The 72,089-nt window shown below is 44.3% G+C and overlaps 1 long non-coding RNA gene across 1 annotated transcript; it reads right to left on the reverse strand.

The window, feature by feature from the left end:
- Positions 1–13,482: 13,482 nt before the first annotated feature.
- LOC128322806 (uncharacterized) lies at positions 13,483–51,935 on the reverse strand. The gene is made up of 3 exons (XR_008306008.1): positions 51,850–51,935; positions 42,770–42,859; positions 13,483–13,616 (listed from the first exon to the last, which is right to left on the reverse strand). It is a non-coding gene; the product is annotated as an uncharacterized LOC128322806 (long non-coding RNA).
- Positions 51,936–72,089: the final 20,154 nt, after the last annotated feature.

A 72,089-nucleotide genomic window follows, 5' to 3' on the forward strand; every position in this document is an offset into this window, starting at 1 on the left:
CCCAGGGTGGTGGGGAGAGTCCATCCCTCCCTAGCCAGCATAAAACGCTGGCTGGAAAGGAGAGGGAAATGCCTCACACTCCCAACCGGGAAGCGCTTTGCTTGCCAGCTGGGTGTGGAAGGGGGCAAAGGGGGAGCCGGGGGGGGGGGGCTCCAGACCCTTGGGGCCTGGGGACAATTTTCTCCCTTTGCTCAATTGTCACTGTTCCCCTAATCTAGAGATCACATTTCTGTTTACATTTGTACTGGGACTAAAATATAGGCAAACCATGCCAAGAAAGAAAAAAAAATTAGGCATGTGTCTCTCTTTATCTTTTAAAAAGGGGGAGGGAGACCTCTGTTTCTCCTTTTAAAAGCTGACATCCTGACCCAGGGGCATTGGTAGATACCTAAAAGATCTGGGCCCTGGGACCACAGCCCTCCTTTTCATAATTAAATTCAGCCATGCCTTGCCCAAGAAAAATTATGACCAAGTCCTCCCCATAGAGAAACTGTAAGAGACAAGTGCTATATTGGGGGCTAATGCACATGTTTTGTCTCCAGCACAGCACCTTTGGGGGAGGAGACAAGAGACCAACAGTGATGGTTGCTGCTGGAGCACCTTCTCTGCAGCCTACCTGAGAAGGAGGCGACGATGAGATTCAGCGCAAATCCTTGCTGAAATCTCCCATGCTCCTGAAGTGCTCTGTTAGAGTCAAAGCATGCCCTTGACCCTCAGCAATGTGTTTTCACACCAACAGAACGCTTCCAGACAATGGGGAAGCTCTGAAAGTAGGTATTTAATTTATTGATGTTTACATTTACGTTCCACTCTTCCTCCAGGGAGTCCAGAATGGCAGACATGGTTATGCTTATCCTCAGAACAACCTGTGAAGTAGGTTAAATGACTGGCCCAGAGTCACCCAGTGAGTTTCATGGCTAAATGGGGATTTGAACTTGGGTCTCCCCAGGCCTAGTCCAGGACGCTAACCACTACACCATACTGGCTCTCAGGATTTGCATTTGTGCTCAAGAATGCCCATGTTTTGGTAGCACAGGGGCTAGTATGATAGTATGTTGTATATGTGTTGATGTTAGAAGGATGCATGCAGCAGTAGTTGAGATGGATGCTTTCCTGTCTACTCACCCAAGTTTATTTTCTGGGAGGAAGCATGATGTAATATGTAGACCTAGCCTCCATACTTTTTATTCCTTCCACCCAAAAAAGAAGTGGTTGTTAGGGTGTCCTCATTTTTCAAGTTGAAAATATGCTCACCCTAGTGACCTCGGCAAAGTGTTGACACTTGAACTGGGGGGACCTGGATCCTGGTAAAGAATCACTCAAGCCACTTTCATGCATTCATTCAAGTAGACCTATGCAAGTTCATTAGAATGTATCAGGAGTATAGAGTTCATAATATAGAGACTTTCCCTTATGTCTGACATGTTAACAGAGTAATTTGGTGATCAACCTGAAAATTAATGGGTGGGGAAAAAGTGAGTCTAATAGACTAAACCAAGACTACAGATTGCTGGTACAGATTAGTTCCTTAGATTACAGCCTGCTTTATTAGGTTTGCCAGCTTTTTATACTTTTTTTTTATATAAAGGAGCCAGCGTGGTGTAGTGGTTAGAGTGCTGGACTAGGACTGGGGAGTCCCGAGTTCAAATCCCCATTCAACCATGAAACTAGCTGGGTGACTCGGGGCCAGTCACTTCTCTCTCAGCCTAACCTACAGGTACTTCTCAGGGTTGTTGTGAAAGAGAAACTTGAGTATGTAGTACACCGCTCTGGGCTCCTTGGAGGAAGAGCGGGACATACGTTGATGCACAGAACTGAAGCCAGTGAAGCTTTCCTCAGCAACACAATCAGTTATGGGGAAAGTGTCACTTTCTTAATTTCTGTGCCTCAGACTGCTGTTATAGGCCTCAGAGTGCCATTTGGCATCAGTGCAAAGAAAAGATGACACTCTTAAATCCTTGTTCTTTTTGCTGTAGTTATGAACTTAGGAGCATCACAAGGGCTGTGCTCATAAACAAGACAGGTGAATTATATGGAAGAAGTAAGCATGGTTCATAAATTGAAGATTCCTACTCAGCACCATTTCTCTCTTGACTTCATAATAATCTTTCCTAAGGCTATAGGGGTACATGATACACAATTGCTCTCTTAAGATCCATGTCTGCATGTGCTTTAAAAATCAGAAAACTGCAGTCTGGGAAAATATACATATATGTACGATTATATTTCAATATTAATGCCCAAGGTGTTCCCACAGAAGAGAGCCTGAATGTGATCCTGTAATTCATGTTTGCCTTGAAGCATTGGGCTCAGCCTTCCTCCCATTCTTCTTTTATAATGAAGAGAGGGATAATATTCCAGTGCTTTTACAGTGAGGGAATTTCATCTACACCCAGTCCTTTATTCTTATTTATATTATAATGCCAACTTCATCACACAGTACAGCTGTAGAGATACTTGAACTAACCCTTGACTTGGCCTAGCCTCCCAACCTTGGGTCACCAGCTGTGGTTGGACTACAATGCCCATAATTTCTGACAATGCAGTTATGGATGATGGGAGTTGTAGTCCAACATACCTGACAACCGAAGGTTGGGAACCCCTGCTATAACCTAAAGCGGGTGACATCCTGACTAAATTTCTCAATGGAAGTCCCATTGAAATGAACAGGACATGTTAGTAATGAGATACATGCTCCTCACCTTACACAGAGCAAACAGTCTCCTAGCTCAGGAGAGCTGGTTTTGTGGTAGCAAGCATGACTTGTCCCCTTAGATAAGGAGGGTCTGCCCCGGCTGCATTTGAATTGGAGACCACATGTGAGCACTGTAAGATGTTCCCCATAGGGGATGGAGCCACTCTGGGAAGAGCGTCTAGGTTCCAAGTTCCCTCCCTGGCATCTCCACGATAGGGCTGAGAGAGATTCCTGCCTGCAACCTTGGAGAAGCTGCTGCCAGTCTGTGTAGACAATAGTGAGCTAGATAGATAGATAGGTCTGACTCAGTATATGGCAGCTTCCTATGTCCCTGTGTTCTCAACCTTGGGTCCTCAACTGTTGCTGGACTACAACCCCCATCATTCCTGACTATTGAGTATTGTGACTGGGGTTGATGGGAATTGCATTCCAGCTGCAGAGAACCCCTTGTATAATGAATAACCCTGAATAAAAGTCTCTGGTTTTTAGAACTGTGGTATTTAGATTTAATATTATGAAAGAGTTTGAAATGTATAGAAGGAAATATATGGAACCAGCACCCTACCAAATTTGCCCAGCCAGAACTGTTCTTGGTTAAGGTATATCTATACGTCACACCTAACTAGATAACTGAACTCAACTAGGCCTGGTTTGGGTGAACCAATTCTGCATGAACAGAGGCGGCTGGCAGGGGCGGTGAGAGATGTAAAGTGTTGCCTACCCTTCTGGTGTAGCTGCTCCACTTTACAAGTATATCCCCCAAACCAGTTCAGTTGAGTTCAATGGCCAAACCAAACCAGACCCAGTTGGGTCAGACCCTGAACTGGACCGGGCCAGATCGGTTCAAATCTGGTTCAGATTAGAACTGAACCGGCCAAACCAGTTCCATGAACACCCCTACTTTGCAATGCTGTCCCAGTGGGCATCCACTCCTTGGTCTCCATTACCACTTTTAGGAAGCAAGTAAAACCATGGCTTTTTACCCTGGCTTTTACGTGAATGGTGTTTTCTTGTTGCTGCTACTTCTGTGCTGTGTTTTATGGTTGAATGTGTGTGTGTATACTATTTAACTTTTGAAATAAAGTTTTATTTTTCCTTATATACCAGTTTAATATTCTTATTGTTTTAACTGTTTAATAGTTCTGTATTGCTTTTTAAAAATTATTGTAAACTGTCTTGAGATTATGTTAATGAAAGGCAGTATATAAATCTAACGATCAATCAATCAATCAATCAATAGCCCAGGGAATGGTCTGGGGGCATCTGTCGTTGTAGCACTGCTGAAGCTAAGTAGCTGTGATCCTAAGCAGTCCCTTGATGGGAAACTACAGAGAACCCCATGTAACTGCAGGATATAAACATGCATATTTTAAAAGGGCAAGAAAGTACAGCACTGTTCAGGTCTTCTACTGTGTGAGACTGTTACACCTGTGCTTAATTATCCCATTGAAACCATCAGTCATGATCCATCTAGTCCTGCTTCCCACAGTGGCCAACCAGATGTCCTCAGGAAGCCCACAAGCAGGCCTTGAAGACTATCACCCTCTTCTGCTCTGCTAGCCATCAACAGATCTATTGACCACGAATTTGTCTAATGATCTTTTCAGGCCATCTAAGTGGCCAATGTCACATCCTGTGGCAGCAAATTCCATCAACTCATTGTGCATTGGATCGAGAATTTGTTTCGTGCATGTGTACATGTGTTTAACTTTGGTTGAACTGTACCCACTATTACCATCCCCGCACCCAGATAAACAGATGCAACCATTGTAAAGCGAGCTCTGAAGTGTTAATTAAAATGCTTCTAATTCTAATCAGCACTACCATCAGGTGATAAGACAATAATCATTTGTCTGTTTGCAGCTAGATAAGCCTGAAGCCATAAGTGATTAAATCAGACTTCTTATTTTTAAATAGCTGTAAATCAAAATACTATTTATGTAGAACAATCTTTCAATCACAGGGTTGGGGAAGGCATTAGCCTACATTCCAAGGAGAGCTGGTCTTGTGGTAGCAAGCATGACTTGTCCCCTTTGCTAAGCAGGTTCCATCCTGGTTTGCATTTGAATGGGAGACTACATATGTGAGCACTGTAAGACATTCCCCTTAGGGATAGAGTCAATCTGGGAAGATAATCTAGGTTCCAAGTTCCCTCCCTGGCATCTCCAGGGTAGGGCTGAGAGAGATTCCTGACTACAACCTTGGAGAAGCTGCTGCCAGTCTGTGAAGACAATACTGAGCTAGATGGACCAATGGTCTGACATGGTATATGTCAGCTTCCTATGTTCCTATGTAAGATGGGATGGGGATTCCCAGAACCCCAAGGGTGCGGCAGGCAATAGAAGAAAAGGGAGTTTCCTGATAACCTTGCAAGGTGTATAAAAGAACAGCATGAAAATGTATTGGGAATGCCAGGCAAGCCCAATTAGCGGTTAGATTACCAAGCACCAAGCAGTCTCATATATCTGTTGAGGACAGGCATATTTAATAGGTTTCTCTTATGCTTCAGACAACACCACCCATCAAGGACAGGTGGAAATGGTTCTGAACCTAATTTATGGCTCTGTCTCTCAGCCCCTGCATTCTACCACTAAATTCTCTGGTGGCTAAGAGACAGGAGGCAGGTTCACATATCTCACTGAACCTACTTGCAAAGTTGGTCACAGTCCTGTCGGAACCCATGCCAAGACAAGAACCTGAGGTTCACTTGGGGCCTCAAACCAAGATGTGTAAGTGAGATTTGATGCTGGCTTGCCAAATTAAGAGCTGCTTGCCTTGAGGTGCATGCTTTGTCTGAACTTACACTTTTCATGAACCTCTGTTTTGTTCCAGGCTGGGCAGCCTCTTTTGCAATCCAGACCAATGGCTGCAAGGGAGATGATGTAAGGAAGGCTTGCCAGTCAAAGGGCAGCATGAGACAGGCTGGGATAGCATCCAGGGCCTTTCTGGGAGGTCCAGCTAAGCGATGCACCTCTGACTCAACTCAGCTACTTCTAACAAACAGAGATATGTAACAATCTGCAGTGCCAACTTCAAGTTCCCTTCATATTTCAGGCTCAGGGAACCTCAGATTCCCCCTTATGTGTGAACCCAGCCAGAGTAATGAGTTAGGTTCAAAATTCACATCTGCTGTAAACTCCCAAGGTGGCTTTAGACAAGACGCTTTCTCTCGCAACCTCAGCTGCCTATCTGCCATGTGGGGATAGTCCTGGGGAACTTTGTAGGATTGTTGTAGGGATTACAAGATAACGTAGAGGAAGTGCATTGACCAAAACCAAACAGGGTGTGGTTCTGACTAATACTAACAGCTCAATAGAAAAAGTCAGTGCAAGAGCAATTTTTAAGGAGATAAAAATATATATACAATTTATTATTAATATAAGGACTGGGTGTTGATATATACTGTTATTGTGTGTATGTGTGTGTTTGTGTGTGTGTATAGAAGCAAAATAGTAATAGTACTGAGGCTTTTTAGCTTTGGTGCTGAAGAAGACTTTTGAGGATACCATAGACAGCCACGAAAACAAACAAATGGATCATAGAACAAATCAAGCCAGAATTTTCACTTGAGGCACAAATGACCAGGCTCAAAGTATCATACTTTGGACACATTATGCGAAAACCCAGCTCCCTTGAGAAGTCCATAATGCTGGGAAAAGTTGAAGGAAAGAGAAGAAAAGGATGACCAGCAGCAAGGTGGATGGAGTCAATCGCCACAGCAGTGAATGCACCACTGACAGACCTTAAAGGCCAAGTTGAAGACAGATCATCCTGGAGAGAATCTATCTATGTGGTCACTAAAAGTCGACTCCGACTTGACGGCACTTAATCAATCAATCAGTCAATCAATCAATCAATCAATGTAGATAGACAGATAGATAGACAGACAGACAGATAGATCATACACCCAAGACTTCCTATGGTTGAGCATTGTAAAAAAATGCATTGCATTGTAGGCTACAGACCGCAGACTGGGCACTGTTTTGAAGGTGCTTTTATACCATTTTAATTTTCTCATTGATAGCCTCTGTGAAACTCCAGAATTGCTAAGAGCACTACCTGACATGTCCCACAGTGTAACACAGGCAATGCAGACTGCCTCTGCCACTGCAGGGCTATAAATCACCCAGCAACACTGATGTGCAAGAGGTCAGTACCAGTACTGCTGACTCTTACGCAATCAGAAGTTGCACACTACCTCCATTGGGAACCATGGGCAGAGGCGTATCTAGGGAAAATAGCGCCTAGGGCAAGCACTGCAATTGCACCCCCTGTCCAAACATCTGACACCCATCTTTCAGATAACGTTACCATTATATCAGCTGAAAAATACAAGTCTGAAGGTCACATACAAGTCACATATCTGAATATGTGTACAGTGACTTAGATTATATTACATTAAAAAAAAACACTGTAGTCCCTTCGGGTGGGGGCCTTCCTAAAGGCCGTTGGGGGGGGTCTGCAAAGGTTCCCCATCCCCCACTGGCCTCTAGGGCCTCACACATGGACCATTTGAGCATGTGCGGTGGCCATTTAAAAAAATATTTTTAAAAGAAAAATGGCCGCTGAAAACAAAATGGCCACCGCTCATGCTCAAATGGCCTCTGTGAGTCCTGGCATGGCCTAGAGCCTCACAGAGGTGACTTGAGCATGCATGGTGGCCATTTTGTTTTTGGCAGCCATTTTTTAATTTTTAAAAATGGCGGCCCCCTTCAAGTGGCGCCCAGGGCACATGCCCTGCCTGCCCCACCCTAGATACGCCCCTGACCATGGGAGCAGCACGCAATGTGCGATTGTGTGAGAATCAGCAGTACCAGTACTACCCTCTTGCACATCAGTGTTTCTGGGTGGTATACCTGCAGTGGTATAGGCAGGTCTGCATGGCCCATGTTACACTGAAGGACATGTAACCCACTGTTTGAAAACCATTGTCCATATTTCTTTTGGGGGGATGTGTGTTTGTGTGCATTACAGACAGAGTTCTGAATCTGTACATTTTCTGAGTGTTCAGATGATTGTTATACATTGGATAGTGGCCCAAGGAACTTTTTTTTTCTTGTGTAAGTAGCATTTACAAAAAGATTTCCAGTTGAGACAGTGTATTAAAAATTGTGCAATGGCGTGGAGATCTGTCCAATGACTCTTTTGTGCTGTTGTCCTAAGTACAAGCCTGTTTATAATTTACCGCTGACGCTGTTTTCTAATTCAAATCTAAATCCTTGAGTGCCAGAGACAAATGCAGGCGTCAACATGCTATTTAGTTTTTGAGTTAACTGACAAAACAAACTCTGCTAAGTATTTTGCCAAGTTGCGGTGCTTCTTACGTATGTCTTTGTTTGCATTGAGAAATCGCAACCCTGGGAAAGGAACCTAGCAAAGAGCCAATTCATTGCCTTTCAGATTATATTCATAACTTTTATTTTATATATGTGCAATCTGTGTACAGTGCACACAAATCGTTGTTCTGTATGCATGTATGGTGTTCACACATTATGTTCAGTGCATGTACAGCAGTACACAATGAAGTCATTCACACAACCAGCTCTATCCCAGTAGGAGAGGTGTAGCCCAGGTAGGGCTGGTTGTGAGAGGCACCAAGTTCGTTCCCAATCCCTGCACTCCTTCCCCAGGTAGCTTGGGTTTCAAACCCGGGCTAAAAGCGAGGTAGGAGGGAGTGCGTGCATCTGCTTCCTCACCCCCGGGTCATGTGGAAGCTCGGGTAGCTGGTAGCTTCTCCTGGGCTTCCAACAGGCATAGCTTCCATAGAGTTGGGGGAAAGGAGAGGCCATGCACTACAGAACTCCCCCAAAGCACTGTGCTGTTCCTTGTGTGGTGATACCGGAGGAGGCAGCTTGGTTTTCCCACTTCCCCTCACCAATCCGGGATCGCTCATGCACCGGTAGTGTGGGCGTGTGAATTGCAGTGGCAATGGCAGACTTGGGTCATCCGGGCGAAGCGAGATAGGTGTTTGCCTTGCCCCCAGTCATTCTGATTTTGGGGTTTTAAGGTCATTGTGAGAATGACCTTAACAACTCACATGCAAACTAAGGAAGTTCACTTTTATAGTGAACACATGTACAGTCATTGGGTGGGGGAAAACCATGTGCATGTGTATTGATGCCTTTACACATGCACAGTGTCATGTGTGGACTGAGAGCTCTTAACTGTGCTAACCGCGATAAAAATACTGAAATTAGCTAGCTTTGTTGTGGTAAGCTTCATTAAAAGGATGAAACTGCAGTGGAATTGGGTCATTGGACCCCTGGGGTTTGGGTGAGGGCTGTAATCTGCATTCTGTTTTAAAAAGAAAAGAAAAGAAAATTGAAACAGTATATGTCACCTTGTCTGCTGGAATTATGTCACTATGGCTTATACACTGCGTACTGAAAGTGAGACTAGGTTTTATAATATTCCTCTAAGCAAGGTCTCCATATACTTTGGCTAGATGTACAGTTGAACTACATGCTGTCACACCAGCTTTTGTACCAGAGCTTTGGTTATTCAAAGGAAGAATCAATGCAACTGGACAAACCAGAATTTGTTACAAAGTTATACAATATAAGGCCATGCACACAAGTAGCCAAACCCAGGCTAGGGTAGCCCAGACTGGTTTTGCCCTGGTGAGCAGCCCGAGTGCATCCTTAACCCCAGTGCCAGGGTAGTGGGTATGCTTTGGCTGCACACAGCCTGAGCATACACAGAGTCGAATGCCTAGAGGAATCCACCAATGCACACTACACCCACTGTGTGGTGCATTTTGGGATTTCTGGAGGCCAGGACCCATTGTCCCAGCCTCCAGAGATCTGCACTGCCAGGAGCAGCAAGGATCGTGTGGGCACACAGCAGTGCGCTCAAAGGAGACTCAATCGTCATCTGTGGGGGAGGTGAGGTAGGTATGAATAGGCTCTATATCTACTAGACTGTAGATCACAAAACATTTCATTTGAGAAACTTTGTTGATCTCAGCTCTGACTGTAAAGCACAGACGCAGACATTCTCTACAGGTTTGTGATATTTCAAACTTAGCATGACAAAACAACTACATTTGGATGACATTTTTAAATATTGGGGGGCAAATGACATCTTCAGTCTCATGAACAAAGTGGATATGCTCAGGAATGGTGTGCTGTTCATGTAGCTTTAATACTACAACACATAATGCGGTAGAACTGCACATGAACAAAGAACTGGGGTCATAAGAATGTAAGGACAGCCCTGCTGGATCAGGCTCAAGGCCTATCAGGTTCAGCATCCTGTTTCACACAGTAGCCCACTAGATGCCTCAGGGTAGCCCACAGGCAAGAGGTGAGGGCATGCTGATATTTAGAGCCATCTTGCCTCTGAGGCTGGAGGTGGCCTAAAGCCACCAGACTAGTAGCCATTCTTAGACCTGTCCTCCATGAATTTGTCCAAGCCTCTTTTAAAGCTGTACAGACTAGTGGCCATCACCACATCCCATGGCAGAGAATTCCATAGATTAATTACATGTTGTGTGAAAAAGAACTTCCTTTTGTTGGTCCAAAATTTCCTGGTATTCCGTTTCATGGGATGATCATCTCTGGTTCTAGTGTTGTGAGAGAGGGAGAATTTTTTTCCTCTGTCCTCTCTACTCCATGCATAATGTTATACACCTCTATCATGCCTCCCTGTAGTTGCTTTTCCAGACTAAAAAGCCCCGGATGCTGTAGCCTTGCCTTATAAGGAAGGTGCCCCAGCCCCTGATCATCTTGGTTGCCCTTTTCTGCACCTTTTTCAGTTCTACATTCCTCTTCTTAAGATACAGTGACCCGAATTGCATGCAGTACTCCAGATGTGGTCGCACCATAGGTTCGTATAAGGGCATTATAATATTAGCATTCTTATTTTCAATCCCCTTCTTAATGATCCCTAGCATGGAATTGGTCTTTTTCATAGCTGCTGTGCATTGAACCACATTCAACCAGCTGTCCACCATGACCCAAAGATCTCTCTCCTGGTCAGTCACCAACAGCTCAGACCTCATCAGTGTATATGTGAAGTTTTTGTCCTAATATGCATCATTTTACACTTGCTTACACTGAACCGCATTTTGCCATTTAGTCACCCACTCACCCAGTTTGGAGAGATCCTTTTGGAGCTCCTCACAATCTGCTTTGGATTTCACTACCCTAAATAGTTTAGTGTCATCTGCAAACTTGGTCACTTTTCTGCTTACCCCAACTTCTAGATCATTTATGAACAAGTTAAAGAGCACCGGTCCCAGTACAGATCCCTGGGGGGGACCCCACTTCTTCTTACTTCCCTCCATTGTGAAAACTGTCCATTTATACCTACCCTCTGTTTCCTGTCCTTCAACCAGTTACCAATCCATACATGAACCTGCCCCTTTATCTCATGACTGCTAAGAGTAGGGATGTGCTTGAAATGTGATTCGGCATGTGAGCACAACCCCTTTAAAACCAAAGCCTTACACAGCCCCTAATAAGGAGGAGAGCAGATCCATACCTGCTCCTCTGCTCGCCGCCACTTCCATAATTATGGCACACACACCCAGCTATGATTGCATGCCAGTGGGGCATCTCCCAGCTGCTCCTTCATGATGCCGGCATGCACATTGCTGCCATGCATGCTTATCACACAACCATGCTGACCACGCAATCATAGATAGGGGGAGTGCTGCAATTATGGAAGTGGTGGCACGTGGAGAAGGAGCAGGTATGGACCTGCTCTCCTCCATTCTAGAGGGGCTATGTAAGCCCTTGGTTTTAAAGGGATTGTGCTGTCATTCAGACGCCAAATCATGTTTCAAGCACATCCCTACTCAAGTGCCTTTGGTGGAGAACTTTGTCAAATCTTTTTTGGAAGTCCATGTATACTATATCAGCTGGATCCATCTTTATCTACATCTGTGTTGATGCTCTCAAAGAAATCCAAAAGGTTAGTAAAGCAAGACTTGCCCTTGCAGAAGTCATGCTGGCTCTCCTTCAGAAAGGGCTGTTCTTCTATATGTTAAACAATTTTGTCCTTAAGTATGCTTTCCATCAATTTACTTGGCACAGAAGTTAAGCTAGTTTCCTGGATCCACCCTGGATCCCCTTTTGAAAATTGGAGTTACCTTAGCTCCTTCCCAGCCCTACAGAGCCTGATTGTTGGGACAAGTTACATATTTTTGCTAGCAGATCCTCAATTTCACATTTGTTTTCCTTCAGAACCCTTGGGTGGATGCCATCTGTCCCTAGCAATTTGTTAATTTTTAGTTTGTCAAGACAGTTTAGAACATCCTCTCTCATCACCTCAAATCAGTCCAGTTCTCCAGCCTCCAGACCTGAGAAGCTCAGTTCTGGAGCGGGTATATGGTCAGTATCCTCTGCCGTGAAGACAGATGCAAAGAACTCATTCAGCTTCTCTGCAATCTCCTTATTCTTCTTAGTAATCCCGTTCACACCCTCATCATCTAAGGGGCCAACTGCCTCCCTGGCAGGTTTTCTGTTTCTGATATAATTAAATAAGTTTTTTGTTATTCCCCTTGACACTTCTAGTTACTGTAAATGCTCCTCCAACTCACTTTTTCCCATCCCTTATTTTCTGCTTGCATTTCCTTTGCCAGAGTTTATGTTCCTTCCTGTTCTCTTCATTTGGGCAGGACTTCCATTTTCTGAAGGAAGTCTTCTTCTTTTTTATAGCTTCCCTGACTCTACCTGTTGGCCATGCTGGCAACCTCCTGAACTTGTTGTTACCTTGATCTTTGAGTTCAAATGACTGCTGATCAAGAGTGCACACAGCTCTCCTACCCAGTTATGAGAATGAGCCATCTCCTGGAACACCTAGATGAAAATTACTCTAGAGACCTGAAAAAGACAAGAGTCTCTTAAGACACATCCAATACTTTAGCCAAAAAAAAAGTGTCACATTCACTTGTATTTTGGGTTATGAACTCAGCTTGTGGTTATCTCTTTCCTCAAATGGCTCAGTTTTCCTTCTGTAATTTAATACCTACCTCCAAGCTTTGGCCTACTTTTAAAATTTAGACCAAGGCTTATTTATTTATTTACCAGGTTGCCTGAGGCCTCAGAGGTGTTACAATCTAGAAATAACCCGCATGGTTCCTTTAAGAAAGTCCATCCATTCATTTTAATTACATTTTCAGCCCTGGTTATTGTCCTTGTGCCTGCAAAGAATATTTCCAGCCATAAAACCCCATCATCTGCCACAATTATGGATAACCAGAGTGTGTCTGCAGGGCAGAAATGCCACAGTGAAAGATTGTACCGCAATTCACTACAGAATTTATAACTTTCCTTGGGGCTAAACTGTCAACCTGATCATAGTGCCCCGACAAAAGCTCTAGCAAAGCAAATGCAGATGCACAGTTGCTCTCTCACTCTTTTAAAGGTCCAGCTTCTTCAGAGATGTTAAGGTACATTTACAACAAATACAACACCACAGAAATTGAGTATTACTCTTTCTATTTATGATTAATACAGTGCCAACTATATTACATGACGCTTTACAGAGTAATGTAAGCAAAATAAATCAATGAAAGAATGAATTAGTATCTGCCCCAAGGAGATTCCAATCTACATTTCAACAGTCTTTGAAACAGAACTGCAGCTAGGTAATTTTGGACCCTGGACCGAATGAGCTTATGCCCCCCCTCCCCGCAAGATAAGCATCCTCTCTGTATATGCACATTTATCCCCAATCCCACAGGTCTGGGTCAAAGTGCATTGGGGGGGGGAAGGGGACCATGCAACCCTCAAAGGATCCATACATCTTCTTGAGCAGTCATCACAAAGCAACAGATCTGATGGGGTTTTCCAATTTTTCAAATTTCAGATTAATGAAAAGGGCAGATTCCTTCACATGGGGGTGGCATGATGGTCTTGAGGAGGAGGCTTCAGTTCCAGATGTTTTTGTCATTTTCTGCCATGAAACAGGTCACCTGTAGTACATTTTAGAAGTATTTTTTTTAGAAAATTCAAAAAATATTTTAAAACCAGATTAATCTACTTCCAAATCAACACAGAGAGCCCTGCTAACCAGTTCTGAGCCCAATTTCAGAACTATAGGCCAAGCCATTCCAGAAATATAAAAGGGACATGATATTTTATGAAGGCAGTGGGCAGATTCCTCAACATGGGGGTGGAATGATGGTCCAAGGAGGGGATTGAATTTCAGGAGTTTTTGTGATTTTCTGAAATGAAACAAGCCACTTATAGGACTTTTTGAAGCTTTTTAAACATTCAAAAAATTATTAAAAATCAACAGAGCAACTGCTTTACTTCAAAATCAATATCTGTGCCAAATTTCTATATCTGTGCCAAATTTCAGAGTTCTAGGCCAATCCATTCCAGAAATATAACAGGATTCCTCTTTTCCCTTGGGAAAAATCATGGGGTCCTCTAGGAGATTGGGCACATGGACCTGGGCCCTCAGGTCCATGCCTAACAGTTCCCCTGCTTGGAAACAACAGGTGGAGAGAAGAGAAGGAAGAAGCAAGAGAAAGAAAGGATCCGTGTGTGCAGATGTGGTCACACTTTCTTAGGCCTTGTTGTATAGTCGGGGTGAGTTGGGTGGCTTGCCTTGCCCAGATATTCCCAAAAGCGCTGAACGGTTTGACGTGCATAATTTGTTTGGCCTAGTTTTGCTTTACTAATACTCAATCTCTTTATTTCAGTCAGTGACCAGCATGAGGTTAAAACAAATGTAAAAGAGAAGACAATCAAACTTCTGTTGCAAACGTAACACCAAATAAATTTTAAAAAGTCCTCCTCAGCATAAATCAAGGTACTGAAGATACTACTAAAATAATTGGAGATAAAAGAGGCAGCAGTATTTCCTACTTATGAGGCTATTACACACAAATCAAAACTCAACCAGTTGCCTTCTCGACTCCTAAATCTGGGAGGGGTTAAACAATTCAGGAGCTCTGGAAAATATTGACATTAGATTTACTGCTGATATACAGGTGATACCAGTACCTGCGTGCCCACCTGTAGCTAGCCACATTATGGCTACAAGTTGCTCTGGCCTTAAATCCATCGCCTATTTTCCCATTATTAAGCTCTTCCGCAAGCGGAGGGCTGCACTACAAAATTTGGCTACCTGTCTGGTGGCGCAGGAATTACTTCCTTCCAACAGCCTGTCAGTCATCTGAGGAAAATCAAGACCTGGGCATTTAGCTATCAAAGGGTAAATGAGATTCCGGCTCAGGTCTCTATAGAACAAACATTCCAATAGCACATGGGTAACTGTTTCCACTTGCTTTACTAATATATTTCACATATCTTGATTTTAAATGTATCCAAACTGCAGTTTTACCATATTGATTTTCAGAGAATCATGGAGGGAAAGCTTAAGGAGAATTCCTCAATTTTATTGGAGACTGGAGAGGGAAATGAAAAACATTTTTGGGGGAAGAAAAATATGCTATTGGGGAAGTTCAATAAAATGTGTGTGTGTGTGTGTGTGTGTGTGTGTGTGTGTGTGTGTGTCCTCAAATAGACCTCTTTCATAGAGTTGGGGGTCTTGTAGGCCATCTAGTCCAGCCTTCCTGCTTGATGCAGGAAACACAGAGCAGGAAATCCAGAGTCCAACAGGAAATCCTAGTCCAACCCTCCTGCTTGATGCAGGAAATCCAGAGCTGCAGCATCCATCCACAACAGGTGACTGTCCAGCCTCTGCTTGCAGACCTTCAGCAGGGGAGCGCCCAACATTCCTCTAGGTAATTAGTTGCATGGTTGAATCACTCTTACTGTTAAAAGGTTGCTGCTAATGTTCAACCAAAATCTGCCCTCCAATCACTTAAGTTCATTTGAAAACTTAACTTAAGCCCTTTAGATCTAGTCCTACCCTATACTTTGGTTGCTGTTCTGGACTTGCTTAATTTTTTTGAGAAGGGCCATTCACATGACCATAATTAGGGTAGGAGAAGCCTCGTGCTCTAATTTGGGAGCTGTGCATGCTCTCGTTTGCTGATTGTCAGGTAAAACGATGGTTGGAGGGGTCATCTGTGAATGTTTGCTAAGCAGCAGCTGGGTTGGAGGGCTTTTCTTCCTACCTTATTCAGCAGCTGAGTACAGCTACTGGGTAGGAGGGATCCCTCTGACCAAGCTGCTTCTTAGCAAACAATCACGGATGGCATCTCTGACCTTGGTTTGAACTCACACATGATCATGGGAACTGCCCCAGAAGGTTAGAAACCTAAACAAAGAACTTGGAGGTCTGCAAGGAATTGCAGGAGTGGCAGGCAAGAAACAGATGTGGGATTCCTTTCATATTGTGCACCTACTGAGCTCTGGAGCTAAACAAGCAGCTTCCTGCTCACCTAGCCCTAAACCTTAGCAGTCCAGCACCATTGCCCTCTTCTGCAGACTGATGAGCTTCAGGAAGCTGCTCATCTTGCCCCAGTTCATGAGAAGCCTTTAAAAAAAAAGAAAAAGAAATGAGGAGGCTTTTTTTTTTAAACTGCCCTTACTTAGGATACTTTATGCTGTTAGGGAATCTGAAAGAGTCCTTGGGGGGTGATTAATCAGGATCAGAGGAAGGGTTTTTCCTCTGATCCTAATGAATCCCCCCACCAGGAACCTTTTAGCTTCAAAGGATTCAGGGAACTTAAAAGCTTACAACATCCTGAGCAAGGGGCAGAGGTGCAGGTAGGTAATTTTGGAGCCTGGACATAATGGGCTAATGGGGTCCCCTTTTACAAGATAAGCATCTTCTTCATCTACATATACATAGGTGCACACACACACACACACACACACACACACACACACACACACACACACACACACACGATCTGGCTAATTTCACGCCCACTTGGATGTGCACATTTAGACATTATGAAAGCACCTGCAGAATAAACAAAGTTTAGCAAGCAAGGTCTCAGAGGACAGTTGTTTCCTGCTTTTCCACCAGCTACATAGTCTTTAGAGCACAAATCATTAAATAAGCAGATAACAATAAAAATCAATGATGTATATAGTCATGCTAGCCTGCCATAAGCAATATTTTTTAATTCCCTCCCATATTTAGCCCCTTGCTATGCGGTTATCCAAATCTGAAATGATTATCATACCATTATATCATACTACATGCACCATTAATATTGCAGTCCCCAATTTTTTGTGAAAACAGAAGTTTTTAACATCATTGTCCCCGCCATTGTTCCTGCCAGCAGTGACAAACACAGATTCCAGCCTGCCAAAACATGTTCAGGGAAAGGTGGGAACATTTTTTTTGTATTTTTAGAAAAAATTCTGAATAAGATGCTTCCCACTGACCTGCACATACCACATTTTGCATGGACAGAACTTCCACTTGTTGCAGAGTGATTACTTATATTTTCTAAGTAATTGCACAGGAGGCTTGGCTTTAGTTGCAGGAAACAAAGAGCTTGAACATTCATTCATTCATTCATTCATTCATTCATTCATCATATTTTTATACCACCTGATATGTGGATCTCTAGGTGGTGTTATTTAAACACTAACAAACATAACGGTGGCCCAGTTCGGATGTACATGTTCACTGGAGATAAGCATAGCCGAGGTTTCAATGCTTAACTCCAAGTTGTGCTGCAGACGTTCATGGCAGCTTCCTATGTTCCTATGTTAGGCAGTGGGGTGGGGAGAAACGCATCAGCAGCAGCAATGGAGACCTGTGAATCTTCTTCCATCCCTGTGCCCAGCCCCAGCAGCTAGTATGCAGCCTTCCTGCTGTGGCTGCTGCTGCTACTACCATCACATTTCTTCCGCTCTCACCCACATTTCTTCCCCTCCCTGTTTCTGTCCCCACCCCGCTGACTGGGATGGTTCCTGCTGCCGCCACTGTGTATCTTCCCCCACCCCACCCCACCGCCCACACCTGCCCAAGCAGCAACATTTCCTCCCACAGGCACAGGTGTAGGACACCCTGGAGTGGAAGAAGGAGCTGTCAACCGAGCTGCTCGCTCGCCCCAGCCCCGCCCGATGTGATGGGAGGAGATTGGGTGGGCTGGGGTTTTGCTCCAGGCTGGCTGCAGCGTGCTCACTACCCAACACTGAGAACAGTCACACTGGGCTGTCTGACACAGCAGCGGCGGCAAGGGCTGGGGGAGGGAGGGGAACATGATTTGGGGGCCTCTGGGGCTGCAAGAGACTAAGGGGGACCAGACGTTTGCCGCAATGTCTGGGGGAATGGAAGTTCCGGTGGGCTAGGAGGGATTAGTTCTAAGATACTATAAGCTGTTTGGCACTTAAGCAAACCAATTCCCTATTCCAGTTTTTCTTTCTTTCCCCCACTGTCCTAAACATCCTGCAGCTCCGGGGCACTTTCCAGATTAAGTCCTACAACAGTGTCACAACCTATCTGCTAAGTGTGCTTCTGTACTTCCTGTGTCGTGACACCACCGTCCCTGCCTTGTCAGCAGGGTGCCGTTCTCATTTTGGATGCCTTGTTTCGGATTTTATCACTCTGATTTAGTACTATAATGTTGTATGTCCACTGCAAAAAAAAAAGTAGCTGTATTTTCCTGTTGTAGGGAAATTTCCCCGTTGTAGATTTTGGATATTGTTTTCAATTCGATCCTGCCAAGCCAAAACATTTTACCACAGTTGTAACAGGTAGAAAGTGACCAGGGCAGTTTCCAGACTACACGCTGCAAAGGTTTTGCAACGTGTCTACTAAGTGTGCTTCTGTACTGCCTGCGTTCTGACACCACTGTCAGTAAGGGGCTGTCCATATTACTGATGCCCTATTTCAGGTTTTATTTTTGCCAAATCTCTCATAATCACATGTTGCTCTCCCCCCCCTCCCTCTCTCTCCCCCCCTCCCCATCCTCTCTCTCTCTCTCCAAAAGGGATGTAAGCAAGCCCCTCAGTGCTCAGAGATAGCCAAGCACACAAAAAGAGCCACTAGGAACAAACTCAACTCTTTCAGACAACATTCAAATTATGTAGGGGTCTGTTTCTCAATCGTAGCTGTGATCTTTAACTTAATCACTAGCGTGACATTGAGGGTGGCCTGTGGCTACTAGCCTCTGCCCACCTCCCTGGCTTCCCGGCCCCTACTCAGTTGTGGACTGACCACTTCTTGGCCCACTGCAGTCTAATGAAGCATAACACTGGGTGGTGATGTCATTAGATCACTTTGTTGCCAGTAGAGGGAGGCAAGCTGGTGACTAGGAGTCTGCGACTGAGTGGGGGCCACAGAGAGAGGGAGGCAGGTGGGCGTTGGACTGCGGATGCGGGCAGGGATGGAGGTGGGTGGGTGGCCAATGTGCTTTGCCCATGGTTGTGCAGTGGTAAATCCAGTGGTAAATCCTGAATATTATTATACTGATATAGATCGCTCTGTTTTAGATGAATGGGATTTGCCCCTGTGAGACTGCAGTCCTGACCTTTCACTGGGGGGGGGGTAATTAGAGGTTTCTCCCAAAGGTTCCCCAGGGCGTTTCCTGATTACCCGCTCAACAGCGGTAAAATGCTTCAGCATTAGGCAGAGTGCATTGAAACCGTAAATAAAGGCTGTTGCGCAAAGTCACCATCAGGGGGAGCAGTCTTGCGAAAACTCCACAACAGGGATATACCGCGATTTATTTGCTTCACACATGTGACCTTATAGTCTTGGAACGTGGCAATAAAATCTGAAAGTAATGCATTGGAAATGTGAATGGCACCTTGCTGTCAGCGCCGGGACTGTGGTGTCACAACACAGAAAATACGGAAGCACACGTTGCAGATCCATAGTGACACTGCGGTAAGGGTTAATCTGGAAAGCACCAGATCATGTATTTCTCACAAGAACAGCAGATCTAACCTGATTGCCACCAACTGGGGCTTGGCCCCAGAGAGAACAACACTCTTATATCTTGGCACCATCAACATTTGACTTTCGCTCTGATTCATCCAACCTCAAACCCAGACCAAAGCCAGATACAGCCATTACCTTTTGCCCATCTCCTTCCAAATCTCATTCCATCTGAATTACAGCCGAGACAAAAATTAAAGTAATAAGAAGAGGATAATTTTGCCTCTAATCTGATGTTCCTCAAGCATGTTTGAAGTTTGTTTGCTACAATTAGAAGGTTCACATGCTTCAATCTTTCCCCCCACCCAGTGAAACATGGGCAGGAAGTGGTTGCAACATTTCATATCCTGGACACCTTTCAATAAAAAAGCAGTTTAGTAACCTTACTTGGGGCCTTCATTTCTTCCCAAAGTGTAGCAAAAAAGACTGGAAGGAGCTTTCTTTAGAACTGCCTCAGAGGCCTGTAATAAATCCATTGCTCTCAACAACAATTCAAGGGTTTTGGAACTGGAATTGAACAGTGAAAAAATATATATATATCAGGGAATCAAACCATTAACAAATTAAGTTCACATCCAGTTCAGGTTTATCAGTAGTTGTTTTTATTTTTTTTAAACTCTCTGGTTCAATTATGCTTCAAACACCAAGGACATTTCTAGATGGGGTGTTTCGTTTGGGACTGTGACACTTGATTCACCCACTCGTTAAGGGGGTTCACATCAGGGATGCAGCAGATCCCCCTGACCTGCGGCTATTACCAGCAACAAGCTGGGGAGGGGGGGGGGGAAGAGTGGCCGCGCTGAGTGTGGTAGTTGCTCTAAGGGGAGCCGCCTCTGCGCTCGTAGTGTGGGGCATCCTGGGATGTGAGGGGGCGAAATGCTCCCAGTATCCGCTTGGACTACTGCAATGCACTCTATGTGGGGCTTCTGTTAAAAGGTCTGCTTGGAAGCTTCAGCTGGTCCAAAACGCTTCCACAAGAATACTCGTGGGCGCAAGTCACTTTGCAAGAATCACAGCCATCCTGCGGCAGCTTCTTTGGTTACCTGTCCGCTTCCGGGCTACATTCAAGGTGCTGGTCTTGACCTTTAAAGTTCTACGTGGCTTGGGGCCCGGGTACCTCTTGGACTGCATCCGCCCATCTGAAGCTGCCAGGGCCCTTTGCTCATAATCTCAGGCCCTGTTCATGGCCCTGCCACTAACAGAGATCTGGTTGGCGAGTACTAGAGAAAGGGCCTTTTCAGTTGTGGCCCCTTGGCTTTGGTATGCCCTCCCAGAAGAGCTTCCATGAGCCATGCTCCCATCCTCAGTGGTTTCTTTTTTAAAAAAAGACTAAAACCACATGTTTTTTAAAAGGTTTTTAAATGTTTCACCTGTTGTTTATATCTGGTAGGCTATTTAGTGTTTATAATTCTTATTTTTTAGCTTTTAAAATAATTTTTAAAGGGAAACTTTATAAACTGTAATTTTGATTGTGGTTTTAGCTTGGGATTTTAACTTCTTTTACTTAATTTGGTTAATTTTATTAGTCTGATTTTACATTGTAACTATTTTATAAATGTTGTGAGCCACCCCAGGCAGTATTGTGGGATATAAATATTTTAAATAAATAGCTAACTAGCTAGCTAGTCACCTTAAGTGGTGCAGTGGGGAAATGCTTGATTAACAAGCAGAAGGTTGCTGGTTCGAATCCCCACTGGTACTAGATCAGGCAGCAGCGATATAGGAAGATGCTGAAAGGCATCATCTCATACTGCATGGGAGGAAGCAATGGTAAACCCCTTCTGTATTCTATCAAAAGAAAACCACAGGGCTCTGTGGGCACCAGGAGTCAAAATCAACTTGACAGTACACTTTACCTTCAGGTAGCTAGCTAGCTAGCTAGATAAAATCAGCTCCTGCAATCACCACAGCACACCCAGCTGTGGCCATGAGGTTGTGTGGGTGTGCAGCACGGCAGACTAGCATACTCCTGCCTTACTTAAGGAGAGGAGAGCTGGTCTTGTGATAGCAAGCATGACTTGTCCCCATAGCTAAGCAGGGTCTGCCCTGGTTGCATATGAATGGGAGACATATGAATGTGTGAGCACTGCAAGATATTCCCCTCAGGGGATGAAGCCGCACTGGGATGAGCAGAAGGTTCCAAGTTCCCTCTCTGGCTTCTCCAAGATAGGGCTGAGAGAGATTCCTGCCTGTAACCTTGGAGAAGCCGCTGCCAGTCTGTGAAGACAATACTGAGCTAGATAGACCAATGGTCTGACTCAGTATATGGCAGCTTCCTATGTTCCTATGTTCCTACTCGCAGCACAGCCAGCATTGGCCATAAGGTTGTGTGAAAGACCTCACTACCCGACATTGCATCCTGGCCTCCAGGTATCCCACAATGCACCACATGCTCTAGGCACCCATCTCTGTGTCTGTGCCTCCTCGGGCACAGGATCCTCCTCAGGCCACACAATCGCATAGCATGGAATAAGGGATCGCTTGCTTCCTCAACCTCCACTAGGAGCCGGGCTCGGCTGCTGTGCGTAATGGGTAGCCCAACATTCCATAAACATCCCAAACCTTCAATTATGTATTTCTGCCCGGAATGTCACACATCATTATTATACTGGAACCAAGTATTTGGTGCCATCTTCCAAGTGTGGGGCCATGCAAATCCCTAGTAAATTAGGTTTTTATCATCTCTGAAGGTTTAATGAGAAATGGTAGGTTTCATGTCGGAGTTAAGGATTTATTTTTTTTAATATGAAGCACATAGTTGATTTGTATCTTTGCAGCGTCTCTTAAAAAGAAAAGAGAAGCCAGCAACTATCACATCAAAATAGTCCCTCCTAGCAAAAAAAGCCCAATTATGTAATTAAGCAGCCAAGCCAAAGAATGAGGAGACGCCAAGCTGTGTTCATTTTTGCCTCCTCTGTATCCAACCTAAAGCTGCTGAGTTAAATGCTAAGCTGGTTAAAGCAGAGGCTGACACTGGCCCTTACAGGCAGCACCCTGACAAGATGACACAGATCTTGAAGGGATTGCAAATACTTCAGAGGATGGAGTAAATATGCAATGTTGGCTTACTGAAATGGGATAACCACCATAATAAGACATTCAGTAAGATCAAGATCAAGAGCTAGTCTCACTAAATAATGATATTTATTATCTAAAAAAATATGTTTTTATAAATTGCTAAGTACTCATCAAAAACACTTGGAAAAATAAAGTCTGATAATCTGGTTCACACATGTGTAATATGAAATCACAGGTAACAATAAGGCTTCCTGATCAAGTCCCAAAATATATTATTGTAGATCCTTAAGTTTTTGGTAGGGAAAGCCAGACACACTTCGACTCTTTTCAACATTTCTGGGTCTTCATCAGTGGCTTCCTAACTTCTCATACATTTCTGTGGCTCCATTTATCCCTCTTGAGGAGCGGATTCTTACTCAAATTTCCCCAAGTGGGAGCTGCTGTTACTAGAAAAATAAATATCCTGCCAGTCTGTTTTTAGTAAGAAGCTGATTAATATTTAACATTTAATATTAAATAGTTAATATTTTTAAGGATATTTTTAATATTATTATGAACTGCCCTGAGCTGTTTTGGATGGGCAGTATATAAATGTTCACTAATAAATAAAATTACTACTACTGCTACTTACTACGATTAACAAGAATATCTAGTAAAAGCTCTCCTCGATGGATAAATGGATCCTTCTCGTAAATGTATGAGAAATTGGGAAGCCAATGATGAAGACCCATCAGTTAATTTTTTTTTAGATAAAATGCCATTTGTTTGTGCATGATACTCCTGATCTTTTTTTGTTCTATGAATGGTACAGAATATAATTTTAACAGAATGTGGGTGTGTCAAAGTCAAACTATCCTAAGATGCCCAAAACCCCAGGGCTGGCCCAGACTAAGGCTGCACTTCTATGTAGCCTTAATTAAAAGTAAAGCCGCCTGGGTCTTACTTCCAAGTAAGCATGCATAGGAAGATGAATCAGGCTACATGGGTGTATTTACACCACAGACTTCAACCATCTATGATTTTTGCAGGAAAGCCTTCTCCAGGCATTTATTCCGGGAATGAAGCCTGGGGTGGCAGCAAGTGGCAGAACTCTGACACACATGTGTTCATACTAAGTGAAAGGGCTCCCTTCATGCATTCTTAGGATTGCGTGTAGATCAGGAGGCAGAACCTGCATTCTGCCCCCACCAACCCCCAGACATGTAGACACACATCCAGGATTCCACAATGAACAACGGAAAAGGGCTGGAGTCCTACTGTTGCTTTTTCTCCTCAGGAATTCTGAAAGGAAGTCTAGGTTTCGATGTAAACTGCCTAGAGATGTTTATAATAGGTGGCATACTCAGAGGCATCCTGCCTTTGAGGCTGGAGGTGGCCCACAGCCCTCTGACTATTAGCCGTTGATAGACCTCTCCTCCATGAAGTTATCCAAACCCTTCTTAAAGCCATCCAGGTTGTTGGCTGGTTATTTTATCAGTGTTGCCATGCTGTGTTGCTTGGGCAAAATCTACCAGTGTAACACGCTCCTAAGCAAGGGGATGGGGCCATAGCTCAGTGGAAGAGCATCTGCTTGCTTGCATGCAGAAGGTTCCAAGTTCCCTCCCTGGCATCCCCAGATACGGCTGGGAGAGACTCCTGCCTGCAGCCCTGGAGAAGCTGTTGGCAGTCTTAGGGATGTGCACAGAACCAGGCAGGGGTGGTTCGAAGGTGTGTGTGAGGGTGCATCTTTAAGGGTGGGGGAGGGCGCACTTACCCCTCCCTCCGCTCCCCCTCCCGCCAGTGCTCCATTTTCTTAAAGTCCATCGGGGTGTCAGTGTACCTCCTTGCTGCCCCATTGCCCCCTTTACCAGCAGTTACCAGAAGTATCCGACATGCCTGTGCATGCCAGTCTCGGGTGCGTGCCTGTCACACCCGTCATGTGCGCCCACAATGTGCACACCCGTACCTGGCACTCTCAGGCATATTGGATACTTCTGGTTACTTCCAGCAAAGGGAGCAATGGGGCAGCAGGGAGGTACAGTGCCGCCCTGATGGACTTTCAGAAAATGGAGCACTGGTAGGGGGGAAAGCGGAGGGAGGGGTAAGTGCACCCTCCCCCACCCTTAAAGATGCACCTCCACCTTTGAACTGGCGGAACAGTCCATCGTTCGAACCGGTTCCATGCACATTCTTAGCCAATCTGGGTAGACAACACTGAACTAGATCCACCAATGGTCTGAACTAGATCCACCAATGGTCTGATTGACAGACCATATGGCAGCTTCCTATGTTCCTATTTTCCTAAGCTTTCCCAGCAATACCGATGAAAAGGGCCCAGGGCTACCTCTCAGTAATTTGCTGCTTTGCTGCCCTCCTGCTCCAGTTCTGGGATCCTGCTATAGTCTCTCAGGCCTTCTGCAGCTTCTTCGTCACTCACCTTCAGGGGCATAGCTAGGGAACAGGGGGGCTGTGTTTGCCCCTCTCCCCAGTGACACCTCACAGTGAGGTAGATAATGAAGAAAATAGGGAGGGGGGGATCTGGGGGGGAGCATCTGGAGCTCAAGGGCTCGGGTTCTTTGAACTCATCAGCTCAATTATAGCTACGCCCCTGCTCTCCTTCTCTCATTTTCCCTTTGTCCCTGCAAGCAGTACACTCGGCAAACAGTGAGCCACACCAAGCTCAGATTGTCACCCTGGCCAACTGCCTGACTCACCCACCCCTAAGACCAGTCCTGACTAGGGGGATCTCTGAAAGGATTCTTGCCAGCTTCACCAAACCGTCTCCTCAGGGAACCCTGGGAACTATAATTCTGAAAGGGGGTCTAGGTTGATCCCTGACAGGGGATGCTCACCAGCTTCGCCAAACTACAGTTCCCAGGATTCTTTAGGAGAAGCTGTGGCAATTTAACGGTTATAAAATGAATACATGTTTGTAGGGTAAATGATATGTTGTAAGATTTTACTGTGTGTTTCCTGCGTGTTGTTACTACATTTTTAGACTTGTACTCCTGCCGAACAGTCTTTCTCCACAGAAGCATCATTTTCACTTCAGTGAGATCACTGTGGGAGTGAGATTCAATTTAGCAGCAGTAAATCTATCCACATGGTTTTGTCTCCATGCTTTCATCTTTAAAATCAGACAATAAAACCACCTGCAAACTTCTTTGCTTGTATTAAGATAGCAATTTATGAACAGATTACCTCGTGCTAGTTTAACCATTCCTTTTACTCTGGTCTTTACTGCTCATACCATGTGCAATTTAAGATATGTTTTTCAAAGGTGTCAAATTAGTTGCACAGCCAAAATTTAACACAAATCTCAGCTCTTTGTGCACATGCTTTCTTGATCTTTGATCCGTATTTCTGTACTTGCCTGGATGTGTTAAGAATAACATGTAGGGCTGCCTCTTATGGGGAAAACAACAACCAGCCATTGCAGGGTATAAGCCCATCTCTTAATGGCGGACTTAATGTTAGGGGTATGCATGAACCAAAAATCATAGTTCAGCTTAGATTCAAATAGAATTTGAATTAGAATAGAATTTGAGCCAAACCACATGCTGCTGAACTGGTTCAGTCAAAGCGACTGTCCAGTCTGGTCCATTTGACCGAAATGGTTTAGCAGCTAATACTTTTATTTATTGATTTGATTTGTATACCACCCTTCCAAAATGGCTCAGGGCAGTTTACAATTAAAAACAAACCACTAAAACAATAAAGAGCTAAAACAAAAATTAAAAACAATATAACAACAATTAACAATTTAAAAACATTTTAAAACAAGAATTAAACAATTGCAGTAATTGTTTAATTAAACCCCAAACCAGGTTAAAATATTACAACTGATTTAAAAACCCTGGAAAGCCAGGACAAACAAATACGTTTTAAGGGTTCTCCTGAAGGTGAAGGGGAATCTGGTGAGGAATCCATCTGGTGAGGAATCCAGTGAGGAGTCTGGTGAGGATTCTCCATTACAAGTAAAGGGTCCTGTGAAGGGGCAGTGGAGCAGCAGCAAGAGAGGTACTTAAAGGGTCTGCTTACTGCCAAATGCCCCCCCCCCCCACCGGCTCAGCCCATAGCCTAAGTGCACTTGATCTTCTCTCCTTTACCAAGCCACCCTCGTTCATCACGAAACCATTGGTGCACACTCCTACTCAATGTAATGAGAAGTTTGGCCCAGGCAAATAAATGTGTCCAGGCCCCAGTGGTGAGCCACTGATGTAGAGTTTTGAGTGCCCGCAGCTGAGAAGTGCAGATCCCTGTCTTTAATTTGAGTTGTGCAGGCTGCTCATTCGCCTGGGCAGATGGCACTATAAATATATCATAAAAACAGAGAGTGGCAAAACCATTAGAATCATAAAGTTGTGATGGAACTTGGAGGTCCTCCAGTCTAGCTCCTGCTCCGATAGAAGGCTGTCCAGCATGTTAGAGAACTCAGGAAGGGAGCTGTCTTTATCCGCCCCAGCTACAGCAGAAGTGCACAGGTAAGGGCGCACTGCTAATCCATATTGTCTGGAGACATGGAGTTAAAGTTAAAGATGTAGCCGCTGACATTCTAAACCTCAAAAGGAAGTGATGGATTTAGGAAATCCATCAGGGAGATAGAGAAGAGCTACCATGCCTTATTGCTAGCTACATACAGAATGAGAGAAGAAGTAGTCCCTCTCTCCAGGTGGGAGAATGAAACCTGAGACTATCAGCCTAACAAAGGGGAATCAGAGTAGAGAAAAAATGGTCAGAGGTGGAATGCCCTTACTGTCTATTTCTGCCCCTAACGCCCTTAGTGGTGAATAGAGTTGCTGGTGCTCAGAGTCAATGCCATCAGGGCACTTTCCAGGCTAGCTGCTCAACAGCAGCAAAATGCCTCCATTCAGGCAAGTTGCATTCGAAACGTAAACAGCAGGGGGAGCAGTCTCGCGGAAACTAACAACCCGAAGAAACAGCAACTTTTTCATGCCAAATATACAATGTTCTAGCTCTATATTGCAGCGATCAAATTTGAAACAAGGCATTGGAAATGTATGGCACCCTGCTGTCCGCATAGGGACTGCGGTGGAAGCACACTTCTTAGATACGATGTGACCCCGTTGCAGGGTCTAATCTGGAAAGTGCCCAGGGGCTGCATCTCCAACACAGCATCTGTTTGAAAAGCTTTGTCGAAGAGCCCACTGCAAGAGGCAAATTGTTCCACTTTTGAAAAACTCTTCCTGCAGAGGTGTGCAAGTGTCTGTGTTTTTGCATGAATGACTGTGCAGGCATACAGATCCATGATTCGTGTACAGGGTCCACAGATTGCAGATGTGTACAGCATAGTAACCTGGTTCACATGCAGTGTTCAACACCCATGCAGTCTGTGTACAGTGTATGCGTGTACAGATTGGTATGCACATACAGTGATTCACATATTGAGGTTGTTCTGAGAACTTCACGCCGCCACTGGCGAGGTCTGTGGGGAAGGCAGGAGCATCGTCATCTTTGCCTTTGCCACACCATGCACCCACACAAGCAGCTGGGAGCGGGAGGCTTGGCACGTCTGCTCTTTCCCCCGAGCTCACTGCCAGAAATTGTGGCAGTCCAGGCAGAAGCCTTTTTACCCAGGGACCATCATTCACACGATCTCCCAAAATGAGCCACAGGTAAAACTCTGGATAAAATGAACCTTGGTAGAACTCTGGATTAAAATGTCAGGCTACCCTCTTCTGTAGCAGCTGGGAGTCCTCTGCTCCCAGTACTCCATATGCTTGAGAACAGACTCCTTATGTTGAACACCGGAACCACAGTACAATTCTGATCTGTACAGTGCATTTGAGGGACCTGGTCCCAAGTTCACTTTTTAAAGGACATGCATTCACACACCAACATGTACATGTGTGACGCATTGAACTTATGTATAATGTAAAGCTGGAATACAGATATTGAGTGAATAGCCCTTAGATTTCAAACCCAGTACAGTGGTCCCTTGACTTACGTAGTTAATCCGTTCCGAACGGACGTTCGTAAGTCGAAATTTTCGTAGGTTGAAAAGCGCACCCACGGAGGTCTGGAAACACTTGTAAGTCGAGGAAACCTCATCTAAAAATTCGTAAGTCGAGGAAGCCAAATCTAAACCGCCAACTACTTCCGGTCTTTTTTGGTGTTCGTAAGTCGAAAACGTTGGTTGTCGAGTAGTTCGTAGGTCGAGGGACTACTGTATTGGGGTCAATTGTGCATGGCAAAACAGCAGTTCAGCTGCTTCATCATGGTCTTAAACTCTCCTCATAATCTGTACTCTCAACAGCACCAGTGTGGCTGCATGAATTGGCCCTGAACCCTACTGTACCATTCCGTATAAAACCACAACAAAGAAGCAACTCCCAGGAGTGTTATATTGTTCTGTGCCAAAGGCAGAGAAAAGGAAGAAAGAAAGAAGATGCCCCATTACTGGAAATAGCTGGGAGGTCATTTTTTTAAAAAACAAACAAACACAAAAACAACATAATTCCTTGTAGTTATTGAATCAAAGCCCAAGCTTTGGGGCATGGCAACTCCTCCACTTCTACCCTGATACCACAGGGAAAGAGATGCTTTCTAAGAAATTACTTTGCATGAAGGGCGAATTCTAAAGGTTAACATTTGGAACAGTATGAATGGTGGGCCAGAGTGCATACTCTCATCCTTGTATATATTATAATAGCCCTGTTCTCATGACATATCCTCACTGGGTAGGTTCTCATGGTCATTCTTGCCACTGAATGTTGAGCAGCAGAAGGAGCATTCTTGAAGAAGGGTACCTGTTGAGGTGCCATCTTGGAACTGATTACAAGAAGTGAATATGGAAAGGAGATCAGTTGATACAGTGAAAAGAACTTGTAAATTGACAACAATCATTGACAATTGATGCAAACCAAAAGTGAAGGAGGTGTGCAAATCAGCAAGGCAGTTCTCATGAGGGGAAACTGGGTAGGCCAATTGTCTTACCCAGCTTCACAAGCTGTGCACACTCCTGATTGTTGATTATATGTGAGGAAACCACTAGGCAGAAATGGGGGAGTGATTGTGTGGGAGGTGGGCACAAGTAATGATGGCACCATCTTATCCAGCACTTTTACCCAGCATATTTTTGAAATGAGGAAACACCATCAGAGTCTGCGCCCACCTCCCACACAAGCATTTTCCCCTACTCCAAACTAGGTTTTTGTCGACTACCAGAAATCAGGGTGGGAGGTGGGGGCACACAACTTGTCCTACCCAGTATCCCATCAGGAGAACCAGCCTATTGAATTGACCACTGATGAAGTTCAGGAGAGGTCAGACTGTGCCTTGCCAATAATCTATCACTAACTGTCCACTTGTACTTTGTATCTGAACTGTCTTTCTGTTTTATCTATCAGGTCTCATGGTATATGTAGTGTATTATCTATTGGATGCTTCATTTTTGAGGCTTCTAGAAAAACAGCAGCAGCAACAACAAATATTTATTTACCACTTTTCAACAAAAATTTCCCAAAGTGGCTTACATAGATAGATAGATAGATAGATAGATAGATAGATAGATAGATAGATAGATAGATAGATCCCTGTCCCCAAAGGGCTCACAATTCCCTGAGGCTTTGGAATGCGCACCCTAGTGAAATAAGAGCCTCCCCATCTCTGACAATTTTTAAAAAGTCTTTAAAGATGCACCTGTTCACCCAGGCTTTTAACTGATACTGTTTTGATTGTTTTTAATGTTGTTTTAGAATATAGTTTTAAAAGTTTTTAATTGTCTTGCTTTTGTTTTTAACTAATGTTTTAATGTTGTTTTTATTTTCTTGTAAACCGCCCAGAGACGTAAGTTTTGGGCGGTATAAAAATATGTTAAACAAACAAACAAACAAACAAACAAGAAACATAAGGTAGACACCAGCAACAGCCACTGGAGGTACTGTGCTGGGGGTGGATAAGGCCAGTTACTCTCCCCCTCCTAAATAAAAGCAATCACCACGTTAAAAAGGTGCCTCTTTGTCCAGTTAGCAGGGGGTCTTTCATTTGGACTTTGGGCTTTTTCTGGTGTGATTTTGCTTAATGTTATTGTTCCTTGATGGTTCAAATTACTACTTGAACTAAATATTATTGTATAGCTTGCAGATAATTTTTGTCCTGGTTTAGAGTGCCTCATGCAATGTATTGCGACAGACTTATTTTGCTGTTGTTTCTGTGTTTATATATAACATATATACACACTCCTTAAAGTAAGAGCTCATTCATAAATGCACACAACCACATGATTATTGCATCACTATGTGCCGGGTTGTACAATACCTCCACAGCCCACACAATTAAAAGGAGGATGTGCCAGACACACAACCATCATGACACCTTTTGTGACATCCTGACACTCTCTCATAGCATCCTTTTATTGTCTGGAGGGGGCTGTTTGTCTGAATGGCTGCTCTACAAATGCTACAAATACTAGTTTAAGCTCTTCCTTTGATGGGCTAAGTGTGTAAAATGGATTTTGTGTGGCAGGTGATAATGACAGGTGATACGACAGGTCTTCCTATGAGTACTGACCTATAGTGCATTTGTAAAACAACCAAGTCATCAGACACAAATGGGGAACACACATTTGAATCTGCTTAAAGGCGGCCTAAATTGAATTTCTTATTTATATATTTATTATTAATTTTCCTCTGTAAACTGCTTTGAGAACATTTGTTGAAAAGCGGTATATAAATATTTGTAGTGCAGGAGAACCCTGTTATGCACTGGGGTTCCATTCTGTGTGTGTGTGGGGGGGGGGGAATAGCGAAACTGCAGATAACGGGGCATTAGAGCCATGGGAATTGCAGGGTTAGGTTCCCTAGCCACGAAAAACGAGTGGAAAAAAATGAGCTGGGTGTGTGTGTGAGCAAATACCGAGCAAAAAGTGGGGGGAATGGGGGGTCCCTACTGTGCTCTATGTGTCCCCAGCTGCCCAGCAGCACCCTCCCCCAACACTGGATTTTTCAGTTTCCCACCACAAAAAAACCACAGAAACAAACCAGCAAATGGCTCCCTTAGTTATAATGGAGGGCGGAATTTATCTCAGAGGTCATTTCTGCCCACCTCTGACCTGCCAATACATGAGTCTTAACCCCTTAACCCCTGTGCTTGATTTTTTCATGTATACCAAGGTCAGGTGGCAATTACCCTACCACAGATATGCGAAACTGTGGATGACAGGTCCGTGATTAACGGGGTTCTCCAGTAATAGTAGTAGTAGTAGTAGTCCTGCATAAATGGAGGTCAGCTCTATCAATGGCTACTAGTCTGAGGGCTGTGTGCCTCAGAGGCAAGAGGCCTCTAAATACCAGTTGCTGGAGAGCAACAGCAGGAGAGAAGGCCTACCCTCACCTCTTGCCTGTGGGCTTCTCAGAGGCATCTGGTGTGAAACAGGGCCTGATCCAACAGGGCTGTTCTTATGTTCATATGTGGTAATAGTGGAAAGCAGTGATTTAAACTCGCTTGCCAAGAGTGTGCATTTACTAATCAGGGGTCCATTCCCAATTGTCATTCTCCTTAACTAACCCCAAGCACCAATTTCTTGAAATCACACTTACCACCAAGCCCTGTTTAGCTCCTCTGTCTTTGATTCTGTGTCTTTTTGATTTACAGTTTCTAGAATCTACGCATAAATCATTTATTTCACACATCTCGCCTCTGTGCTTGTTGGGAAAGCCGATAATGATTTTCCTTTTATTTAGTTGTCATATGAAATTATTTGCCAAATAATCCCTGGGAGAATTTCAGCAGGCATTTTCTGAGCAGTTTGTTGTCAGTCTGTGATAGTCCCAGATCCAAGCTGTCTGCAAGGGTAAACCACTATGTTTGTGGTTTGTTGTCAGTTCCCTTCTTGGATGGGTTGAGAGAAGCTACCTGAGTCGCTCTTCCAGTGTGAAATATTCCTTTACTCATTCAAATACATTCAAATTCAAATGTACTTTCCATTAATACTCTTTTTGGGCTTTGCTGAATATTATTTTTGTTCTCAAGCCTTACTGGGAGTGTACATGTCTTTATGGGATTGTGGAGAAGTAGACACTAATGAAAGCATGACTAATTAAATTTGACTTCTCTAAATGTCAAAGTAACCATTTGTGGATATGCGTTTATACTACTCTCTCAGTTTGTTGTTGCTTGGGAATTCATGGTGTTAGCAACCATATATCCATGTCAAGTCTCATGATAGTATATTTGGAGCCAATGTACATCACTTCAGGGAACAAAATGGAAAGACTGCAAAATTCCAGTATGTAACATGGGAGAAGATTACAGCATTCCCATTAAGCACATCTATAGAGGGCTAAACTTGATGACACATTAATATCATCTCCATCTCTTGTGGTTTGTTCCCCTTTAAAACAGCATCATAGGGGAATTGATCCAAATTGGGGCTTTTTTTGTAGGGGGGAGGAGAATTAACCCTTTGCATCCCTGTTATTTTCCTACCAAATCTCTCTCTCTCTCTCTCTCTCTCTCTCTCTCTCTCTCTCTCTCTCTCTCTTCTCTCTCTCTCTCTCACACAGAGAGAGAGAGATGATTGCTTCCCAAAATGTCATTGCATTCCTTTCATGTCTTTAGAGCCTCTCTCTAGGTGGTAGGTTCTTCTGAAAATCCAGTTCATTATTCTTGTAAAAAAAAAAGAATATGATGACTCTGAAGAGTGAGATGCATTGGACCGAGTGTTCAATGATTGCCTCCATTTTTAAAACCTCAGGCCATGTTCAGCATTCAGAATGTCAATACAATATAGTATTGAGATATAGAATGTCAATATAGAAATTGAATTAATAATAATAATAATAATAATAATAATAATAAAAAATCAGGAGAGTAAGAAAAATCCTAAAGTCCAAACTCAATGGCGGGAACACCGTACACACCATAAACACCTGGCCTATACCTGTTATCAGATACACTGCAGGAATAACAGACTGTACCCAGGCAGAGCTAGAGACACTAGATCGTAACACCAGGAAAATCATGACCATCAATCATGCTCTGCACCCCCGCAGTGATGTCGATAGGCTATACCTCCCTTGCAACTCAGGCGGAAGAGGAATGCTGCAAGTCCATCAAACAGTAGAGGAGGAAAAAAGAGGCCTTGCAGAATATATCAAGGACAGTGAAGAAGATGCACTTCAAATGGTCAAGAACGAGAAATTATTCAACACCAATGAAACAAAGCAGGCCTACAAGAAAGAACAAGTCAAGAACCGAGCAGAAAAATGGAAAAATAAGCCCCTGCATGGTCAATATTTGCACAATATAAGTGGAAAATCAGACATCACCAAGACCTGGCAATGGCTTAAGAATGGCAACTTGAAGAAAGAAACAGAGGGTTTAATACTGGCTGCACAAGAACAGGCACTAAGAACAAATGCAATAAGAGCAAAAGTAGAAAAATCCACAACAAACAGCAAGTGCAGCCTTTGTAAAGAAGCAGATGAAACAGTGGACCACCTAATCAGCTGTTGTCAAAAGATCGCAGAGACTGACTACAAACAAAGGCATGACAAGGTAGCAGGGATGATACACTGGAACATCTGCAAAAAATACAAGCTACCTGTAGCCAAAAATTGGTGGGACCATAAAATTGAAAACGTTATAGAAAATGAAGATGCAAAAGTATTATGGGACTTCCGACTACAAACAGATAAACATCTGCCACACAATACACCAGATACAACTGTAGTTGAGAAGAAAGAAAAACAAGTTAAAATAATCGACATAGCAATACCAGAGGATAGCAGAATAGGAGAAAAAGAAATAGAAAAAATCACAAAATGCAAAGATCTACAAATTGAAATGGAAAGGCTGTGGCAGAAAAAGACCCAAATAATCCCAGTGGTAATTGGCACCCTAGGTGCAATTCCAAAACAACTCGAAGAGCACCTCAACACCACAGGGGCCACAGAAATCACTACCAGCCAATTACAAAAAGCAACTTTACTGGGAACAGCCTATATTTTGGGACGATATCTATAATAACCAACAGTATTGATGATAAAATCCAGCCATCCCAAGTCCTTGGGAAGGACTCGATGTCTATATAAAACAAACCAGTCAATAACACCTGTTTGACTGTGTAAACAAGAAATAAATAATAATAATACTCAATCACATCCAGTATGGCAGCACCCATTTCCAAGATGTCTGGCTTTGTTGGATTGGAGCACTGCTGCTTTGAAGCCTGTGGGCTTCCCAGAGGCATCTGGTGGGCCACTGTGTGAAACAGGATGCTGGACTAGACAGGCCTCGGTCCAGATCTAGCAGGGCTTTTCTTATGTTCTTATGTTCTTATGATAAGCTGAAGCATTCACTGAATGGCTGGTGCAAGTGTCCAGATATATTTAAAATAGCAGCGGCTATAGAACTCTTTGACATTCTGGAACCTCTCAACCTCCACCTGTGGAAGTGCTTGGAGGAAAGCCAGGGTCTTCCATGGGTTGGTACATACATACTTCAAACAGCTGGCAGCAAGATTTATCTGTTCGTCTGGATCCATCCCTAATCTTAAAGATCCTAGCATCTGTCAAAACTGATTCTTGTACTTTCCATGGAAAAGAGGCTGGAAACCACACCTGGATTTTAAGTCACCTTTGTACTCTGCTCATGGTTTGCTGGCCAGGGTTAGTTACTGCCTCCCTATCCCCAGGTGCAACTTTGAGCAGTGGGCCAAGAATCCTGTGAACTTCTTGTTGCATTTGCCCCAACTTGAAACAATCCCAAAGAGAGCTATTTCCAGATGTAAATTCTGTACATTGTTCTTATCTCCTGCAGCATAGCATGGTGGATGCATCTATGACCAGATTATAGCTGGCCCATATGTTGATGTATGAGAGAGAGGGAGAGAGGGAAGGGTGAGGAGATCCCCATCTTGGGTGGCCTTGCATAAGACCCAGCCACAAGTACAGTGCCACGGGGGATTTGGGAATGTACAAAGCATCTAGAGAAAATTGAGTAGGGTTGGGCTACAGCTCCATAACCCCCCTCCCTCAGTATGCCAAGGCATGCAAAAAATGTTTTCAATGCCCTGTACACCAGTGTGTTTAAGGAGGTACTGTGTCTCCATACATGGAGACATGATAAACCAAAGCTTTTTTTTTTTTTATTACTTTCTTCAAACAAAGCTAATAAATCAAGTTCCCCAAAGATGCATGTTATGCAAAACTTAATTGGATTTGGCACCCGGCCCACTAGGAGCAGCACTTATCTGACTTCACATCTGAGAGCTCGATTTTAATGGGTGGATTTGATTCGCCCACGTTGGAGTTGCTAAATCCTGCTTTTAAATGCAGTGTGCGTGCATCTTTCATCCTGGGAAGCGGAGGAGTCACACATTGTTTGGGCTTTGTGCAATATGAAGGAGAGGAGAGGCTCTCAAGAATGGAAGACAATACCTTCATGAAAGCATGGATCATGGCTCCCTTGAGATAAGCTAATCACCTAATAGTGCTCCAGAGGTTTTGCAAACCTCTCAAACGGTTGGCAGCATGGCATAATGTTGGGCACATCCATCCAGATGCCTCCCCATGCTCCTTATTTCTGCTTTATCTCTCACCAGAGGTGTGGAGAAGCAATCCAGGTAAGAGAAGATGTGTCATTGCACCAGAAAAAAACCCATGCTGGATCAGGCCAAAGGTCCATTTAGCCCAGATCCTGTTTCCTCCAGTGGCCTACCAGATGCCTCTGGGAAGCCCAGAAGCAGGTCATGTAGGCAAAGATGTCTTTCTTACTATTTTGTTCCAGCAACTGGCATTCAGAGGCATCCCCTGAACTTGGAGGTAGCCCATAGCCATCAAGGCTAGTAGCCATTGATAGATTTGTCCTCCATGAATTTATCTAATCCCCTTTAAAAGCCCTCTAGACAAGTGGCCATCACTTCTTTCTCTGGCCAGTACAGAACCATCTACTTCGACTGTGGCATCTATGGACAGCCAGCCTGGGGTTGCCAACACCTGCCATGTAGGCAGTTAACTGATGATGGAAGGGAGGAGGGAATGAGCAATTACTATCACAGTCTTATTCACCATCGAGGCTGTTCTCACACACACCCAAACCCAGTCTAGGGAAGTCCAGCCTGGTTTAGGCTGTGTGTGAGAACCACCAGGACTGGCCCAATCCCGGCGGGCCAGCACCACCTAGCCCTGCTTTGAAACCCATCTCTTAGCAGGGGTTAAGAGCTCAAGTGAGCCCTTAATCTGAGATCCGAAATTATGTGTTTGCTAGAACTATGTTCAGCCCCAGCAGTCAAAGAGATGGGTGCCTGGAGTACCTGTCTCCTGGGGGAATTCTCCAATGCATCACACATGTCCCACGGTGCATTGTGGGATATCCCGAGGCTGGGACGTGTTGTCCCGGCCTCCGGAGCTCCTTACTGTGCCACACAGCATGGATCATCTGGGAGGACAATCCATGCTCCCAGCAAGGTCAAGTGGTCGTCTGGGGAGAAGATAAGTTCAACCAGCCTTTTCCCTTGCCTGCCCGCCGCCCCACCCACCCGCTTATGAGAATAACCTCATTATGTTAAACACTTGTATGATACAGCCTTCTTCAGACATCATGAACAATACACTGTACACAAGTACAGTGACTAAAACAGGGCCGGAAGTCCTGCCTGGTCCCGTTGCAGGCATTTGCCTGAAGAGATCAATGAATGCCTTATTCATGAGTGTGGGCATTTCCATGATTAGTAGGCTGGAACATGCCAACCCCCTTATCATGAAAAAACACCTGCACTCATGGATATGGCATTTGTCTCTTCAGAACAACTTCGCCGTAACTGTGACCAGCATCTGCGAGCGGGTGAGTGATGGGTCAAGGGCGGGATCTCTGACCCCATTTTAGTCTCTGTATTCGTGTACATCATTTTGTTTATAATGTCTGAAGAGGGCTTTAGTGTAGACTGTACACTATCTGTGTACAGTTCTGTACACAGGTGCAGTTATTCACACATTGAGACTGTTCTCATGCTCAGCCTAACCTAGGCTAGGGAAGCCCAGCCTGGGTTAGGCTGATCGTGAGAACCACTGGGATTGGGCATGCTGGGATTGGGTGGGGCAGTCCTTCCTAGCCCGGCTTTTTGGCCCTGCTTTTAGCCTAGGTTGGGGGAGTGAGAACTCCCTTAACCCGGGCTTGCTGCTCATGTGTGAGCTCAGGCTGCTTCCAGCCCAGCTGCACGAAGAGATTGGTGCCTAGAGCGCCCATCTCCTGGAGAAGTCTCCCATGCATTGTGGGATATCTGGAGGCCGGGGTGTGTCATCTCGGACTCTGGAGCTGCATGCTGCACTATGCAGTACTGATAGTCTGGGAGCATGTTCTGAACTCCCAGAAACATGTGACCTCTCATCTGGGGGGGGGGGAGATGAGTTTAACCAGCCTCCCCGCACCCGCCATATGCCCAATCGTATGAATGGCCTCTTTATGTTGAATACAGGTGTAGCAGTATACTTCCTATCTGTACCATGCATTCCAGGTGCCTGGACCCAGGTTTACTTTTTAAATGTTGTGTCATTCACATAAAAACATGTCAAATTGTACAGACATCTGTACACTCGTATGACATAATGTCTGAATAGGGCTATAATGACTATATGAGTACAGATGGGTTTTGTATAGCATATCAGAGTTCATGTGGTTTACAAAATGAACAAACCTAAGACCATGCAGAAGTAACGTTGCAAGGTTCCCAGGGACTTCAGTATTTTCCATATCTCATATTCTTTACATTTCAAACCATTGTGCTTCATATATACTCACCGCAACACCACACATGATGCTTGTAGATGTATATATCTAAGAGGCTTGGAGAGTACAATGAAAAGAAATAAAGTGTGAATTTAACAAACATGAATTGGCAAATATGTAAACCATACAGGTACACCCATCAGGGAGTCATGATTAGCTCACAACTGAGTGTGCACAGTGCCAAACTGGAGAATAATGTGTGAAATTACTCATCACATTGCTTCATATTTGACTCCATATTGTGCCATAGTTGACTCTTGAGGTATGTTTTTGCCTTACTCATATTTATAACATATCTAGTTAGTATGAGCCATGCTGACTCACAGAAGCAAACCAAGGGCCTCCAACTATCAAAGTCCAAGAGTTATGGAAACTGAGGGCTACCAATAGGGCAAAGAGACACCTTTAAAGTGCTGGTCCTCTTATATTTAAAGTAGGGGATAGCAACTGTCCCTATTCACCTCAGCATGGCATATTTTCTAGTGGTTATCTGCTGGTGTTTACCTTGTTTTCGTTTTCGTTTTTATAGGTTGTGAGGCCCTATGGGAAATGAAACTATTTTCTTTTGCTATGTAAACCACTTCAAGAACCTTTTTGTTGTTCAATAACAACAACAACAACAACAACCATTTATATACTGCTTTTCAACAAATGTTTCCAAAGTGGTTTACATAGAGAAATAACAAATAAATAAACAAGACGGCTCCCTGTCCCCAAAGGGCTCACAGTCTAAAAAGAAACACAATAGACACCATTAACAGTCACTGGAAGTACTGTGCTGGGGATGGATAGGGCCAGTTACTCTCCCCGTGCTAAATAAAAAGAATCACCATGTTAAAAAGATGCCTCTTTGCCCAGTTAGCAGGGGTCAATAGCTGTATATCCACATTCATCACCATCACCACCATCATTATCGTCATCATCACCATGGCCAACATGATCCGTAGCCTGCTGGTGACAGAAGGAAGACTGCAGTGGACCAGGTGTGGAGGGAAAGCACTTTTTCACATCTCTTCCCTCCCTTGAAAAGCTCTTTCCACTTCTATAAATCTGTTACCGAGAGCTATGCAGGAACAGATTTATTCAGATGGGAAGAGCTTGGAACACTGAAGGCTCCTTGCAGACCTGCAGCCTTCTGCAAACCTTCTTTTTTTGCTAGAGGACTGTGAATCATGTCAGCCAATGTGAATAAGGAGAGGAAGGAGGAGGAGGTTTGATGGTGTTGGCTTTGGCATCAACATGTGTCACTGGCAGTACATGAGACCACTGTGCATTAGCAGTGTGCATGGAACTGGTGCCTGCCAGTTCGAAGGTGGGGAGATAAATCTCTTTAAGGACAGGAGAGGGTGCTTTTATCCCTCTCGCCACATTTCCCCCACTGGTGCTGCCTTTTAAAATGGTCCAGTGGGGCGGCAGCTTATCTCCTTGCTGTGACTGGAAGTTGCCACTTCTTGCGTGCATGCTGCACTTGCTCACGTGCACACCGCGAGGTGAACACACGCAGCAGCAACTTCCAGTCACTTCCAGTCCGAGGAGGCACAGGGGCAGCAAGGAGGTATGCTGCCGCCCTGCCAGACTGTTTTAAAAGGCAGCACTGGCAGGGGAAATGTGGTGGGAGGAATAAGAGCACCATCCCTCATGCTTAAAGAGATCACTCCCACCTTCAAACCAGCCGAACCACCGGTTTTTCAAATCGGTTTGAAGGCCCATAAAGGGCTTAATAAAGGGCCTCCCTACTGTACAAACACACGGCAATTTCTTATTCTTCTTCCTCTTCCTCCCCCTCCCCCTTCCTTTTTATTTATTTAATTTGTCAAGTTTTTACAAACCAATGAGAAAGCAAAATTTTTGTGGGGGATAAATAAAACAGAACTGCATGTTTTCCTAACCACATATACAATGTCAGAAGCGTAATAATAGAGAGAATCTAGAAGCTCAGCTTAAATGGATTTTGTTTAGCTATGTGATTGACTTTTCTCAGGTTTATTGATGACGTAAAAGCCATATAAACAAGACTGGAAACGTTAAGATCAGCTTTTATTTTGCAAAGTGTTTTCTTACAATTTATGAGCCTCAGTTCTTACACTGCATTTTGCAAATAGTAGCGGTGGGGACCCTGATCAGGACTGGTATCATGTGCATGCGGAGAGAATGTTGAACCCTTTCCCCTCTCATCATAGCCCTAACAAAACTGCCCTCCTCCTGAAGCTGCTATATAAGCCCCAGAAGGGAATCCATTGTCAGTATTAATGAAACCTTTCCTACGAGCTTATAGAAGCCTTGGGGGACATTTTCACTGGGAAAGTGGAATAGTGGGAAAGAATCAGATGTCCCCTCCCTGGGTGCTGTGGTCACTATCCTGATCAGCCATCCCCCCATGGCTGGTATTTTAGTTAAGAAAAAAAGCAAGCCCATATGATGTGCTCAATGTCACATCTGGTTTGTTCCTAACATAATAGCTGGTAGAGCTCAAGACTGCCTGAACTCCCATGCGGATGACCTCCTATTCAGCTGGCCAAAGCCCAGTGGTTGAACCTTTCTCTAACATTTGCTTCTTACTCTAAGGGGAGTAAGTCTAAAAGGGAAGTAAAAGTATTTGGACTCTGTAGTGTTTATTCCAAAATACAATCAAGAAAGAAACCACCGTGAGAGTGTGAAGAGTGCCTATTAGGGTAGACATTAATGCATTAGAGGCATTAATTATTGACTGACATGATGAGGAAAATTATTCAGAGTAGTCTTGTTGAAATTAAAGGGGCAATTTAGGCATTGCCTAACTTTTCTTTTTAATTTCCATGGAACTTCTTTGAGTAATTTTTTTCATCATGTCAGCCATTATTATTCTTATTGATGATGGTGATGATAAGGATAAGGATAATAAGTTATCCTAGACCCTTGGAAAGGGCCTGATAATTAAAGTACCAAATCCAGTCAATAACATCTGGTAGACTGTGTCAACACCAATGAAACAAGGCAGGCCTACAAGAAAGAACAAGTCAAGAACCGAGCAGAAAAATGCAAAAATAAGCCACTGCATGGTCAATATTTGCACAATATAAGTGGAAAATCAGACATCACCAAGACCTGGCAATGGCTTAAGAATGGCAACTTGAAGAAAGAAACAGAGGGTTTCATACTGGCTGCGCAAGAACAGGCACTAAGAACAAATGCAATAAGAGCCAAAGTCGAAAAATCCACAACAAACAGCAAGTGCAGCCTTTGTAAAGAAGCAGATGAAACAGTGGACCACCTAATCAGCTGTTATCAAAAGATCGCACAGACTGACTACAAACAAAGGCATGACAAGGTAGCAGGGATGATACACTGGAACATCTGCAAAAAATACAAGCTACCTGTAGCCAAAGATTAGTGGGACCATAAAATTGAAAAAGTGGTAGAAAATGAAGATGTAAAAATATTATGGGACTTCCGACTACAAACAGACAAACATCTGCCACACAATACACCAGATATAACTGTAGTGGAGAAGAAAGAAAAACAAGTTAAAATAATCGACATAGCAATACCAGGGGAGAGCAGAATAGAAGAAAAAGAAATAGAAAAAATCACCAAATACAAAAATCTACAAATTGAAATGGAAAGGCTGTGGCAGAAAAAGACCAAAATAATCCCAGTGGTAATTGGCGCCCTGGGTGAAGTTCCAAAAGACCTTGAAGAGCACCTCAACACCATAGGGGCCACAGAAATCACCATCAGCCAATTACAAAAAGCAGCTTTACTGGGAACAGCCTATATTCTGCGACGATATCTATAACAATTGACAATAAAATTCAGCCATCCCAGGTCCTTGGGAAGGACTCGATGTCTGGATAAAACAAACCAGTCAATAACACCTGTCTGTGTAAACAAGAAATAATAATAATAATAATAATAATAATAATAATAAGAAGAAGAAGAAGAAGAAGAAGAAGAAGAAGAAGAAGAAGAAGAATGCTATGGCAGAAGAAGACCAAAATAATCCCAGTGGTAATTGGCGCCCTGGGTGCAGTTCCAAAAGAACAAGTTAAAATAATCGACATAGCAATACCAGGGGATAGCAGAATACAAGAGGAAAAAAAAAAAATCACAAAATACAAAGATCTACAAATTGAAATTGAAAGGCTGTGGCAGAAAAAGACCCAAATAATCCCAGTGGTAATTGGCACCCTAGGTGCAATTCCAAAACAACCCGAAGAGCACCTCAACACCACAGGGGCCACAGAAATCACCATCAGCCAATTACAAAAAGCAGCTTTACTGGGAACAGCCTATATTCTGCGATGATATCTATAACAACAGCAACAACACTGAGAATAAAATTCAGCCATCCCAGGTCCTTGGAAAGGACTCGATGTCTGGACAAAACAAACCAGTCAATAACACCTGACTGACTGTGTAAACAAGAAATAATAATAATAATAATAATAGCAGCAGCTATTGAAGTGGTTTACCTTGGTCCCTGGGCCTGTTCCAAATGGGTTCACAATCTGAAAAGCAAACAGTAACAGCCACTGGAGAGACATCTATGCTGGGATGAATCAGGACAATTGCTCTTACCTGTTAAATATAAGTGGGTCACCGTTTTTACAGCCGCCTCTTTCCCAGTTGGTAGAGATATACCTGAGCATGAGGGAAGAGAGGATTCATCTAGAATAAAGAAAATTATGAAAGTGAAGCAGAAATAATAGTATGGAACAATGATATAGTCCTTTCCCCATGTGACTTGGGAAAGTGTGTATGACCTACCTCACACTTGACCTGTTTACTGCTGGAAATATTAGTGTCCACTAGACCAAGATTGCTGAGGCAAATATGATTGCAGCAGAAGTTCAATTTGGGTCTCCATGTTTGATAATTTAGTAAGATACTGTAGCTGCTCCTGGGCTGTGTGTAGAAATCCATAATCTGAGTTCATTATTGGCCTTCAGGAGAGCCCTTAAGACCTATCTGTTTGGCCTGGCCTTCCAGGGTTTTTAACTCTTTTTAAACCATAAAGGTTCAGCCAGTTTTCCAGGGTTTTAAAAACTGTTTTAGTTGTTTCAATAATGGTTTTGTGTTGTTTTTACAGTTTTCGATTTTAATCGTTAATTGATTTTAGTTTTGTTCTGATGTAAATTGCCCTGAGCCATTTTGGAAGGGTGGTATAGAAATCAAATAAATAAATAAATAAATAATAAGATGAAAATCTCTAATAATACAGTTGAGCTGTTGAGATGATGTACTCTTAATTTAGACCATCGTCCAGGAATCTGTGAGAGTGTTGGGGAGGGAGAGAGGTTTTTTCCCCCCATTGGCATCCCCTTGTGGTTCAACATATGTTTCAAACACTGGAGAGTTTAAAGAGTCGGGCTACTGGAGAGAAAAATGCAATGCAAGTCATGTATGAAACGAGTGGTGTAATTTCCATTGAGTGGGGCCTGAACTGAACCTGGGCCATAGGTGGATGGGGGCCACTCTTGACGCTTTGCTCGCCCACATTCATCTCCCCCCACTGCCATCATGTCACCACCAAACCTTGCTGAGCCTCACTAACCCTAACTCTACACTGACTGGTCAGTGTGCATGCATGCGGCAGCCATTTGAGGGATCTACTAGCAAGACCCCATTTGAAAGAGTTGGCAAGTTTTTGCCTACTGACCCCTCAAATGACCACTGTGAGCAATGGCCAGCTGAGTGGCCAGGCAGCCACATAGGATGCCTCCTCTCATCATCAGGAAGTGCCAGGGGGTGAATGTCGTGGCAAGCGGTGAGCAAAGGAGATGTTGGGGGCAAGCAAAGGGGTGCTAGGCAGTGAGCATCGGCCTACCCTCTGGATTTAGCCCCCAAGTCACTTGATGGAGCTTCACTGGCTGCCAATAGGTTTCCGGACAAAATACAAAATGCTAGTTATAACTTTTAAAGCCCTAAATGGCTTAGGCTCTGGGTATTTAAGAGAGTGTCTTCTTCACTATGAGCCACACCGCCCATTGAGATCATCTGAGGAGGTCTGTCTCCAGTTACCGCTGACTCGTCTGGTGGCTACACAGAGACGGGCCTTCTTGGTTGCTGCCCCAAAATTGTGGAATGCACTCCCTGCTGAAATATGATCCTCCCCATCTCTGGCAATTTTAAAAAATAAATAAATCTGAAAACCCATCTTTTCACTCAAGCTTTCCCAGCTTTTAAAAACTGTCTGTCTGTTGCATTGTTTTAACTTTTAATATGTGTTTTAATTGTTTTATGTTAGCCGCCCAGAGATGAAAGTTTGGGTGGTATAGAAGTTTAATAAAACAAACTAACAAACAAACTAACAAACCTGCCTATGCTACTGTATGAAACACATTGCTTAGACTATACAGTCTGTCTAATTCTACCTCTCATTTTCTGTTTAGCTTAATTCCACCCCCTGTTTTCATTCATATATATATATATATATATATATATATATATATATATATATATATATATATTAGCCTACGAGAGAGAACAATTCAAAAATTACATCATACGTTGAGAGTGGGTTAAGCATGTTTGGGGGGAAACAGTAGGGATATACAACAATGGCTCAGGCAGCTGTCGGTGGAGAAGGGAGCAGTTTCCTTGAAAAGCAGGTAAGCAGCTCTTTACCTGGGTGCTTTCCAGATTACATGCTACAACAGCGGTAGTTTGCTTCAGCTTGGCAGGATAGTATTGAAACTGTAAAGAAAGGTTTTGCGCAAAGCCAGCACCAGGGGCAGCAATCTTTTCTAGCTTGTGCAAACCTCCTACGACAGGAAAATACAGCTTTTTGGGGGCAACATTGTAGCACCGTAACGCAAAGATAAAACCCAAAAGAAGGCATCAGAACTGTGAACACCACCTTGCTGACAGCACAGGGACTGTGATGTAGAAACACAGGCAGTACAGAAGCACACTTAACGGACACGTAATGACACAGTGGTAGCCTGTAATCTGGAAAGCACCCTGCTCATCTGCCATGGCATCCAGTCTCCAAAAGGCCACATGGGGGCACCACCACCAGAAAAGTGGTGGGGCGGTGGATAAGCAGGTAAGGAGCTGCTTATCTGCTTTATAAGGGAACTGGTCTCTGCCCCACCAAACCGGTTCGAATGCCAGTGGCCGATCGGGTTCAGCACTTCCCCGAGGAAGCACCAAACTGGCTCATGCACATCCTTAGCAAACAGCAGCTTTGTGGTGTGTGTGTGTGTGTGTGTGTGTGTGTGTGTGTGTGTGTGTGTGTGACCTTTAGCAAACAAAATGGTGCAGGAGAACAGACTACGCTTCCCTCCTTGGTGCCACAGTCCTGATTCAGGCTGTTTTGGGTAAAGAAAGAAAAAATACATCGAAACAGCCAAGCATATAGTTGCCCATGCACTTAAAATAATTCAGTTTTTATTTTAACTGTGGCAAGCAAGTATTCATCTCAAATAGAGAAAGATATCTAACAAAGATAATAGTATATATCATCAATATTGTACTTTTAAAGTGTTCGAAACAATCCAAATGTACTTCTTTATTAATTTGTGTAGCATACCTGTAAGGTGGAGCAGCACCTTACAAGTCATCATATTGAAAATGGAGAGGGTGGGTGAGAGCTGATGGCTTGCTGAACGTCATGTTGTTCACAGTAGATACGAGATGTGATATGGGAACTTGCTGTTCACAGCCCAACTTTCTGAAAAACGGGTAACTTGGCAATGCTGCCATATGCATTTTTTACCTGAGCCATGGACTCTCCCAAGACCAGCTTGGGAGTTGTTATACAAAATGTTATACATTTTAAGAACAAAGTACAACATCTTGAGTTTGACAATCAAACTGTAAGACTGGACAAGGCAGCAAAGTAGTTCCCATCTTTGTGAAAAGTGAAGATTTTGTTTACTCAGTATCAAGCACGTGGCTGAACTTGCCATTAATGAGGTCAGTAACCTAGAGTACATGGTGTTGTTTTTCTTCTTCCCCCTAGCAGAGCATATGAGTTCTGCTGACTAGATAGGCGGCTGTTCTTACCTGAGTAATTATTTAAGTGAGAACCAAGGAATTAAATGATAAATCACTAATTTCAGTTGGCAAAAATAAACCAGACAGCGTCTGGAAGGCGCTAATCAAACTTAGGTTCTGTGAGACTCTCCTGTTGAAAGAGATCCTTCTGCCTATACATTCACGGGTTTGGGATATTTGACATTTTAAGAACTCTTGGCAGAGAAGAATCAAACTGAAACAACTGTGTTGGCAGCCTAGCTTGTAAGGATCAGCGACTGAACTAATTATGTGGAATTTCCCCATGTAAGAAGTGTGCCTGTCTGGAACACCTTGAAAATTACTAGAAATTGCAGAACAGTAACTGCTGCCTTCTTTAAAGGTGGGGGCTGTAGTACATATTGGAAATATATTTTCACAGATTGTAAATACTGATAATAAGGCCACAGACAAAATAACAACCACAACAATAATTGATTGATTGATTAAGTGCTGTCTAGTTGATGTCAACTCTTAGCGACCACATAGATAGATTCTTTCCAGGATGATCTGTCTTCAACTTGGTCTTCAAGGTCTCTCAGTGGTGCCTTCATTGCTGTCATAATGTTGCCGCCAGCCGCCGGCCCTCCAGCCGCCTCGGGGAGAAGGGAGCACACAGCCTTCCATGGCCCGAGGGAGGAGAGCTGGTCTTGTGGTAGCAAGCATGACTTGTCCCCATAGCTAAGCAGGGTCTGCCCTGGTTGCATATGAATGGGAGGCTAGAAGTGTGAGCACTGTAAGATATTCCCCTCAGGGGATGAAGCCACTCTGGGAAGAGCAGAAGGTTCCAGGTTCCCTCCCTGGCAGCATCTCCAAGGTAGGGCTGAGAGAGATTCCTGCCTGGAACCTTGGAGAAGCCACTGCCAGCCTGTGTAGACAATACTGAGCTAGATAGACCTATGGTCTGACTCCGTATATGGCAGTCTCCTATGTTCCTACGAGCCCGAGCACGCCCCTTTTCCTCTGCCGCCCTAGCACCGCAAGCAGCACCTCGTCCTTGCCCTCCGCCAGCGGAGCGCATGCGGGGCCCAGCGCAGAAGACTCGCTGCCGCCACCACAGCTGCAACCGCAATTACAGCAGCCCCCTCGCCTCCCCGTCCCAGGGCTGGGGCCGTCGGACACCCACCCACCTGCAGAGTCTGCCGATGACCTCCTTCTCGGAGGAGACGTGAAGCGCGTGCGCGATGTGCGTGCGCGCAAAAGGCTTTTTGAAGCCTTTTACATATGCATATGGAGGAATAACGAATGTTCTTGTAAATAATGGGCAGAAATCTTTTACTACTACTGCCTAAGCTAGGTAAATTCCCTAGAGACGTGAAGCGCATGTGCAACATTGAAGCCTTTTACAGTGCAGCCGCAGCGCCAGCAGCCAGCCAAGGGTGGAAAGGGGCGGCAGGGAGGTATCCTGCCACCCCAATTATTAACAGAACTACGGGCGCCAGAGGTGGAAAGCGGCGGGAGGGGTAAGTAAACCCCCCCCCCGCTCTTAAAGCAACCCCCACCCCAGTGCCAGACTGCAGTTCCACGGTTCCGTGCACACCCCTAATAACAAAAATAATGGCCGGGTTCTCACAACCATGTTAAAGTGTGCCTTCGAATCAGAGTCCTGGCAACCACAGAGTCATGTGGTTTTCTTTGGTAGAATACAGGAGGGGTTTACCATTGCCATCTCCTGCACAGTATGAGATGATCCTTTTCAGCCCCTTCCTATATCACTACTGTCTGATACAGGTGTTTCCCATAGTCTGGGAAACATACCAGTGGGGATTAAAACCAGCAACTTCTGGCTTGCTAGTCAAGTCATTTCCCCGCTGAGCCATTATAATGGTAGGGTTCTCACAACCATGCTAATCCTAGTTAAATGGTGTTGACTGACTTTAGTGTGATTGTGTGAACGTGTGCTGCGGTGGCAATCCTGGCTAAGTTCCACAGAGTTAGGCAGGATATTATTTGATCTAGGATCAGATCTGGGTTAGTCATCCAACCAGATACCCTAGCCAGGATCCCCTGATCATGAGAACCTACTCTTCTCACTGATCCATGCTATGTGCACACCACGTGCCCTCACCTGCGCAGCTACCATAGTCACCTCCACTCAGAGCAGACCATGCCCACCAACTCATGGTCACATTCCATGGCCATGCAGCCAGAACATCTTTGGCTGCATTCTGCCTGGCAGCACACCACATCATCCATACCTGCCACAACTACACTTGCCCAGCATCCATACTCTTGCCCCTTCAAGCTACAGCACAGCAGACAATGGCCAGCAATGCATGGACAGCAGCCCCACACACCACTGGCCGATGCTGTCAGGGAGACCTGGCTGCTCATGCACTGATGGTCAAGTCCGCTGCCTGTGGGACCAGTGCCCACTTGGGGAAGACAGGGTGTGTGTGTGTGTGTGTGTGTGTGCGCACGCGCATGTATCCTTGTCTGTCATGGGTAGGCTTTCACAGAATGTCCCCTGGATGTCTCTTCACCAAGGGTGTCCTTGGACTGAAAGAGCTTCCGTTTCATTTTTTCATTTTTTTTAAACCAGGGGAACCACAGTCCTCTCAAAAAATTGTATGGAACATGCAAGGCAATGGAGACAGTGCAAATCAGTTGGTGGACCAATAAATGGGTGCTATGCAGGGAGGAGATGCCAAGCTGATGGGGAGAGAACACCTGATGGATGGGCACACGCCTCCCTGTTAAGCCCCCTGGAGAATGGTGTTCCATTCCTGAGAGAGGTGTTGTCCCCTCACCTCCAGCCTAACTCACAGGAGCAGGATATGGTCCCTCTCTGTCCTCCCTCCCCTGGAATGCTTGCTTGCCTGTCACGGGCATAGACAATGCCCCTGATACAGTAGCAGGCACTGTGAATGGAGCCAGGGTTGTCCTTAGAGAGTCCTGGTGAGGTGCGGAGCCCCGGGCAAATCAGCCAGTGCAGGGCCCCCTTCCAATGGGGGTTAAAAGAGCGGGGCCTCGGGCAGTTGCCCTGCTTGCCATGCGCGAAGGCCAGCCCTGGATGGAGCTCTCCTGGATGCCCCGAGATCCATGAATTTGACTAATCCAACCCTGAGGTTCAGGCAGGGTTGTCTGATTGCACAGCCCACCTGTAGGTCGAGTCCAGGACAGTCCGTTCTTCCTTGGCTTGGGAATGAAATGCAAATCATTCCGGCTGAGGCCTGTCCAAGTTCCCTGTGGCAAGGGAGGGGTTGTGGTGCTTGCCACACCCTCAGAATGCTCCCCTGCCTCCAGGGGCTTGCCAGTTAGTTCTGAAGCTCTCTGGAGTGAAGCTGAGAATGCGCAGAGCTGCTTCAGCAGCCCACTCCCATATTGGGGCCTGTGAGATTGTGGCTGGTGATGTGCTGAAGGCTTTCCAAGGTGAGGGCAGTGGGAGGAGCAGTGTGGGGGCTGCCGGGCTTGCCTCTGGCTCCCTGGAGGCCAATGGCTGCCATGGTCCCCTGCCCCAGAGCTGCTAACCAGGATCATGTGGAGGCGGCACCACAGCAATGAATACGATGTATATCACAGATATTTATATCCCGCTTTTCAACCAAAGTTCCTGAAGCAGTCTGCATACAGAAATAAATAAATAAATAAATAAATAAATAAATAAATAAATAAAATAGCTCCCTCTCCCCAACGGGTTCACAGTCTAAAAAAGAAACATAAGAAAGACCAGGGGTGGAGCCACCACTGAGCAAACAGGTTCAAAGAACCCGGGCCGCCACCAATCAGGGGCCACAAGCACAGCCCCAGACACGCCCCCCCACGTCTGATGTCAGAAGGGGGGAGGTGTTATTTCAGTCCCAAACGGGGCCATGCGGCCCCATGTGGAGCCGAAATCTGCCCGCGCTGCACTGGCAGCATGGCCAGAGTGACTCTCCCTGCCTTTAAGGCAGGGAGAGTCGCTCTGGCCCACACTGCCCAACACAGTGTGGGCCAATCTCCTTTTCAAACGGGGCTGCGCGGCCCCATTGGGGAGGGAGACCACACACCCCAAGTCTGACATCAGATGTGGGGGCGTGGCTAGCAGGATCCTGCGTCTGACATCAGACGCGGGGGCGGGGCAGGGGGCCACAGCGGCGGCTGCACACAGACCACCACCAGCCTCTCTACGCTGCTGAGATAGACACCAGCAACACCCACCGGAGGGATGCTGTTCTGGGGCTGGATGGGGCCAGTTGCTCCTCTCCCCCTGCTAAATAAAGAGAATCACCACTTCTAAAAGGTTTCTCTTTGCTCAGCTAGCAGGGGACCCGGAAGTTAGCAACCCAGCAGCAAAAGTGATCTGCCGATCCTGGCTAGCCTCTGGGGGCAGACATGATGATCAGCCGATCGTTGCTGTAATGGGGTCGCTGCAGAGCAAACTCTGGCACAGTGCAGAAGCATCGGGTACAGAAGCAAACATTTGCACAAGTTTCTCCTTTTTTGCAGATTGTCCTGTTGAAAATCCTTGTAAATTAAGTTGCTATTCAACATATTAAATCAGGATTGTCAAGTATACCATTCAGTTAGACAAAAATGTTTTGCTGCATTGTTCATCCTATCTGGTTTTTTTTTTAATTCGATCATAAAAAACTGTGAAACAGTATCTGTCATAATAATAACAATGCACCAGTGCTCATGGCACTTTATGGAGTAACTTAAGCAAGAGAGAGAGAGAGAGAGATCTGTGCCCCAAGGAACATACAATCTGATTTTGAAAGTATATACACATGTAATCCCCAGAATTGGAAGATGACTTCCCAACCTTTGGGAATATATTGATTATGTTTTCTTGTCCGTTTTTCCCTACAACTGCTGTGATTTCCTTTTCTTCAAAGGAAAAGCCTGAGATTCTCATTGTCCTTGCATGAGCAAAGGCCTTAAAGGAAGATACTTTCAGATGAAAAGTGTAAAAGGTGCCAGGCATGCTGATTTGGTGCACTTTCAAACTACAGGAGGAGGATGGCTGGAACGCCACATTTCTGGCCAACTTGTATTTCCATATATGCCTGCCACCATCTCTCCACTGTGAAGCAGTATACATGCAAGATAAATGGGCAGGTGAGTGCTTAACCCTGCGAGTGCTTAACCCACCACTTTTCTCTAGGAACCTTCTTCCCACAGAGACAGCACCGCCCCCCCCCCCGCCGCCAGCTTGGGGTTTCAATTAGCAAACAAAATGCTAATCATAAGGAGACTTGTGTTAAAATTGTGCGACTTGGCAACAAAGGGGCTGCATTTCAAGAAACAAAGACTTTGAGCTTTGATTATCCTGGGAAAGGGTTTTTAAGGAGACAAGTAAAGTCTGTATTTTGCTGCTTGTGCAACTTAAAGCTTGTTACATCTTACATATGTAAAATCCTGGGAACGTTAATATAAAATTGGCTGACGTGTCATGGCTTATTAATGCCAGAACTTTTTGGAGCAGAAGGTTAATTTAGAAATGCCCTTGATGATTTTGAGGAGTCTTCTTGAGGTGTTTGCTGTTATTAATAGTAATGTGCATTTATGTAGCAGTGCAAACAGAGTATTCAGTCTCTATCTGAATAGGACAAAACAAGGGGTCTAGCTAGGTTCTATTTCGGCTATCATAAATGAATACACTGAAAATAATGCACTTCAAAGAAGGAAAATGTACATCGTAAGCTCAGTTTTCTTACCAGAAGAAGAGCTCTGTGTAATTTAAAAGTTTGCTGTTCTATTAACAGGTGTGGTCTGATGTAAAACTTCCTGCGTCTTCTTGTATGAGATCCTTGCATTTGAAACAAACACAATCAGCTTTCTTAGAACTATTTATTTCTTTTCCTCTCAAAGGGCTCGCACAGCTGCTCATCGTTGCAGTGGGAAGGATTTCTCCATCAGCAGACCTGGCCGTTAGGATGATGGAGGCCAGGACTATCAATTGCCCTGATTGGGCTAGTGATGGCAGCAAACCTGGGCTCTAGAGCTCTGGGCAGCTATATCCACCCATTGATTTGGGCAGGATGGCACTCTGCCCTCCTGCCTGCCCTATAGACTTGGCTGCTGGAGCAAAGGAAGCCAGATCTACCCATAACTACATGCAGCAGGTAGGCCTGGCCCCCTGTGCTGGGGCAGCCCTGACCATTAGCACAAAGGTGGACAGCTCTACCTGCCAGTTTCCAGGCAAAGGGGATGAGATCTGCCTGGTAACTTGTATGTAAAGGAAAGGAAATGTTGTGCTCTCGAGTCAGTGTCAAGTCCTGGAGACCACAGAGCACTGTGGTTTTCTTTTGGTCGAATACAGGAGGCGTTTACCATTGCCTCCTCCCTCACAGTATGAGATGATGCATTTCGTCATCTTCCTGTATCGCTAGTGACTGATATAGGAATTTCCCATAGTCTGGGAAACACAGTAGCAGGGATTCGAACCAACAGCCTCCTGCTCTCTAGGTCGCTGCGCCATTTGGTGGCTGTAGGAGTAGGCAAATACCGGACACATTGCCTTTCCTCAACAACACTCTTCTTTTTCATGGAAATGAGGAAATGACATGTCCAGGGCAATGAGGACATATGGCAGGCCTATCCCCTACACTCAAACCAATGATTGCTGCCCAAGCCTTCCTCCACTACAAATTGGTGAGGCTTTGGGGGTGCTTTTTCCTGTATTGGCTTTTCCCTTTAGCCCTTTATTCACACTGAAATTTATCCAAAGTGAATTTTGAAAAAGAAATTCAGACTTTCTTCAAGTTGTAACTGAAATTCAAAGAGGAATTTAATGGTTTCCCCCTAAAGAGAAACTGGCATTTGAGGAGAATTTGAGGAGAAACAGAGGGTTCCTCCTAAGGAGAAACATCGGATAATTTTCTCAGATGATTCCTCTGCAACGAGCATCCAGAACATGCAGTAGCTTGATGTCCCAGAGCATGTTCTAAGGAAGGCCTACACAACATAAGGCCTGGGGGCTGGATCTGGCCCACGGGGACTTTTTTTTGCTGGCCCCCCAAGTAGTAATATCCTTTAGCAACAGCAGGAGCCATGAAGAGCTCTTGGTTTGTCCCACTGATGAGCGGCAATGGCTGAGGAGCGGCAAACAGCCACTGAAGAGGGGCAAACAGACCAAATGGAAAGACAGCCAATGCCCGTCTAAAGAGGATTGGATTCTTAAAGTGCTAGAATTGGCAGAAATGGCGAATTTAACATCACTACTAAGAAATAAATTTGAAGAATTTAAAAAAGAATGGGACCCTCTTCTTGTCTATTTAAAAATACATCACAAACTGGATTTTTGTCAGGCTTTTGAGGGCTAACAACAAATGTTTCAAAAACACCCCAAAGTGGTTTTCTATATGAATTACTGGGGAGAGAATGTTTAATCTATAGGCAAGATCCGGATATTGTTAACAACACTTGTTCCAACGATGAGATGGAAGTCTTTATTGTGTGTGTTTGTGAGTGTTTGTATCATTTGTGTTTGTCCTCTTGTGTTGTGAAAATTGAATAAAAAGTATAAGGTTAAAAAAAAAAAGAGCGGCAAACAGACTGAGGTGTGAGTGAGTGCAGCAGCAGTGGCAACAATGAATGGAGTGGATTGGAACAATGACAGCAGCAGCAGGTGAGCCTAGGCAAAGTGCAGCTGAGAAGGCAGGGAGTCGCCCTTTGGGTCAGTTCCCTCTTCTCCAAGGGGGGGGGGTATCCTCTTTGGAAACTGCCTTACAATGTCATCTTATGTGAGTTTAATCGGAAACACATCCCACGGTATATGCAGTTTACTCCCAAGTAAACATGCCTAAGATTGCAGCCTGAAAGCAACAGCAATTTAGGGGGAGGAGAGGACTTGGCATTTGTTTGGGGCTGGCAGGCACTCCCATACCCCACTGACTGAGCAGGGACAGGACCTATTTTCTAGCCACTATCCTTGGTTAAGATTATGGGTTCCTTGACAGTCACTAATTATTGCTTTCATCAATATTGTTAATTAATTTTAATGTAATAATGTTCTGGAAATTGACTTTACCCCCCCCCCCATGTCATAGTTGGTTCTGGCCCACCAGGGCATTGGAGTTGTGCACCTCTGGTCTAAAGGCACACAGTGTGATCAGATGGGAGACCCCTGTATGCCGCCTTTGGGGTTGGGGCTGAAATTCAGTGGTGAAGCATTTGTTTTGCATGCAGAAAGTCCCAGGTTCAATCTCTGGCATTTCCAGGTGAGGCTGGGAAATATACGACCAAAAAATCAGGTTAACAGAGCACTCACTCTGTTAACCTGGTTTAAGGAGAGAGGTTGTTAGGCGGACTAGCCACCGTGGAACTACCAGGCTCGCCCGCAAGCCGGTGGTTCTCACAATGGGGGAGAACTGGTCGTGAGAATAGCCTCAGTATTTCACAGTTCTTGTCTGTTGGCAGGTTATTAGAGTTCATCTAATATGCCTGCCAAAATAAAACTACAGAGAGATGCCAATGAATCTGTAGATGCAAATTAATTTTTGAAAGTATTCAGTCCAAGGTATGAATGAATGAATAGCTTTATTACGATCATTGATCAGATGTACATACAAACAAATAATACTACATTCTGTTAGGAATTCAGTCATACAAAGTACACTGGCATAGAAGTCTCTTGTATGTATGGCATCTAGAAAGTAGCACTAGAAGTTAGCTGTTGGCAGATCTTAAGAGCAGCTACACAAAATTTGGCAACATTGAAGGTGATAAAAGGTTTCTTATCTGCAAGAAGGAGTGTATCATAAAGTTCAGTGGTTTGGCTGGGAAAGTGTGATAGCAGGAGAGAAATAAAACTATGCTGACTATCATTATAAAAAGGGCAAAACAACAGCACATGGTGGACAGATTCAACCTCACCTGAGCCACAAGGGCAAATCTGACTGGCCAAAGGGATTTTCAAAAAGTTCCCAGATAGAACTGCTGATGGTAAGGCATCATATCTTGCTCTGAGAAACCCTCTGTGATGACTTGGTAGAGAAAGTGATAGAAGGTTGCTAGCAGGTTCCCGGTTAAAGTCACCAAGGCACCCGCTTATGGTCTCCGAAACAGAGCTTAATTCATTCTGGTGTTCAATGTCCAAGATCCTCTGTTTGAGGATCTCTTTGGCTTGATTGTAATCTAATAATGACAAATATTCAGTAGAAAAGTCAAGTGATGACAATTTGCCCAATAGTGCTTGTGTCCAGAAACCTATCGGCCAGCATAAGAGGGATCAGCCCCAGAGGCGAAAAATGGATCTTGAGCTAATAATTGAGGATACAGGCTTTTGTTTCCACCCTCTGTAGGCCTGTTCCCAACCTCAACTTTGTGTTGGAAATACATCGAGGGGCCCTAAATACTACTCTAATAAACTTAGATTGGATGATCTCCAATGGCCTATAATTTGGGTGGGGCCCCATTGTGCGCCATATAAGAGTTGGGCCAATGATTTAGCAGCAAATCACTTTAACGCTGCAAGGATAACCTCTCCACCTTTGGAGTGAAAGAATCTTAACGTTGCTGATGCACTCCTTTGTGCCTGTTGAGAGATCTAGTCCACATGGGCCTTCCATGACCCAGTGGCATGAAAAACCACAACCAAATATTTAAAACTATTGGCCTGCTCTATATGCTGACCTTCTATATGTCAATTAAGTCACTTAGGCCTCTTAGCAAAGACCATAACTTTGGATTTCTGAAAATTAATTACCAGGAGATTGTCCTTGTAATAAGTAGCCAGGAGCCTAAGCACTCTCCTAAGGCCCACTGGAATTTGTGAGGTGATGGCAGCAGCATCTGCATACAGCAGGATTGGGATAGCTGCGCCCGCAATAGTCGGGGGATGTAGCACTGGATCGGAGAGATTATTGGCTAAGGTATTCATGTAAAGATTGAACAGGGAGGCTGCCAAAATGCCCCCTTGTTTCAGTCCAAGGTATGTTTCTTTATATCTTAAATTGGTGTCTAAAGCAGCAAGGCTTAAATTCCTCTGCCTGAAACTCTGGAAAACTGAATTCTGCTGAAAACTGAAAGCTGCTGCTGCTGCAGCAGCACTTAAAAACTTTACTAACTGATGGATGGTTGATGGGAACAAGGGAAAGGGCCTTTACTGTGATGGCACCCCGGAATTTTCTGCCCAAAGAGGTGCTACTTGAGTTATGAATCAAGACTTCCCTAGTCCAAATCTCACACTGCTATGAACTGACTAAGTCCCCTAACCAATATTCTAATTAATGCTGAGCACATGCAGCCCAAAGAAGCACATGTGCAGCGGATGCACTTCCATTTCTGAAGCACATGTGGGGAAGGGTGATTTTTGCTGATCTCCCCTTTGCCTGGATGTGTTCTGTACAACCTACAAATATGACCCTGAGGGCTGCACAACCAAAAGGGACATCACTGCATGTTGCACAGAATGCTTCTGGGGGCAAGAAGTGGAGATTGGCAAAAAATTGCCCCACCCCATGCATAAGCACCCACACCTCAGAAGCAGGAGTATATCTGCTGCATGCATGTTTCTTTTGGGTGCATGCATGCAGCGTTAGGATGCTGGCCAATAATACTCAACTTACAGGCATGTTGTAAGATAAGTATTACATGATGAGAATACACACCAAGTGCTTTGCATACTGAAAAATGCTCTGTATTATTATAATGAAAGTCAGACAAAAGGCAGACTAAATGCTTGCCTGGACAGAAAGAGCAAATGATGAAAGGCAACCAAGGAAAGAACAGGATGCACTTCTCTGGACAGGGAGTTCTGGGTGCCATCACAGAGAATCCTTTCCCATGTGAGCAGCCTTGAGCATTTTAGCATGGAACAGAAAGCTGGGAGATACATTTCTGAAACACATTAAATAAAAGTCAGTGGCTGACAGTCTGACTAATGAAGCACTGGTGCTTCTGGGAAGTTCAACTAACTCAGCTCCACTGCTGACCCGGGGCTTGGGGGCAAATTTCAGAAACCTCCCCTTCCCCAGGAAGTGCTCGGTGCCACCTGAAAATATGTCCCTGAAGGTTGCACACACTAGCACCGGTGCAGTATTAGTTGGAACTAGCTAACTGTCTCGCTAGTCAGGATATCAGCCAATGCAATCAACAGTTATATGGCTTCTCTTTATCCCCCTTACGATGAACTGGAGAGACCTGCTTTTTGCCAAGTATATGGTGGCCCCTGATGGAAGTCACAGCCTCTTCATGTTTCCTGATCCCAAGAGGTTCACAAGACATTGTGGGTAGTGGGTGTAGAGGAAGCCACCCCTGAAGTGGGTGAAGGAGGAGAAATCTAGAAATCTCCTTTTCTTCTATGGCAGGAACGAGCAAATTCTATATTCTCAATCTCAAGGATCACATTTTTCTCCTCAGTGAAGTGGTTGAAGACTATATTGTATTTTGTTGCGTAAACTGGGTTCTCTTTCTGAGTGGTCAGACTTCCTAAGAAAGTTGGTGCCAGCTAGCAGCAATATCTAGTAATGTACAGGCTTCCCAGGCTTGAACTGGATTGGCTCTGCATAGGGGTGAGCTGAAGGTTTTCAACAGAGAGTTCCACACTTGAATTTTGGCAAGGAAGAGAGCTGAAAAGGGGGCAAACCCAGTTTCACTCTTCTCCTGGGCCTCCCCCTTTCATTTCTGCCACCAGTGTTGTGCAAATATATACTTATCTATTTCATTAATCCATTTATTTTTTACTATCAAAAATCTCATCCATTTAGTTATTCATTGGTTAAAATAATATTCAGTTTATTTCTTTCATTTTCATTATTCTTGTTCATGTCATTATTTGGAGGGGGAAATGGTAGCCACCAGCTGGTAATATAGAATTGCACTCAGGGACATGAGCATACGTAGCTGCATTATACTGAGTGAGACCATTGGTCCATCTAACCCAGTAGTGTCTGCTCTGACTGGCAGCAGTTCCCCAGGCTGCCAGTTTTTCTTCCAGGCCAGGTTTTCTTTCCCATCACATGTTCTTTTAACTGGTAATTAAAAGGGACCTTCTGAATGCAGATCATGGGCTCTGCCACAAAGCTATAGACTCTTCCCTTCAGTGTTGTCAGTGTACTCCATTAATGTAGTAGTAGTAGTAGTAGTAAATAATAATAATAACAATAACAACAACAACTCCCCCCCCCAGGGAGGCACTACCTTAGCGTGGTTGTATGGAAAGTCCCAGTCAGAAATCGAATCACTGCTAAACACTGTCCGTATATTCAGTAGCGATATAGCAATGGAGTTTGGACTAGACAAGTGTGCTGCATTAATAATGAACAGAGGAAAAATAAGAAAACCAGAAGGAATAGAACTGCCCAGTGGAAACAACATCATATACCTGGAAGAGAAAGAACATTACAAATACTTGGGCATTCTCCAGGCCGATAACATTGCACACACTGAAGTGAAAAGAAAAATGGGAAGTGAATACATCAGGAGAGTTAGAAAAATCCTCAAGTCCAAACTCAATGGCGGGAACACCACACAAGCCATAAACACCTGGGCTATACCTGTTATCAGATACGCTGCAGGAATAATAGACTGGACCCAGGCAGAGCTAGAGACACTAGATCGTAAGACCAGGAAAATCATGACCATCAATCATGCTCTGCACCCCCGCAGTGATGTCGATAGGCTATACCTCCCTCACAGCTCAGGTGGAAGAGGAATGCTGCAAGTCCATCAAACAGTAGAGGAGGAGAAACGAGGCCTTGCAGAATATATAAAGGACGGTAAAGAAGATGCACTTCAAATGGTCAATAATGCGAAACTATTAAACACCAATGAAACAAAGCAGGCCTACAAGAAAGAACAAGTCAAGAACCGGGCAGAAAAATGGAAAAATAAGCCCCTGCATGGTCAATATTTGCACAATATAAGTGGAAAATCAGACATCATCAAGACCTGGCAATGGCTTAAGAATGGCAACGAAGAAAGAAACAGAGGGTTTAATACTGGCTGCACAAGAACAGGCACTAAGAACAAATGCAATAAGAGCAAAAGTAGAAAAGTCAACAACAAACAACAAGTGCCGCCTTTGTAAAGAAGCAGATGAAACAGTAGACCACCTAATTAGCTGTTGTAAAAAGATCGCAGAGACTGACTACAAACAAAGGCATGACAAAGTAGCAGGGATGATACACTGGAACATCTGCAAAAAATACAAGCTACCTGTAGCCAAAGATTGGTGGGACCATAAAATTGAAAACGTTGTAGAAAATGAAGATGCAAAAGTATTATGGGACTTCTGAATACAAACAGATAAACATCTGCCACACAATACACCAGATATATCTGTAGTCGAGAAGAAAGAAAAACAAGTTAAAATAATCGACATAGCAATACCAGGGGATAGCAGAACAGAAGAAAAAGAAATAGAAAAAATCACCAAATACAAAGATCTACAAATTGAAATTGAAAGGCTGTGGCAGAAAAAGACCAAAATAATCCCAGTAGTAATTGGCACCCTATGTGCAATTCCAAAACAACTCGAAGAGCTCCTCAACACCATAGGGGCCACAGAAATCACCATCAGCCAATTACAAAAAGCAACTTTACTGGGAGCAGCCTATATTTTGTGACGATATCTATAATAACCAACAGTATTGATGATAAAATCCAGCCATCCCAGGTCCTTGGGAAGGACTCGATGTCTGGATAAAACAAACCAATCAGTAAAACCTGTCTGACTGTGTAAACAAGAAATAATAATAATAATAATATTGTGCACGTAAAGACACATGCCCAAAGACACACATGTCCCACTGTATTCTCACTTCTGAAGTGCAGATATTTGCATGCAGGGTAGGGGTGGGATTTTTGTCTATCTCTCCTTTCCCCCAGAGGTGCTCTATATATAATCCACAAATGTGTCCCTGAGGGCCGTGCATCCTTCAGGGACATATTTACAGGCTGCATAGAATGGGGGAATGAAGCGATCAGCCCTCCAATGTTGCGCGAGTGCCTTTGCTTCAAAAGTGGGAAGGCAGCTGCTGCAAGCATGCTTCTTTGGGCTGTATGTGTGTAGTATTAGTCAGGAAGTTGGCTTGCAAGAAGGAGGGGGAGAGGAGAGGGAATAATAATGCCTCAACATCCTTGGCCATCTACATAACACATGAACAGACAGGCCCTGCCCTATGAACTTACAATCCAATTGATTTTGCATTACCATTTGTTGTAAGGTAGACAGACAGAGAAACATGATTGTTGGATATATAATATGTATTGCAAAGAATTACCCCATTCTCTTCCCCAACGCCAGTTTCCACTAAGCCTTATTTTGGGGTAAGATTGTCAATTCAGACCATCGCATTATACTTAATTGCAAATGTAGAAAAGGAATTAAATGAATAAACGACGTGGTGTGGTCAAATCCATGCTTCGCTGAGCTGCGCTGGGAAACGTGCTGCTGACAGTGACACTGAGAACCAGTTGTCAGTCGAATGTAATCAAAGAGACAAGCAGCTCTGCTGGCAAGAACTGAATTAGTGTTTTCTGTCCGAATCAGTGTCATCGGCCAGGGAAGCACTGAAGCTTATGCGGTGCTAACAAAACTCCCCCAGAAGCTCCCTTTGTTACTGAAAGATAGTGGGCTTTGGTGCTATCTGTGTAACCTCATTCTGTAAGAGAAATATACCTCGTGGTCATGCTATTGTTTTCATGCTTCTTGTACAACGATACAGTTCAGAGACCCAACGCCTGATCTAATTAGACAACCGTAATCTTTTTAAAAACCCAAGGCTGCTACAGAGAATGCAAAAGGAGCTTGTCTCAGGCTCTGCAGGAAAACCAGCCCCTCTTCTATGCATACATTCATACACAGACAATATGGAGGACTGAAACATAACACACACACTCTCTCTCTCAATGTAGGAGTGTGATGGCAGGGTGCGTTTATACTTAACTATGGCAAGCCCATGTGGCTTGTGAAGGTATGGGAAGGCGAGCTGGCCTAGTGGTAGTGAGCATGACTTGTCCCCTTTGCTAAGCAGGGTCTGCCTTGGTTTGCATTCGGATGGGAGACTACATGTGAGGGCTGTAAGATATTCCCCTTAAGGGATGGGGTCATAGCTGAGTGGTTGAGCATTTGTTTTGCATACAGAAAATCGCAGTTTCAAGCTCTGGCATCTCCAGGTAGGGTGGGAAAAATGATCCGAAACTTTCAAGAAGGCATTGCCAGTCAGTACAGACAGTACTGAGCTAGACAGACTGATGGTCTGACTGGGTATAAGGCAGCTTCCTATGTTCCTAGGTCTGTATTTGTACTGTGGTACTCCTCTTGGTTTGCATGTATGAATGTCTGCTTGGGGAAGACTTTGGCTAATTGCTGTAAGGATGGAAATCAGGTGAAATCCATTAAAAGGAGAAGAATTAGCTTACCGTAGGAGTTCTCAACTGTAGGTCCCCAGCAGTGTTCCCTCTAACAGGGATTCCCAGATGTTGTTGACTACAACTCCCAGCATCCCCAGCTACAATAGCCTTTGTTTGGGGATAATGGGAGCTGTAGTCAACAACATCTGGGAATCCCTGTTAGAGGGAACGCTGGTCCCCAGGCATTGTTGACTACAATTCCCTTCAGCCATTATGAGTGGGCATGATGGGAGCTGTAGTCCAATGACATCTGAGGACCCCAGGTTTGGAACCATGACCTTTCAGGATTGAAAGGTCCATCTGCTTCAGCATTTTTCCTTTTCTAAGAGCAGCCATACTGATGCTTCTGGAAGTTCACAAGCAGGGAATGAAGGTAACCTTCTTCCCTCGTTGGTTGTGTGCAACATCTGGTATTCAGAGGCATATTGCTTCTGGAGGCTCCATTTAGCCACTGTGGCTGGAGCCACTGATACATCTTTCCTCCAGGGATCTGCCTAATTCCTTTTGAAAGCACTCTGAGCTGGTGACTATCATCATACCTTGTGGCAGTAAATTCTGCAAGGCAATCATGTGTGAAGCACTCCTCTTTGGGCCAGTTTAGATGATACTGCCCCTGCCCAAACAATTAGGAAGGGGACATGCTGAGTGCATACGCATTGTGATGTCCTCTGCAAACATCCCAACACCTACCTGGCACATCCCTGTACCATGTGAGAGGGCTGGTCATCTGAATGGCCCCTCTGCACATGCTCCAGATACTTCTTCAAGTATTCATTCATTTTCAAGCATTCATACATTCATAGTATCAGCAACACCACAATGGTGCTCAGGGAGGCTTCTAATAAAACAGCAAAACCATAATAAAACAATTCAGAATAAGAAAGCAAACATAAAAACAAAAGAGTAGCAGGACAAAATAGCAGACAGGTCTAAAGCGGAATTAAAACCAGAAACAAATTTTAAAATGCATCTGTGAACAGGAGGGTTTTCAACTTGTTTTTAAAATGGATCAAGGAGAGAGACTGATGAAACACTTCTGGGAGGGCATTTCAAAGATGGGGGAGGGACACTACAGAAAAGGCTCTGTCCCTGCTACCCAACAGATCTGTATCAGTGGTGGAGCTGAGAGCTGGGCCTGAGAGCAGGGCCTGAGATGATGACCTGTGGGACTCTGGCAGATTCATCTGGAGAGTATAGAGGAGAGGCCATTACGATGAACAGCTTCCCACCTGATAAAGGGGTGTGTCTGGAGGGCTTTGGGAGGTCCATGGAGGCTATCCTGGTGGGCATGCTCTCGTCATGTTCCCTTCCTAATCACGTGGTGAGGGATGGCATTATCTGTACTGGCCCCATGTCAATCTGGAAGCTGTCATTCAGTTTCATTGGGGATACCAAGTTCTAGCATTCTGAGAGAGGAGATAAACATTCCTAATGGTATAAACCCTTATAACCACCTTTAATCATTTCTCTTCTAAACTAAAACAACAACAACAAAGAAACTTCAATGGCTTTTTCCTCATAGAGAAGAAGGACAAGTCATGAGGAAGAGGAATCAGGAAGTTACAAAGGGCTGTGCAGGGTTTTACCCTGAAGCAACGTGAAGCCATTGCCTGGGCAGCAGATTCCAGCAAAGACACCACTTCCCCCTTCTCCAGTATCCAACTGTTTGTGTGATAACAAATGAGAAAGACTTTCCACCTAGAACAAGAGGGTGATATTGACAAAAATGTCTAAGGCCAACAGTGGGTGGAAGAACCTGCTTGATCCATGATGAAAGTCCCAGAAGGGAGACACTTCTGTGCAGGCATTTAATGTCGCCACAAGTGTCAATCCTACATTGTACAGATGTTATCAACATTCTATGTATTCATTGTATAGAGGTTATTGACATCCTATGTATGTATTTATTTATTTTATTTATATTTATATACTGCCTTTTGTCCTAAGACCTCAGGGCAGTTAACAAGATGAAAACCATCCAATAAAAACATAGCAACCATACAAATACAGCTAAAAGTTTAAAAAGAGCAGAGGACAACTCATTGGCCAAAAGTCTGGATAAAAGGGGAAGTCTTTTTGTAGTAGTATTTGCTACATGTATGTACCAATGTGGCTTGCGAGTTAAAATAATGGCATACAATCTAAGAGATGTGATACAAAAAAGATTTTTAAAAATTGGGAAGGATGAGGAAAATAGGATTGGAGTGGGGTGAGACAACAATTTGAATTGGGTCTAAATATGTGAGTGCCCTGCATAAATTACAGTTCAGCCACACATAGGCTGCCCCCACTGCAGCTAGTGCTGCCTGAAATTGCCCCCGCTTGTCTCCCTTCAAGGCAAGAAACAAAATGTCTGTGCCTGGGTGGGGACAGCAAGTGGCACTGAGAGGAAGCCCAGCTCTCTGGCCAGGCAGGAAGTCCATGCTGCCTCTCCAGCTACTGATGCTGACATGATGCTTCTGAGCATGCTCAGCAGTGCCATTTCCTGCCTGGATTGTGGGGGCGGTTGTTTCAGATATCCATCTTCCCCGCCCTCCACTGCTGTAAAGAACAGATATATAGCACAGTGGGTGGGTAAAGGGGCAGACTACAGAACTGGGGAAAGGAGCAAGAGGGAAATTGCCTCCTTATCGCCCATGGCATTGGGAAATGAAAGACATAATGCAAATTTCTGGGTTGCAACCTCTCAACCTCCTGGCAACCTCTGAAATGGCATGAACCACACAGTAATGCTGATTGTGTGAAATGTTATTACGATAACATTGAAGTGTTATTTCGATAACCCCTGCTAACTGGGCAAAGAGGCACCTTTTAAAAGTGGTGGTTCTCTTTATTTAGCAGGGGGAGAGCAACTGGCCCTCTCCATCCCCAGCACAGCTTCCCTCAACATCGCTATGCCAGCGGGCATTTGGCCCACCGTTGCCCATTCCTGGATTATAAAGTCAAGACGTAACAATGCCTGAGGGGTGGCTAGCTCACCAAAGCAATCCATTGTCCCTCTTAAGGTATGTATGGCCCAGTTCAGATGTCACATGGAACCGTGGGTCCAATGGACCCATGCTAACTGGGTTACTCTGCTCAGTTCCCCCTGCTAACAGAGCAAGAGACACTTTTAAAAGTGGTGATTGGTTTCAAATTGTAAAGTGAAGCATTCCGCCGCCCACCCCCCCCCCATCTGTGCTCATAATATATACAGCTACCCAAATGAAGTTGGCACTTAATACATCTGATGCAAGGGGTTCTGACCCATGAACATTTTGATCTTTAAGGTACCAGAGGGTTTGTTGTTTTCGCTTCCTCTGACTAACACGGCTACCCATCTGGAATGTGGGCACTGTGGGGCAGAAGCTTCAAGGGGAGGATGGAATGAAATCATATGTGGCATTCCTGCAAGCCAGTAAATAAAAGACCACCTACTAGGAATCAGGAAAGCTATACGAAGCAGAGGGCTGCCTTGCTCTTGTTCCTGCTTCAGGGTTCATCTCCCAATCGTATGCATATTATTACTGCGTGCCAGTTCAGCTCCCGATCAGATAATTTACAATTTAACAACAGGCGCATAACAAGGCAGGGCTTGAAGGTTGAAGGCACGTTAATAAAAACAATGAGGAGCTGCTTTCAAACAGTGGTTATCCACTGTCTTTAATAGAACATAGAGATCTGACCTGATATATTTATTCAGAATATTTATTTATTATATTTAATTATTTAGCATATTTGTGTACCTCCCAAAACTCACATCTCTGGGTGGTTTACAATAAAACGGATTAAAACAGTTAAAACACTGAAACGATTTAAAACAATGATAGATTCTATAAGTTAATTAAAAGTACAAATGATTTCTAATGCATTTTGAGTCAAGATGCTCTTCATCATGGGGTAGTGAGAATCTAGTGGAGTGAGGGAAGAGCCTATTCAGAACTCAGACTTAGAAGCAGCCTGATCAGCTCTGTGGAGTTAAATTATTACAGCACTTTAAAAAATGTATTTATTTATTTATCATATTTTTATACCGTCTGATATGTATATCTCTAGGCGGTGTACAAAATTTAAAATACTTAAAAGTCAACACAGATTAAAATACACGACACAATAAAAACAATAGCATAAAACAGTTTTGTTTTGTTTTTTTACATTTATATCCCACTCTTCCTCCAAGGAGCCCAGAGCGGTGTATTACATACTTGGGTTTCTCCTCACAACAACCCTGTGAAGTAGGTTAGGCTGAGAGAGAGGTGACTGACCCAGAGTCACCCAGCAAGTATCATGGCTGAATGGGGATTTGAACTCGGGTCTCCCCGCTCCTAGTCCAGCACTTTAACCACTACACCACGCTGGCTCTCATTAATGTAACAGTTATTAAAATAAATTATTTAAGTTATTAAAATTAATTCTAATTAAAAGCCTGTGAGAACAGGAGAGTCTTGAGGGTCTTCCTGAAAACAAACAGAGAAGGAGATGCTCTTATTTCAGCAGGGAGCATAGTCCAAAACCCTGGCCCAGCCACAGAGAAAGCCCAGTCCTGGGTCGCCACCAAATGAGCGGGTGGCAACCATAACCAGACCTCTCCAGAAGATCATAATGGGCGGCAGGGTTCAAGCCAATAAGGGCTTTATCGGTAATAACTGGCACTTTGTATTTCACCTGGAAACATATCGGCAGCCAGTGCAGTTCTTTTAAAACCAGTGTTATGTTGTCCCTTCGTGTTGCCTCAGAGACAAATCTGACTGCCACATTCTGTACCAATTGTAGTTTCTAGACTATGTACAAAGGCGGCCCCATGCAGAGTGCATTACAGTAGTCAAGCCTGGAGGTTACCAGTATATGTACCACTGTTTTAATATCATTCACCTCTAGAAATGGACGTAGCTGATGTATCAGCCGAATCTTATAAAAAGTCCTCCTGGCCACTGCCTCAACCTGAGAAACCAGGGAGAGCTTGGGGTCCAGGAGCACTCCCAAGCTACATACTTGATATTTCAGGGGGAGTGTAATCCCATACAGAACAGGCAAATCTAAACCATCTCTCAGATCTTGACCCCTTACAGACAGTACCTCCATCTTATTTGGATTCAACTTCAGTTTGTTATCTCTCATCCAGCCCATTACTTCCTCCAGGCAGGCATTTAAGGAAGATATGCCATTTCCTGATGAGGATGACATGGAGAAGTAGATCTGGGTGTCATCAGCATATTGATAACACCCTGCACCAAACCTCCTGATGATCTCTCCCAGGTTTTTAATGTAGATGTTAAAGAGCATTGGAGACAGTATGGATCCTTGTGGAACTCCACACTTTAGTTCTCACTTAGCAGAACAACAGTCTCCAAGCAACACCATCTGGAAACTACCAGAGAGGTAGGAATGGAACCACTGAAAAACAGTGCCACCCAATCCCACCTCCCTCAGGCAGTCCAGAAGGATACCATGGTCTATGGCAGGCTTCCCCAAACTGTGGCCCTCCAGATGTTGCTGAACTACAACTCCCAGCATACCCAGCCACAATAGCTCTCCTGTCTGCATTTGGAAATAATAGAGAGGAGAGGAGGTTCTCTGCAGTCAGGGTGACTGCAGAGAGGAGGGGGAACCAGCTGTGTGGGCCTCCCTCTTGCATGAAGGACAGCCCACACAGCCAATCACAGCCAGAGGGAGAGAGGAGCTTCCTCCCTGAAACTCTGGTTTCAGACAGCCCAGTTTGTAGTTCCGCATTTGGACATACTGCAGGTGACTCGGTTAGGAGTGGCGATACTCACTGCAACCTGAGGGTTCAAATTGGAGTTTTAAGAGCAAAACCTTGAGTCGCTCTGCATGCAGGACCAGAGTTCTCGCATTCGGATGTACAGGTTTGGCAACTTCTGGCCTTTTCAACACCAGTTTCCCATTATGTGCGAATGGGGCCATTGTTGATAATTCACATTAAACCTAGATTCAAACGATTGTATGAACCAGGCCAATATAAGCCAGGTCCCATCCATAATATGCCTAGGTGTTTTATAAAAACAACCAAAAAAAGACAATGATTAATGGGCCCCATAAGCTCATTAGGTCCAGGATCCAAAATTACCTAGCTACACCCTTGCTTAGATATGTGCCAGAATTGAACCCTATGATATTAAATTTTGCAGATCAGGTATCTCGTACAACTGAGAATAGCAAAGATGGGTGAACACAATCTTGTACATTCCCTTTCCAGTATTGGATCACTATATCCCATGTATTAACAAGCTTTTCTTTTGAGAACTTAAAATAGGCCACTTCCAGCCTCAGAGGCAGGATGAATACCAGTTGCTAGGGAACAACAGTAAGAGAGAGGGCATGCCTTTACTTCTCAGGGGCATCTGGTGGACCACTATGTGCATAGTTATATGTACACTGGCAATAGTCTAATTTCCAGTGAATGGATGCAGATTGGAAGGGAGGACAGCAGGCATGATCCCACTTTTCACCTGCATTGAGTCTGAAAAGGGCTATTCCCAGAGCCTGGGATTTGTGCTTTTATGGCATGATCATTTTATATTGATGATATAAATGATGATGATATACTGATTAATAATAATAATAATAATAATAATAATAATAATAATAATAAATTAAGAATATTTATCTACCACTTTTAAATTTAAAAATTTCTCAAAGTGATTTACATAGCAAAAGGAAGGAGAAAATAAAATAAAATAAAATAAATAAAAACATTTTTAAAGAGAAGGTGGCTCCCTGACCCAAAGGGGCTAACAGTCAAAAAGGAAACACTGTGAAGACACCAGCAATAGACACGGGTGCTACTTATGCTGGGCTGAACAGGGGCAGCTCTTCTCCCCCTGATAAATAGGAATGAAGCATCGCTTTGAACAGTGCCTCTTTGCCCAGTTAGCAAAAAGAAGAAATACAAACTATTAGGGCTGTGCAATATTGGATCTGGAATTCCAGAAATGGCCCGATAGCCATTTTGATTGTTTGATTAAGTGCCGTCAAGTCAGTGTCGACTGTTAGCAACCACAATAGACAGATTCTCTCCAGGATGATCTGTCTTAAACTCAGCCAGTAAGGTATCTCAGTGGTGCATTCATTGCTGTCATAATCGAGTCCATCCACCTTGCTGCTGGTCATCCTCTTCTTCTCTTTCCTCCAACTTTCCCCAGCATTTTGGACTTCTCAAGGGAGCTGGATCTTCGCATAATGTGTCCGAAGTAGGATAGTTTGAGTCTGGTCATTTGTGCCGCCTCAAATGAAAATTCTGGATGGATTTGTTCTGTGATTAATTTGTTTGTTTTCCTAGCTGTCCTTGGTATCCTCAAAAGTCTTCTCCAGCATCAAAGTTCAAAAGTGAATGCTCTTTCTATCTTGCTTCTTCAAAGTCCAGCTTTCGCATCCATAGAGTGTCACAGGAAAGACCATTGTCCGGACGATTCTAATCTTTGTAGGTATAGACACATCACAGTATCTAAATATCCTTTCCAAGGCCTTCATTGCAACCCTACCAAGTGCTAGTCTGCGGTGTATTTCTTGACTACTGGTTCTTTTACTCTTGATGGTCGATCCTAAAAGGCAGAAGTTGTACACCACTTCACTGTCTTCATTGTAGGGATGTGCACGAATGGGTCCGCAGGCCATGTTAGAGGCCTGGTCTGGTGGTTTGACGCTGGGGGGTGGCTCTTTAAGGGGGGGTTGTACTTACCCCTCCCGCCGCTTTCCCCCCTCTGACGCTCCATTTTTCAATGTAGATTTTGGGGCAGTAGTGTTCCTACCTGCCACCTGCCCCCTTGTTGACTGGTAAAAGCAGAAGTAACTTCCACGCATGCGCCCGCTGCTGACATGCGCGCCGCAAGCATCACACATTGCGTGCACATGCTGCGCATCTCCCGCGCGTCAGCAGCAGGTGCATGTGTGGAAGTTACTTCCGCTTTTACCAGTCAATAAGGGGGCAGGGGCGGCAGGGAGGAACACTGCCTCCCCAAAATTTGCACTGAAAAATGGAGCGCCGGAGGGGGAAAAGCGGCGGGAGGGGTAAGTACAACCCCCCTGCCCTTAAAGAGCCACTCCGCCCCCCGGCATCGGACTGCGCCTCTGCAGTCCGTGCACATCCCTACTTCATTGTAAGTTCTGAGGCTGGTTGCTGTACCCATTGATATTCAACCCCAAAATTCAAGTTACTATTAAAAACAAAAACAAAATCACAAATGTATATGTCCTTTTATATCTTTTTATATTACTCTCAAAAGAAAGGAAACATCACAAGCATAGAATCATCATCTTGTAAAATACTATTCCAGTAGCCTTTAAGTAGGTGCCATCTCTTCAGAAATCTGACTTGTCCCCTTCCTTCCAATGCTTTTTAATGACATGTTAATTTTATCATCAAGGTGCAATGCCAGACTTTCTCAAACCCATTCTGGAGGGATGGGGCCCCACGCGGTTTCCATTTTACAGCTATACACTCTCTGGCCACTGCTAGTAAAGTCAGTATCAGTTCTAAATCCACTGCAAGAACTTCTTCCTTTATATAACCTAATAATCATATTCTTTGATCTTTTGGGAGTGCATATCCAGTTATTTCTGCCATTTCCTGTTGGACCTCACTCTAAAAACTTTTATTAATGGGCATTTCTACATCATATTGTATATATCTGCTCCTTCTTTCACTTCCAGCAAACTACCAAAATATATGAACATACAATTTTTTAAAAGCTTATATGTGCATTCAGTCTGTCCCAGAGATGATAAAACTGGTGTGTCTGTGTGATGTGTGCAGTAGTGTGCCTTTTAACAGTCCCACAGATTAATTGCATGCCAAATTTTAATATGCAGTTTAAATTTCAGTTGATGAACCCACCAATTAAATAAATTAAAACTTTCATAAGTACTACAAACTAATCCCTAGTCTAAATATATCTAGCAAGTAACCTATTAATGTCCTTTCTTTTTCATTTCTATGTACTTTCTGTTTCATGATTTGAATTTTGTGCTGTATAGTTTAGGAGAGATATCATTTCACTTTCCAGGACCCACTGGTCTTGTGGTGAAGATGACTGGTCTTCACTTCCCAGGGAAAGCTGGTCTTGTCGTAGCAAACATGACTAGTCTCCTTTGTTAAGCATGGTCCACCCTGGTTGCATATGAATGGGAGACTACATGTATGAGCACTTTAAAATATTCCCCTTAGCGGATGGAGGTGCTCTGGGAAGAGAAGATTCTTCTAAGTTCCCTCCCTGGCATCTCCAAGATAGGGCTAAGAGAGATTCCTCCCTGCAACCTTGGAGAAACTTCTGCCAGTCTATGTAGACAATCCTGAGCTAGATGGACCAATGGTCTGACTCGGGATATGGCAGGTTCCTATGAGGAACTCTGCCGCCCCAAGAAGATGTTTAAAAGGACCAGCGCCGGAGGGGGAAGAGCGGCGGGGGGGGGGAAGTACTATCACCCCCCGCTTAAAGTAACAGTCCCCCACCGTGCCGGACCGGGGGGACTCCGGACCATGCACACCCCTAGTGCAGGGTGTTATCAGTAACTGATGACACCCAAATCTATTCCTCCTCCTCCTCCTCCTCCTCCTCCTCCTCCTCCTCCTCCTCCTCCTCCTCCTCCTCCTCCTCCTCATGAAATGGCAGTCACTCCCTAAATGCCTGCCTACGGCCAGTAATGGGCTGGATAAGAGACAACAAATTGAAGCTGAATCCAAGCAAGATGGAGGTGCTCATTGTGGGGATAGGAATTTGAGCGATGAGTTAGATCTTCCTGTGCTGGATGGGGTTACACTCCCCCCAGAAGGAACAGGTACGCAGCTTGGGAGTGCTCTTGGATCCAGGCTTCACCCTAGTATCTCATAACAGTGGTGCATCAGCTGGTAACCTCCAGGCTTAACTATTACAATGCGCTCTACGTGGGACTGCCTTTGTACATAGTTTTAAATTTGTTGTACACCACCCAAAGCCTTTGGATGGGGCAGTTTATAAATGTAATAAATAAAAATAAAAATAAATTAAAATAATAATAAATTTTAATTTATTTACTTCCTTCTTTTCCCCAATCAGGCTCGGCACCAGAAAAATTGCCCTTGCTCTGATTTGGCTTTGCTCTTCTCTCTGTTTGGCTTCATGGCAATGCCATGTAGCCAATGATGACAACATCATCATCACCACCACAACTTTATTTGTTAGCTGCCCCATAACAAATTGTTCTCTGGGTGGCTCACAATACATAATTAAAACATCGAGTAAAAACACATAAAATACATGAAATCACAACACATCACAAATTAAAATAAAGAAAAACATACAAAATACAGTACAAAACAATTTTAAAACTTTTAAAAATGAAATTTAAAAGGCCAGAATGAACAAAAAGGTCTTTACCTGGCATATAAAAGAACAAAGTGATGATGTCAGGCAAACCTCACTAGGGATGCTGTTCCATAAATGGGGTACAAACACTGAAAAGTCCCTCTCCCTAGCAGCCACATTCCTCACCTCATTTGGCAGGGGCACTTGGAGCAGGTCCTCTGAAGAAGATCTTAAGGTCTGAGTTGGGACATACGGGGCAAGGCACTTTCTCAGGTAATCCAGTTCCAAGCCATTTAGGATTTTAAAGGTTAAAATCAATA

Source organism: Hemicordylus capensis, chromosome 4, assembly GCF_027244095.1.
Source record: "Hemicordylus capensis ecotype Gifberg chromosome 4, rHemCap1.1.pri, whole genome shotgun sequence".
In the NCBI taxonomy this organism is placed as follows: Eukaryota; Metazoa; Chordata; class Lepidosauria; order Squamata; family Cordylidae; genus Hemicordylus; species Hemicordylus capensis.